Genomic DNA, 72,089 nt, shown 5'->3' on the forward strand with positions numbered 1-72,089 from the left:
CTAGCAAGATGCTTGATAGTAGCCATAGGAAGCATTTGAATAGCAACTGAATTCAAAATACATCTATCCAACCTTTCCCAAATCCGAGAGGTCCCCTCTTTGTTATTACACCAAGTGAATCTTGGTCCCATACTTCCAATGTCATGGAAATCAGAATTCACCATAAAACTTTTCATCTCCCTAGGTCCTTTTGAGAACAAGAACCTTTTACCGCCTCTCTTCTCCTCCTTGTTAACAATGCAATTAAAATCCCCTCCAATAATAGAAGGAATTGTATCCTCCATACAATCCTGGAGTTGTTTCCATAAGCTTTCCCTTTCCTTACAATTTCTTCTCCCATAAACCGTGGCAATTCTCCAAATTCCCAAGTTAGGAACCGAGAGACTACCAATAATTACTTGTGAAGATGTCTCCCTTATATCAAAAGGCACCATATTCCTTTTCCATAGAACCATAATGCCTCCTTAAGTACCCTCAACAGGGTAATGATAGTACTCCCAATCCTTCCCAATCAAATAATCAATATATTTTCTGTCAGTGCTAGCCAACTTCGTCTCCATAAGCCCAATAAAATAGATACTATGATCTCTAACGATTTCCTTCAAATATAAGGAGGCTTCTTTTTTCCTTGCCCCCCTACAATTCCAAAAAAGAATTGAGGACATTAAAAAGGTGTAATTGATCTCTCCCCACTCTTGGGGTTCAACCTATAATTACCTCTTTTTCTTCTTATGTTCCACATCCACAGGTCCAAGTGATTTTAACTCCTTAGCCAACATCACCTTGACAGCAGCACTGGAGACACCCAACCCACTGTGATTGATATCAGCATCAATACATTCCCGGTCTTTTTCAGTAGTTTTTATGTCTTTAACGTGCTCTACCAAACAAATTTCTTTAGTGTTCTCACTCAGTACAGCGAACTTGTTGGTAACAACAGTCTCCGAATTCTCCTTTCCAACAGATTCTTCATGTTCATCCCTACTTTTACACACAAGAGCAAAAACAAATCTTCCAAAAATTGTTAGGAGATAACAACATATAAAACAATAATATTTGGAATCATCAAAATTATACAAGTTGCAAGAATGTAAAACATGCAAATAGCAACTTTCCTAACACAATCTAGATTTAAATCAATCCAGATCTCTGATAAATTCAAATAATAAACCAATCTAGACTTCAATCAATTCAATTTTTAAATCAAATCTAGACTTTAAATTTATCCAGACTTTGAATGCATCCTGATCCCAAATCTAGTTCAAAACTTGATTGTGCTTCTATTAAACTTTGATCCTATCTTATCATTCATAATCCTCTCAAAATGATTATAGATGATATAGGTAATTCAACTCCACTCATTCAAACTCAAAGCCCAATTCAAACCCAGAAATCCAGACTAAAACCCTAAGTCCAAAGGCCTTGTCCTAAGATCCTTTTCTAAGGATTTTTTAAATACTTCAAAATCCAGTCAAATGACCTCTAGTTCAGAGTCTATCAATTTCATATTGATATGACATGTCTCTAGAGGCAACCCTCCAAATTTGAGCTCATTTGGAGGACTCTAACCCCATAAACTTAATTCAACTCCAAAGATTGCAAAACCTTCAAATATTTACAATCAATGCACTAGGCCTTTCACCTAGTAAAATTTGACTTTGGAGCCCCCTCCAAATCTTTTGATCACTCCTAATACCTTGATATTGACTTGTTAAACAATAATCCACATCTTTTTAGATTCAATTTGACCCATAATTGACTCTAGACCAAAATGCCCTAACTCAACTTAATTTGACTTATCAACCTTTGAAATCTTCTTCAAATGTCATCCCAATGAATCCTAAATAACTTTAGGAATACATTGAACCCAAACTTACTTTTTGGTTTGACCAGGTTGATCAAGTCAACCATGGTTGACCAAAATGCCCTTAATGGATTTAAACATCCATTTTCAACCCAAATGACCTACCAATACATGGGATCATTTTCATTGATCTCAAAACACTCATTGAACTTGTTTGAACCAAATTTGACTCATGGTTGACCAAATCAACCCTTAACCTACACACTTGTCAAATTCAATCATCCAACCCATTTGAATCAAATCAACCATTCAAAATCATTCAATTGGACACCCATGACATGTCCAAAGACTTTCAAGTCAATTCTTCTCTTGGGTTGACTTGGTCAACTCATTTGGAGAGGTCAAAACCCTCTCCAACTTCATTATTTGCTCAAAACTTTAAATCCTTGACCTCAAATTCTTGGCCACATCATCAAGCCACCTTGGCAATCCATGGCTCAGTCTAGAACCTACTCAAACATGATGTGATGTGACCCATTTCTTCCCCTAATAGAGCTTAAACCAGCCCCCTTTAATAAGGCTTGGCATTGGTTCATCCAAATGGGAAAAAAGGTGTGGTACCCTCTTCCCATGGACCAAGAGAAGTCACACTCACCACCAACCATATTCCCTAGCTTTGGGAAGCATAGGGGACACTTGTCACTCATCCAAAACCACTCCAAATCAAATCTCAACCATCCAATCTAAAAGCCAAAGGTAAAGTGGGGGAAAACTTGACCAAAAGGTGACTTCTTCATCATTCCCTCTCATATGATCAAAAGCTCCAAACTCCAGCAGCCCCCAACCTTTCGAGAGCTCCTCCCACACATTCCAGCACTCCTCAAGGCCTTCCCAAGCTTTTCCCAACCATTTCCAAGCCTCAAATCACTATTTTAGTGAGGAGAGAGCATTATAGAGAGAGAAAGCGGAGTTCCAAACATAACTTTTGTTCTGACGAGATATAGCTCTTGGTGTCTTCATCAAAGTTGTAGAGGATCATTGCAGCTTTCAAACGAACCCAAGATCGCAAAAATTTGACGGTTAAATTGTAAGTTATGTTCATTTGACGTTTAAATTTCAATTTGAAACTATAGTGATTTTGCAATGAATGGAGCCTCCAAACTCCAGTCATCGTAAGATCATATTGCCCTCTAGCTACAGTTCAAATTTCATGCAATTTTGTCGAGTATTTTGAAAGATATGAGCGTTTAAAGATTTCTATTCAAAATGAACTGGAGAAGATCTGGACCGTCCGATCTAAGATCAGACGGCTCAGATCTGGGTATACCTCGCGGCTTCCTCCAGGTTTGAACGTGGGTCATCCCGTGGTCTGGGAGGATGATGTGGCATCATGCTACGCCGCCACGTCACCGTCAGCTGATTTGACCCAAATTTGATTAAAAAATGCTTTAAATACTTAAAATGTTTCAAAATTCACAGAAATCAAGTTTTCCACCAAATGGGGCGTTCTTGGGCTTGTTGGAAAGATAATATAATGTAGTATTTATTAAAATTAAAATTGTATTGATTTGATTTATGTATTGTGAGATATGTGAGTTTATTTGTATTTCATTGTTTGCAATTTTCTCACAATCCAGTGATCAATGAAGTCAAAATTTTGGTGGATGATTATTGGGTATCTTAGGCATGTTTAATAATTTTTCTAGGGTCATATACGCAATAAATTTCTGTGATGTAAATTTTTAAGGTGAAGGGTCCATTTTGAATCCAAAACTTTGAAAATTCATAACTCCTTAGGGTTTTAGTATTTTATTGTGAAATTTATGTAATGTGAATGCATGTGTACCAGAGCTAGATACACCAAGTTTCAAGCCTATTTGAATAGTAGAGACACCTAGGTAAAATAATTAAGAAAATATCTAAAAAACTTAGAAAATTCATAGGGGATTGTACACACACCCAATAGGGGTGAAAGTTGAACATAGCAAATTTAGTGACAGCAGGTATCCCAGGTTAAAATTTCACTGAATTTAGAGGTCATTAGGTTAGAAAATTGAGCATGTCAAAGTTTAGCCACTTTAAAGACTTAGAAAATTCAATAAATCATCATAAATTTAGATTAATTCCAAAAAATACCCATAATACCTCTAACCAACCAAATTTCAGCTCTTAAACAGTAAAAATTGAAATCCATTTAATTTGACATTAAAATTCACTAATTTAATTTTAAATTAAAATCAATGTTTAATCAATTTTAATTAATTAAAAATTATTAAAAATCCCAAAAAAATCTTTAAACACTTGATGATCTCTCCTTAGATCATTTCTGATCTTTGGAGTTGATTTCAAGAAGTTTAGGACTCATTTGGGTTCAAATCATTAAAAGGGCCCTTAATTGAAACAATTAAATAATTCCAATAAATGCCCAAACTTCCAAAATTCATTACTAATTATAAAAAATTCCAAATCAATCAAACTCAGTGGCTAATAAATCTAATTAAAATATAGTATTTTCCAAAAATGTCAAACCCCCAAAATCTGGTCAAACTCAAAAAGTCAACATTTTGGTCAACTCTAGGTCAAAATCGGGTTAAAACTTCTAAAAATCATAAATTTTCATAGAAAACTCTAAATTTAATGTACCACCTGTCTAATAACTCATAATAAGATCTAGTATTTATTAAAAATCTAAAACTTTCAAATTTCTCTCTAATTTTAAAAATCAAATTTTGACTCCTTAATTAACACATCCGGATAATTTCCCAAAACCCGTTAATTCTCTCAAATTCCAGAATTTTCTTAATAGACTAATAAAATTCTTAATCAACCCTTTAAAATTAGTAACCAACTCCTTCTTATATTAATCCACTCTTTAATTCCAACCAAATTAAATTAATTTAATCAACCCCGATTACTACTGGGTAACCCAGGCCTACGAGGCTATTAACTTAGCCCCAAGGAAGATGAAATAAACTTTACGACCTCGGTGTGAAACAAAGGTATTAATCAACTAACTCTTAAAATATATTTAATCAAAATTCTTAATATATTAATATTTAAACCATAACCTAAATTCCTGTTTAAGCCTTAACAAACTCAAAATTTTAGACAACTTTAACTAATCACCCACTTTATGATCTACCCCAGCCACACGACCTTTTACACACACTTTAAATGATTTGCTAGGACAACCAACTCTAGATCTAGGTTATGCCGGTGTTTATTTTACCGCTGTGTGCCAGATTTTTCGTGGTTTTTACTACATGTTATGAATGAAATTGCTTTGCTGTGTCTGCTTACTTTTTACCGCACTCTGTGGATAGTTGATGTGTTTGGAAACTAGATTACCCTTAGGATAGGTACGATCTAGATGTTCATACAATTTTTTGCAAGTGGCCACGCTCATGCAGGGCAATAAAAAGGAGGCTAAATCAATAAAAAAAATTTAATTATTATAAATGCTTGCACAGGTGCTTCAGCTGCTAAGGTCCCCAAATAAAAAGAGCGTGGCCAATGTGTTTACTTATTTTTCTGCATATATATAACTGCTTGGGAATATATTTTGATTCATTAACTGCTTAAGATAACCCTGCATGAGAGTCTAGAATTTTTCATTTTTATATAAATGTAATTTGTGTAAGTGTCAAGTGGCGTGAAAGTGAAGTTTTGAATTAGGATATATAGGTCCAAAGCTTGGATTCCAAAGAGAAAAGGACACCCCTTCGGGGAATTGCCCTTTTCTATTTGGAGATCCAAATTTGGATCATTTCTTTCCTACCCAAAGAGGAAAGAGTGGCCTTCCCCTCAAGGGAAGTGCCCTCTTATCCATTTGGATAGCCTACTACGAAGAATCCAAGGAGCTTGAAGAAAAGGAGCCCAAAGGAGAACAAGACCGAAGACTTGAAGACCGAGAGTATCCCACTCAAAACAACTTACGTCATTACTAGGTTTAGAATCTGGGTTGTTGTCAGTGGTGCCCGGCCACTTTACTTTCTGCAAGACCCTAGTTTGTAATAAGCAAGGCAACTTTGCCTATAGACATTTATTGATTAATTAATTTATATTTGATGTGATGAATTGATTGCCTTTAGGACTGCTTATTTTTCTTAGTTTTTTTGCGATTGTGTGTCGCTTTTATTTTTACCTAGATACGTGAGGCTCGTGAGGGTGTGAAAGTTTTATACTCATAACTTTAAAAGTCTAAAATTTTAGTGAGTCTAAATAACATAGAAAGATAACAAATCTAGGGAATTAGCCGGGGATCGACCCCGGGGTTGCATGCATATTTTTGCATTACTCTTTCCTTGTTTTAAACCCTTCCCCGCCTGCGGGTAGAGTCCGGATAGTCTGACCTATGAGGACGAGGTGCCGGACCTGGGGAAGTCCAGTCTTCTAAAAAATTATTTTCTAAGCCTATTTTTAAAATTTCAAGCATATTTGATTTGAAGTTGTTAACTAGCATTCATTGCATTAGAAATAAATTAAAAGAGTCAAAATTTAATTGCATTAGTCCTTAGCATTTTTGCATCCAACATAAGTCAAAGGGGCCAATTAAGAAAATCTCTAAATGTCGGCCACAATTCTCCAAAACTTTAAATGAAAAGTCCCTACCACTCTTTCATAAAAGATCGGACTCATGTATTTTAAATCGATTAGGTGGTTAGCTGGCTCCCCAATCCAGGCCAGGGTATGTCCAGGTTTTCACTGCATTAGTTAGGTTCAGACGACTGTGATCCAGTGTCCAAATTAGATTTAGGATCCGAGGCAGATCTTTGATTATAAGACCTCAACCTTCAGGAATTTAATCACAAATCTCTAATAAAATGTTCAACTCTAATTGATGCTTCATTCCAATCCTAAAATATAAAGCCTAACACTTAGATTAAGTTGGGACACTTCCGGATGGTTCCGGGATCTCAAAGTTTCTCCTACTCTTCTCTATTTAATTCTGCTAATAACTGCTCAATTTTGATCCATTCCCTATTGAGTTTTCAAAATTCACCTCCTCTTTTTGATATAACTCATAGAAAATCTAACAAAATTTTATCACTATTTTAATCGAGAGTTTTCGTAGGGAACTTTGTTTCCCTACGATGTAATTAACTACGAGGGCTGAAATTGCTCTGATACCAATTGAAATTACTAGATGCGCCAAGAGGGGGGTGAATTGGATGATTAAAAACTTCTTTAATGAAAAGAAATCTCTTTTTATGACTTTATGCGGAAGCGAATTTCATTCACAATAAAAAGATAGATAATCAAATTCATCCACGCAATTAACCACAATAAAAATAAATGCGGAAATAAAGTGCAGAAAAAATAAAGGAAAGAACACACCAATTTATAGTGGTTCAGTCAAACCATGACCTACGTCCACTCCCCGGAGGCACCCTCCGAGTATTACACTAAACCTTTAGTGATTCTCCTTTAGCTCCCACAGCTAGGCGGAGAAGCCCTTACACAATCACTTCCACCTTCCCCGGTGCGGCGGAGGAGCCGGGTCCTTTGACACCAATGAGATCTTCTTCTTCTCAAAACTTCCTTCAAGACGAACCTTAAATCCGATGGTACTGAGGTGCAAGCTCGTCGGAGCAACCCTGTGATCTCCTTCACACTCCCTTGAAACCCCCTCCACGGATCTTCTCCCACTCTCAAACTTCACCTTTTTCTCTCTCCCTTTGAAGTCCTTTCTTCAAGTTTTCTCCAAAAGAACAAAGACATAATGGCTGTCAAAAGACACTTACAAAGTCTTATGAGAGTGCTTAAATAGAGGGCTCAAAAAACCCTAACAATACTCAATTCAGCCGTCAAATATCGTACCGTACGATATTAAGATCGTCTAATACGATGTGCAGAAATTGACCTGTTAGTACTGTATGATCCAGTTAGTACTGTACGAACAGTTCAGTTGATGTTCGTACTGTACGATATGCTATGCGAATAGTTCAATAAAAGTGCAGTTCGTCAAGGACGAAGCATGGGACGGCTAGAATTGTCTCTGTTGATCGTATAGTACGATCCATTTCGTACAGTACGACCAAAATATCAAAATTAAGCCGTTTTGATTGAACATTCAACGTATTAAATTAGGCAATATTTTAAACATCGTACCGTACGATCATGATCTTACCGTACGATTAGAACAACTTTTCAAATTCAAATCTTTGCCTAATTTAATGGACGGCGAGGTTTCTAATTATAACAGATCGTATAGTACGGTGTGGTGATTGTACAGTACGATTAGTTATATTCAAAATTAATTTTTTCAGGAAAAATAAATAGTTTAATTTATTTCTGTTACACCAGATCGTACAGTACGATGAACAGAAAAGTTAAATCCCTCTGTGTGTGTGCATGATCAACAAACTAACATTCATCATTATAAGACTTGCTCAATAAATGAAAATTACAGACTCATTTAATACGATCAATTCTTCGCAATCTTGAGCCTTGAATCTTCAAAGAACGATGCATGATGTACCTGAAATATTAGTTAACATAGAAAAAATATGCACTGCAAATACTAGGAGAAATAAAAGATTAATAAATATTATTTGTAATCATCAAAATCATAAACTCGAAAGCCCGAGTTGCAACAATCTCCCCCTTTTTGATGATGTCAAATAATATTGGTTGACTTTGCAAATTAAAAAAAATTTCTCCTAAACTCCCCCTCAGTAAAAGAATTAAATTAAAAATTAGGGGAAAGCTTCCTTTTTTAAATTTTTTTTTTAAAAAAAAAGATAAATAAATAACATCAAAAATTAAAACAAAATGCAATAAACTACAATACTTTCTCCCCCTTTGACATTATCAAAAAGAAGAGATAAAATAAATATAAAATAACAACATAATAACGAAACAAAAACATACAATTATATAAAACAAGTTAAACATTAAAAAATAAAAAAAATATACAAAACACATAAACAAAAACACATAAACAAAACACACAAACAAACCTTAACATACTTATACCTCATCATCTTGCTCATGTTCTGATGAATCAGAAACTAAGTCTGCCCAGGAGACTTTTTGCTTTTTATCATTTCCCCATATTACAAACGGTTTGTTTTTACTCTTTTCCTTTGCAGGAAGAGTTTTTAAGTTGGGGCATTCACGCTTCAAATGTCCGGGTTTCCTACACCCAAAGCAAATTATGTCAGAAGAAAACTTAACATTTTTACAATTTTTACCTTTACTCTGCTTTTGTTGATGTTCATGCTTGTGCTTCAATAGACTTTCAAATTTATTTGTTATCAATGATATCTCCTTGCTTTCATCATCTACTAAGCCATATTCATCTGTGTGTTTGGCTTTTAACACAATAGTCTTCTCGTCACCTGCATCCAAAAATCTTTGACTCACACTTTGCTCGTAGGCAATGAGTGAGCCGATTAGATTATCTATAGAATAAGTATTCAAATCTTTTGATTCATATATAGCTGTGACTTTGGCATCAAATTTATCAAGTAAAGAACATAAAATTTTACTAACTTTTTCAACATTTGAAAGTTCTCTACCTAAATCATGCAATGACATCACAATTTGATTAAATCTAGTAAACATGTCTAAGATAGATGGTTTCATGCTGAAAAGTTCATAATCACGCATTAGAATATTCAATTTCGATTGTTTGACTTCACTAGTACCTTCATATGAAATGCATAATCTATCCCAAATTTCTTTCCCACTAGTACATGTAGAGATTCTCATGCAATCGTCAGAATTTAATGCACAAAAAAAACAATTCAAACATTTAGCATTTAGTTGTGCATTGACTAGTTCTATTCTACTCCATTCAGTAAAAGGAATATTAATTTTGACTCCATCTATCATACGTGAAGGTACAGAATAGCCAGTCTGAATCATATTCCACATTCGATAATCAATTGATTGCAAAAATGTTGACATGCGAACAATTAACCACAATAAAAATAAATGCGGAAATAAAGTGCAGAAAAAATAAAGGAAAGAACACACTAATTTATAGTGGTTCGGTCAAACCATGACCTATGTCCACTCCCCGGAGGCACCCTCCAAGTATTACACTAAACCTTTAGTGATTCTCCTTTAGCTCCCACAGCTAGGCGGAGAAGCCCTTACACAATCACTTCCACCTTCCCCGGTGCGGTAGAGGAGCCGGGTCCTTTGACACCAATGAGATCTTCTTCTTCCCAAAACTTCCTTCAAGACGAACCTTGAATCCGATGGTATTGAGGTGCAAGCTCGTCGGAGCAACCGTGTGATCTCCTTCACACTCTCTTGAAATCCCCTCCAAGGATCTTCTCCCTCTCTCAAACTTCACCTTTTCCTCTCTCCCTTTCAAGTCCTCTCTTCAAGTTTTCTCCAAAAGAACAAAGACACAATGGCTGCCAAAAGACACTTACAAAGTCTTATGAGAGTGCTTAAATAGAGGGCTAAAAAAACCCTAAAAATACTCAATTCAGCCGTCAAATATCGTATCGTACGATATCAAGATCGTCTAGTACGATGTGCAGAAATTGACCTGTTAGTACTATACGATCCAGTTAGTACTGTACGAACAGTTCAGTTGATGTTCGTACTGTACGATGTCCTGTACGATGTGCTATACGAACAGTTCAATAAAAGTGCAGTTCGTCGAGGACGAAGCATGGGACGGCCAGAATTGTCTCTGTTGATCGTATAATACGATCCATTTCGTACAGTACGACCAAAATATCAAAATTAAGTCGTTTTGATTGAACATTCAGCGGATTAAATTAGGCAATATTTTAAACATCGCACCGTACGATCATGATCGTACCGTACGATCATGATCGTACCGTACGATTAGAATAACTTTTTAAATTCAAATCTTTGCCTAATTTAATGGACGGCGAGGTTTCTAATTATAACAGATCGTATAGTACGGTGCGGTGATCGTACAGTATGATTAGTTATATTCAAAATTAATTTTTTCAGGAAAAATAAATAGTTTAATTTATTTCTGTTATACCAGATCGTACAGTACGAAATAAATTCGTACAGTACGATAAACAGAAAAGTTAAAATATTCATAATCATTTTTTGCTCCCTCTGTGTGTGCATGATCAACAAACTAACATACATCATTATAAGACTTGACTCAATAAATGAAAATTACAGACTCATTTAATACGATCAATTCTTCGCAATCTTGAGCCTTGAATCTTCAAAGAACGGTGCATGATGTACCTGAAATATTAGTTAACATAGAAAGAAATATGCACTACAAATACTAGGAGAAATAAAAGATTAATAAATATTATTTGTAATCATCAAAATCATAAACTCGGAAGCCCGAGTTGCAACAAGGGCTTGCGCTCGTAGGAGATTTAGAACCACACATTCACCTGATTTCAAAAATTTGTATTGGCTTCCTTTGGGAGAGATCAAAGAATGATCGATATTATCAAATTCAAAGAATTATCATTGAATGGTTTTTTCTCCCTTTAGGAAGATACACCTTTCTTTGATAAGGCTTTGGATGTGAAATCAACGATCACACTTCTTGAATATTGTAGCTGGATATTCAGTAGAGCCTCATTTCTACCCTTCGGGGTCATATGAAGTTCTCTTTAGTATCCGTTCACGATATTCAAGATGAATTTCATAATTCTAAATCTGAACGACGTTATGAAATTTTATTTTCACATTCCGAGGTGATATACTCTTTCTAACGGGATGATTCGATTTTAGAATTAAAATTTAATTTTAAGTCCCAAAGAAAACCAACATTTCAAAACATGCTTTCAAAATTCCACCAACAGTTAGTCATATGCACGATTTAATCTGCCCTTCTATTGGCCCGTTTGTGAGAGCGTGGAGGCTCGCGATCGTCTCTATCACTCAGGGTGGTGCGGTCGTATACCCTCTACACTCTGTAGCATGGCGGTGTCCTTTCGGAGGTCCACACCAAAATTTGCTACACACCCTTGGGACTCATTTTAGAACACATGCAATCTTTTTCATGAAATAAAACTCTTCCTAACACATGAAAATGGGTTCAAAATATAACATTTTAAAATTACTTTTTATTAGAATCTATCCACCTCAAAAAAAATCATTCATGAAATTTTCTTTAAGGATTCGTGTATAAGATTCATATAAAACAAATTTATATGATGAAAAATCAATTTAAGTTAAAATCAAATCACAAATTAAAACTTGTCAAAGAATTATACAATCATACAATTAATTTAATCACATATCATTCACTTATAGAATGAAATGTAAAATAATGCAACTGAATCTACCAAATCTCTTACCCGACTCACAATCAATTTTCTATAGCTCTTGTAATAATTCAATCAATTCTTTTATTAACTGTTCTAATGCCAAATTTGTTACGCCAAAAAATCAAATTTAAAAGAACTATTCTTTTATTTTCTTTTAATATCAATTCCAACTAGAGCTATCTAATTTTTTTTATTAGTGATCAATGAAATATCAGCATAAGAAAATTCTATTTATCAAAAAATTAATATACATATCACTATTCAATTCATAAAAATTTATATATAATACTCAAGAATCATATAAATAAAATCCATCATTCTACTTCTGAGCACAAAAAATAACTACAGACAGAAAGTAACAACTAATAGTAAACCTGAAGAAACTTGATCAGCCTCTCACTCTTAATCTTCTTCCCTAACTTGAAATTATTTAAACCACATATAATGTGCTAAACAATCAAGCACGTTGCACTAAAATCTTATAATCAGATTCAAAAAATGGTAAAGAAGAAATATATATATTATCAGTCAAATTATAACTGTAACAGTTATATGATCAAGAAACAATGCAGAAATAATAAAGCTCACACTCAGTAGTAGTAAGATATATAAAAAAATAAAATAGTAAGTTATAGAGAAAAGTAAATAGTACAGTGGTGAAAATCAGTAAATTCACTACTATCTTATAGAATTTTCCCTTAAGTTCGAGAGGGACTTTTCTATAACACAACAAGTCTGATGCATTCCTCTACTTCAACCATCCAACTTGAAATCTACTAACAATATCCCAATCTATTTCACTATCACTATAAACAATTGACCTAATATATTTAAAATGAGTACATTTATTAATGACTTAATCGCTCAAATTCACAAACCCTCACTAGATCAATTACTACTAAAATTTCACTGCATGTATTTGGTTTTAGATCTACTCAAACAAAAACCTGTAGACTCTAAAGTTGATCTCCATAATTCAAGTTTACATTCAACTCCCTCTCTAGTCTTTATCAATAAGAAGAATATGGTTAGCAAAAATCATACACCAGGGTACATCCTCTTGCAAATGTCTAGTAAGAACATCCTTGACTAAAGAAAAAGATAAGGGCTTAACACTGATCCTTGATGTAATCCAACTAAAATAGGAAAATAGTTTGTCAAATCACCTAATATTTGAACACAAGTAACAGCTTCTGCATATATATCCCTAATTGCTTGAATATAAGTATTATTAACCCCTTTATTTTCTAGAGCTCTCCATAGCACTTCTCTTGGAACCTTATCATAAGCTTTCTCTAAATCAATAAATATCATATGCAGGTCCTCCTTATTCGCTCTAAACTTCTCCATCAACATTCTCAATAAATGAATAGCTTCCATAGTAGACTTACCCTGTATTAATCCAAATTGATTTTGAGAAACATTAGTATCACGTTGTAACCTATGATTCGTAACTCTCTCCCAAAGTCTTAAAGTATGACACATCAACTTAATTCATCTATAATTCACACAATCTTGTACATCGCCTTTATTCTTAAAAATAGGAATTAACGCACTCATTCTCCACTCAGTTGACATCTTTTAGCCTTTAAAATAATATTAAAAAGTTTAGTAAGCCAAGAAATTCCTTCTTATCCTAAGCATTTCCACACATCTATTGGAATATCATTAGGTCTAATAGTTTTTTTCATATTTCATTTTCTTTAACTTCTTAGCTTCTCTAACTTCGATTTTACTAATACAACAATAAAAATAAATATCTATTTTCAATTAGTGTGCTAAGGTCACTAGAGTCAATCATTTTTTTATAATCTTTATTAAAAAGCTTAGCAAAATATCTCATCCACCATTGTAGAATATCCTCTTCTAAAAAAAAAGAAACTTTTTGATTTTCATCTTTAATGCACTTCACTTGAACTAAATGCTTACTAATCATAAATATTTATTTGACTAACTTATACATATACATTTTGCTCTTTTTAAAATCTAATTTATTATATAAATCATTAAAAGCTAAAATCTTTGCATCGCTGATTGCTTTTTTAGACACCTTACGACCCTCTTTATATCTTTTCCTGTTTTCAGAGTTTTTACATCTAAATAATTATTATAACAAAGATTCTTAGTTTTAATCTTTTCTTACACATTTTGATTCAACTACTAACTATTTTTATTATTATGAGCTTTTTCTTTTAAAACTCTAAGCATATTCTTTTCAACATTCTTAATATTACTAGTTACTTTTTTCTACATAATATTTGCTTTCTCATGCATAGATAAAATTTAATATCTCAAATCTTACTCTTAAAAATATTTTTATTAGTGTTCTTTAAATGCCCCCATCTAAGTTTAGAATAACATTTTACTATGTTTTTTATATTTTTCACATCCATCTTGAAGTCTAAAACTAATAAGCGATGTTGGATGCATAAACTTTTACTCGGAATAACTTTATAATCTTTGCAATCTAAATGATTTATTTTTTATAAGAAAATAATTAATCCAAGTTTTACTCTATCCATTCTTATAAGTGATGAGATGTTCATCTCTTTTCTTAAATAAGATATCAATAATTATAAAATTATAAGCTAGAGCTAAATCTAATATTGTATTACCACCTTCATTAGTCACTCCAAACCTATCGCCACCATGGGTACTTTTAAAATCTTCTACCTCTCTATCAACATGTTCATTTAAATTTCCTCCAATAAAAAATCTTTCTTTAAGATGTATCTTTTGAATAATATCTTCTAAGTCATTCTAAAACTTTAATTTTAAACACATATTAAACCTACTTGAGGAGCATAATCACTTATGATATTAAAAATCTTAGCATCAATATTAATCTTCAAAGCTATAATTAAGTTTTCAATTCTACCAATTTTTATAATATTTTTCTTCAAACTCTTATCTATAATCACACCTTACCATTTCTAGTATGACTTATACTAGAATACAAAAGTTTAAATCCTAAACTATTAATCTCCTTATCCTTTTATACAACCCATTTAGTTTCCTAAATGCATAAAATATCTATTATCCTATGAATAATAATATCAATTAATTCTATTAATTTGCCTATAAGAGAATCTACATTCCAAGATCCTATCTGAAAGTCTAGATTACTTTATATTCAGTAAAAATCATACAAATTCCAAAATTACAAAGAAATTTTTTAAAAATATTCAAAATATTCATAATCTTAATATCTATGATATATAAAATTTACGCGGAGAAAGTTTTAATAATACAAAGGTATCCTCATTTTTACATAACAAAAATAAAAATTTAGCCAGAAAAATCCTAAAAATATCGAATTTTTGAAAATTAAGGTAGACATACTGTGACACATTTCTATCCAAATAACTTTCTCAACTAGCTCGACAGCTAAAAAAGACTCGAAGTAACTTAAAACAGAGTTTCTTTCTCTAGAAATCCTCTCCTCTCTCCTGCTTCGGCTAGCGAGGCGTTCGAATGAGTGTAATAGTGGAAATATTATATTTTTAAAAAGCAAATTTTGACCTAGCGCTGCATCATTTCTTCTTACGATGTTATACTTGTTCAAAAATCCAAAGTTATAGAAAACAAAGTGCTCCAATGTCACTATTTAGCGTCTGGTACTGTAGCAGCAGCATGATGCTCAGAAGACAACACTGTGGCGCTCAAATAATAACATTTTTAAGATTTTGTAAAAAATTCACTCCACATCCTTAGGACTTATTTTAGAACACTGCAACCTTTTTCATGCACAAATAATCTTCATGACACATGCAAATTGGTTCAAAAAACAACATTTCAAATCTTTACATTCTAAAATTACTTTTTACATTTTGGGTTGTTAGAGTGGTGGTCGTCGGAGGCTGGTGGGTCTTTCGCGATGGGGGTGAGCAGTGTTTGCTGGCAAGCAATGATGGTGGCCATTGACAGGGGTAGTCAAGTGATTCACTGGTGGTTTGGGAGCGTTAATGGAGGCTGGCAAGCAAGTCATATACGGTGTGGTGGTAGTGGCCGGTAGACGACAATGGTGGTGGTTGGATGGGGGTGGTTGCAAATAGCATGCTCAATGTTAGCCGACAGCCAGGGGTGGTGATGGTCCGTAGGCGAATTGCGACAGAGAGTGACGATACATGCCGCTTGATTTTTTATGAAAGAGTTTTCACTTAAACTATGCGAATTCATTTTACCTCAAAATAAATTAGAATATTTTACATTACATTTAATTTATTTTATATTATGTTTAATTTATTTTATATTACATTTATTTTTCATCCAATTAAATATCAATATTTTCAAAGCCTTAAAAAAAAATTTAAGCCCACTTGAATTCCAACAAAAACAACCTTAAATAAATTTATCGATTTAAACTCTGTTATGAGCTACAAGCTATATATTTATAAATATATAACGCCGTTTAATAAAAATTTCTTAAAAAAGCCGAAAAAAGAGTGGAAAGGCAAAGGAAGTGGACGATTCTGAGATCTGAGACGTGTTTATGCTCGAAATCGATCCGATAGAAGTAGATCACTGCGAGCGAGAGAGCGAGAGAGCGAGAGAAGGAAGTAGGTAGGGAGCTATCGGCGGAGATGAGGAAGAAGCTCGGCACTCGGTTCCCCGCCGTAAGTTCTCGCCGCGATTCTTTCTTTCGGACCATTCTGTTAAATCGAATAGGGAGAGAGACAGGGCAATTTTTTTTCGGTCTTATGAAGTATCTTAGTTTCAATCTATGGGAACGAGAGGATCTTTAGTACCTAGGGTTTAAGATTTAGGGTTTTTATCTAATCGTTTTTTCTCAGCTGATTTGTACGTTTCTTAATTCGGTAGTTTTGAGCTGCTCATGTGTGTTTTGATGCATGTCTTTTTTTTTTGTATTCTTCGATGATGTAGTATATAGTTAAGGATTTTGGTAATTCGCCTCTGCGGTTCACTGTATTTGGGAGGGGATTTTTATTCATATGTTTGATTAGCTTGTCTTCTTTGTTGATCAGTGTGCTTTGATGGATTTGACTTGTCGGATTTTAAAAGACAATTTTGGCCTCCAAATGGAAGAGTTTAGGTTAAAAGTTGGTCATCTTTTAATTAAAAACATGCAGTTGTATTAGTTGTTCATTCCATTGAACTTATGATGTGATTATGATTCAAGCATGTTCCATTGTTAGTAATATGAGTATTTGATCATCTAAGCTAGCTTTGCTTGCTTCTATGGGCAGTTTTGATTCTAATTAATGTGAGTCATGATAGTTAGTTGTTCTTATATGGCTTTAGATAGGGTGAGAAACATTTTCTAGAAAACTGGATATTTATTCTCCTTTTTTTATACTTTCTCATTTTTTAGTATTGGGCACCAATTGTCACGTGTAAAGTCTTACACTCAGTAAAATATCCAAGCAATAAGCATGGAAATATAAAGGTTTTCAGAACACAATTGTTGGACTTGCCAATGACTATGACGTAATGAGACCACCAAAACTCAATTGTGGAAATTTACTTGGAGTGATTTCAATCCGCCACAAACAAACTCAAAAGAGAAGGAAAAAAGAAAAAAAACATAAAAAACACCAATATTTACATGATTCAGTTTCAACTAAACTTACGTCCACGGGAAAGAAGAGATGATCCAATCCATTATAGAAAAAACCCAAGAAAAGTGTACATAATGAAAGAACCCTCACAAGCACTTCCCTAATCCAATGTGCACCAACCCTCAAAATAGAGAAGAACCCCATGAACAATCTCATTAATAAGATTATCTCAATAAAATGCTCTCCTTGCATGCATCTTTGAAGTCATTAATCCTCCAAGAAATCCTAGCAACCGAGAAGGTATGCCGATGAGGTAAGAGAGTTTCCTAAACCTAGAAGAGGGTTCCCACATATTTAGTTATAGGTCTTTTGAGCAACAGTTTTGAGAATAAAAGAATGGAAAATTAGGCAGGGATTGCAAATTACGTCACTCCATGCACATGCCTTGAGACATAATTCCAAGCTTAGGCATATATCCTAAGTCATTCATGTGAATCAAGAATCACTATAACCCCATATGTGATTTTCAATACTGCATCACATATCAATTTGCAAATTACAAGGTAGACTCTCAATCATTTGATTCTTATAAGAATATTTTTGGAATATTTGAGTCTCTTGCAATGCTCCTAAGGTCTAAAATGTGAGCAATGCCAATCATGATAAATATTTAGTCAATTTTAACAATTATCACCCTTGACTCTATTATGTGGCAAAACTTGAATCTCCTCTATGGTAATCTTAAATCCGAGCACTCTAAGCTCTCAAAACCTTGAAGGGCTTGACATCACACAATCTCACCATGCTAGATGACACTCGAATTAAATAGCTATTAGATATGTGCACATATGTTGCATAATACAGGAGATCCACCGATCCTAAAGTACTTGTACCACTGAATTTTGTACCCTTGATTTGGTTGTCACCTCACCTTGCATGTTCAAATAATATGACCCAACTCTAGGATAAACAATGTAACACAAATATGGTCTTTTTGATTATCTCGAAAATGTGATGCTCCAACATAGTTGAAGATAGAATTGAAGCAGCTTCCAAAGGCGCACTATGCAATGCATTGAGTTCTTTGAATCTCTTGACTTTAACGACCATCAAATAACCCTTGGAAATCATAAGCACCTCAACATCACTTAACTACATGTACATTGCATCTCTCATATCACTCAAAGATATAAGATTCATCCTTAGATTTATTGCATGTCTAACCTTAGCCAAAATGTTAGTTAGATCATCATGCATCCTTAAACATATACTGCTAAAGCTAATAGTCCTTCACACAAGATTATTCCCCATATAAATAAAGCAATCACATGATTCATAACTAGAAATAATGTTTTATCTTAGCACATATGATATGAACATATTGACCCAATAATGCACAAATAATTGCACATAAATCCTGAAGTCAAATGAAGTACTCACTACAATCCATATGGGATCGATTTGTTGGTGTATTTGTATATGTTGACTTGTTTGATAGTTCTCACCTTTCTGATGTTCATTTCTCTTCAATAATTGACAATCTTTCTTGATGCATCATTTCTTCTTTTAATAGAAAAAGTCTTGTTCCTATCAATAAGGATTTTCCAACTTAAGCCACAACTTCATGGTTATTTCCTCTAACAATTTCATCCATACTTCATCTGTCAAACTCAACTTCTCAATCGAAAATTTCATTGTCATCATTTTTCAGACTGCACTTTGATGCTATTTTGGTATGAAGAGAGCACCAAAACTCAATTATGGAAGTGTCACTCGAAGTGAGTTCAATGCATCACAAACTTAAAAGAGAAATATCAAATAATGAAAAGGGTACTAAGATTATATGGAACTTAGACAATAGATTGTATGGCTTCAACCAATCTATGTCCATGGGAGAGAAGAGGATTCTATCTAACTATGAAAAAACTAGAATCACAGTGTATACAATAAAAGAACTTCCACAAACTCTTTCCAAATCCATGAACCCCCATGCTCAGAAAAACAAAAGGAACTCCAAGAATAATCTCCTAAGTGAGATGACTTCACAACAATTAATATTTTTGTCCTCACTTGCACCTTTGAAATCATTAATCCTTTCTAGAAACCTTAGCCTATGAAAGTTTATTTCAGTGAGGATTCGAGAGGTCCCATATATATTAATGCAAGTCTCAAGGGAAATCTCAAGGGAAAACATCTTGAGAAGGAAAGCATGAAAAATAGACAGGAATTGCAAATCTCAATCCCTATACAGGCTCAATTTCTAAGGTCAGACATGGATCCTAAGGCCTTAACGTGAATGGGTTATCAATACAACTTTAGAATTTATTGCCGATGTTGCAAGATGTCTCAGTTTGTTGGTTATGAGGTTGAATCTCAACCATCTAATTCTAATAAGAATATTCTATTTCTAGGAATATTATATCTTTTGCGTTTCTCCTTAGATCCCATGCAATGCAAGTAATAGTGATTATAATAAATATTTCATCAACTATAACTGAGGAGTAGCTTTGGAGACATTACCCTTAGCTTTCCCAAGGTTGGAGTGGTTTATTTATTTATTATTTTTTCTTTTTTGGGGGGGTGGGTTTGATTGTTTGAATCCTTAGATAGAAGAGTTGAGCCTTTAAGAATTTTTTGTATGTTGATAGTTGTGTACAACTGCTTGTATGAAAACATTTGGTTGCCTAGGAAGTTTGAGCTAGTTCTATATTTTTTTCTTATATATCCAACATTTTGCTACTGTAGGCTTTTTGTATTTTAATGCTGTTATTATATGGGACTAGTATTGGGATTATGACTGCAAAACTGATTTTCCTAATTCTTGTCTTATTCAGTCACGAATAAAGAAGATAATGCAAGCAGACGAAGATGTTGGCAAGATTGCATTACCTGTTCCCGTTTTAGTTTGTAAGTTACAAAATAAATTTATAACAAGCAAGTTGATGTCATTGAACATTGAAAATGTTTGTTAACTCAATTGTTAGATATAATTGATGCAAAACAAACTCAATTGTTAGATATAATTGATGCAGTTTTTCTACGTCTCATTTTGAAATTTACTCTTCTCCATATAATTTTGCTGTTGGTAATACCTGTTTTTTATGCTAGTGTTTTTATTGGGATTTAAGTGATTTATTGCAGGTTATCCGCGTAGTGGGATAAAAATTTGATGTTGTTGTTATCGCAGCTTATACATGTTATGTTCAGCATGTACCTAGCTTTGAAGTTACTATTGGAACCTGACTTTATTATGGACTATTTCAATTTTCTTTTTCCTTGCATTTTGATGGAGATGATTTTAACAAGATATGTTGTTTATTTAATAAGCATTTTTGCTGAGGCTTTTTATTCATTAAAGCTAGTAGTCCAAATTTTTAGTAGATCATACGTATGGTCATAAGATGAATTTTTTACTAGTAAAAAATGCATATCATAATTGTGGTTGAATCCACTTGTTAATTTCCAAAGAAATGGTCCTGCGACCTTTAATATTTCTTTATTTGATTGAATGGTACCTTACTGATTTAGGCTTCACACGGTTGTGCTGTGTTGAATGAAATAAGGCACTGCTACTTGTATCTCCGAGGATGAGATGTAGAAGGGTGTGAGCAAGGAATCAATTTTTTACTAAAACTTCCTGAACCAACCAAAATCTCCCTGTGATTGCTTCGTAGAAAGCAAAAGAAACACGTTACTAAAAACAAATAAGATTCAGAATAGAGTGAAATCAAATGAATAAAAAAATGTAGGATTGTATTGTAAGGCATAATCAGAGTAAGAAGGTAGCTGTTGAGATCTTGAGACTATCGGTTTTAAATGCAAGATCAAGACCATCTATCTCCCTCAGCATCGTTAAGACTAGTGATATACTCTATTTCATCCCACTCTTAAGTGTGCTTGATTATCCAGTTTTGGCAGTATCCAGGATGGAGAGTTCCAACTGCCCGGAAAGATATTTAAAATTTTCCACAGCGTAGAACGCTTCAAATCCCTTGGAGTTTGATACATGAATTATTAATAATATACAGTGATGTTAACAATGTTGATTTGTGAATATGCAAGAAGAAAATGAAATTTTAATTGCCTTGGGAAGATATTTGATCTTTCTTTATAACCACACTAGAAGTATGGTTAAATCAATACCAAAGATGTTGAAACTTCGTCCTTGAGTTCTTATCCTTTTGGTGGAACTGATGAATGTGAGCTTGCTTATAAAGATTGTAGAAATTAGTAGGTTTGAAATTGATTTCAAGAGAATAATGATGAGGACATCAGTCCAAGATTTCGACATGTGTACCGTCGTCGGAGTCGTAGATCGACGGCTACGATCCAGAGCTTGTACTTTTGATATATTTTTGTATTTTGTCTGTATTTCCCTAGTTTGCCCCTATGGGTAGTGAGTCGCTATTGTAGCCCCGAGGGCATTTGTGTCTTTCTGCTTTTCTTTCATTGAGGCCTATATATTAAGGTCTCTTAGCTTTTTGTATTGGATGATGATTATGAAATGAAATTTTAAGTTTTTTGTTTGATCTCTAAGTGAGTTCATGAGAGGAGGAACCAAAGGAGGGTGATAGCAAGACCCGTCGACCGTTGGTGGATTCCAAGGTTCGCGGCCCCGATCTATTTTCTTCCCCAACTTTCAATTCTTCTCCAATCAACCACCCGCTGGCCTTCCCTAACCAAAGCACCTATTTTTCTCCCAAAACCCAAGCCCCTTCCCCCATCCCGCCGGCCAACCACCTAGCCGTCGGCCTCCCCTCCACCATCCCTTCCTTATTTCAACCCTCCCCAACTTAATTTCAAAATTGAAATTCAAAGTGAGCTCCAAAGTTTTCAAATTTGACAAAAGCGAAATTATGAAAGTTTCCAATGAGATTCAATTTAATTTTAAATTAAATTGGATTTGAATTCATCATCCATAATTTTTCGAGATGGATTAGGAAACCCTTAACTCCCTAGTCTCCCTCCCCAATCCCCTCCCTCCTCTCTTAATGCCGCCGACCTATAGGGGGATTCAAATTTTGGTTTTCCCTCTTAATTCCCCCATCCCCTCTTGGAATTTGAAATTCAAAACCCAAATATTTTCCCTCCGATTTCACTTAATCTGAAATTAATTTCAGATTTCTCTTAATTTCTCCAAACCCTAACCTAGACCTAGCCGCCTCCTCCCCTCTCCACCTCCTCCCATCCAAGATCTAACCCAAACCCCTCCTCTTGGCCAACTCTCCTAAGTGGCGGCTCCACCTTTATTCAATCACTACATATCAATTCCGTTCTTGATCATGAATGGTGGATCCGGAAGTTGATCACGGACTTATTCTCAATTCTTGCTGGGAGATTGACGTCATCCGGTCACCCTTCTTTGACCCCGGATTCGGAGCCGAGAACACCGTCAAGGAATACGTTGACCGTAACCTTCCTCACTTGACGGTTGTCTTCGACGAGCAACGACTTATTGAAGAGTGGAATATCACCGGACGTCTACCCGCGCCTCCAACTCCGGCTCCTTCCTCGGCAACTAGCCCCCTTGGCATCACGTGTCTACTAGTGGCATCCCTAAGCTTGTTTGCAATCTTCCTCCGCTAAGCCGAGCGATATCAAGAGTAAGTGAGGGATTCCGAGGTGAATGATCTAGATCTTAAACTGTGGATTTTGTTACATGCCATTCACTCTACTTTTTATTTGATGATGTAATTTTGTGAGTTTCCTATTAATCTTTATTGTAATAACTTGTCATTACTTAGCCTTCCATGAATTTTTTCGAAGATCTAACTTGAATACGCATCCATTTATGCTTAGCCAGGCAAAGTTCATAATTTATCAATTTCGTATATGCAATTCTTGTTTCATCTTCATTGTATTACATCAAATAATCTCTCTGTTTTTGTGCGTATGCATGTCTGTGTTGTTGATCAAACTATTACAAATATTTCTAAAGTGCAACTTGTAATGTGACGTGCAAGATTTTTTTTTTCTTCAATGCACAAGGTCTCTTTTTTCTTCAATACACATTCTATATATATATAATGTGTTTGCACTTTGCAATAGTATTTAAATTGACTAAACCTGAATCATATCATATAATAATATAAAGCAAGAACAATGATACATTCAATAATAGTAATAATTTCCAATTATTCAAAATCCAAAAAAAAAAAAATTGAATATATAAATATTGAAGTGATGAAAAAAATCCCTGTAAATTAAGAATACTTAATGAGATAAAGAGAGATGTTAGTGATTGAGAAGGGGAGGTGATGCTAACCGAGAGGGTAAAGATGAGGCAACATGAAACATTCAGAGGATGCATCAAGAAGCATTCTCGAGAAAAAGTTTGTGAGCAAAAAGTCACTGCCACTAGTAGCAAGAATTAGTAATAAGCATGGATGAAAACTAGTGAACAAAAGAGTGTTCAGAAGATAACCATCGAGAAGTGATTTAACTCCACCATGAGAGAACAGAGAAATGAGTAATAACTACGTGAACTAGCCAGGAGAAGCAAGCATTCATGCAGTAGTTATTGTGAAATTTGTTGAATTGAATCATGAAATAGAAATTAGGATTTCATTGTGAACCAGAGATTACACAATGCAGCAGAGCGACATGATATGTGCGCTTTTTGGCATGCTCTCACAGCAAAGGTCAAGCAATGCACACGGCCAATGCAATCTCTTGGCTTGGCTCCTAAATCGAGCTTTTAAATACTCTCATAAATGACCACCAACAGTGAAAATTGATGCCAGCAAACATCAATTAACTAAGAATATCTAGTTGCATATAACTTATTATTTCATCCATGTATGCATTTTAGTTTTTTATTAAAAACGTCAGTATTGAGAATTACTATTCCTCAATTTTTACAAGAATTGGGATCCATTTCTGTTGTTGTTCATTATACTCCTCTCACACTGCCAAACGAATTTGGATCTCTCTCATGATTAATTGAAGGTAGGCATCACAAAATTTTGTCCTTCCTCTCTTGATACAAATTAGAAATTTTTCTGATGTTATGATATATACTTTCTTATCATTATTTTGAGTTCACGTTTGTGTTATTATTTTATCTTTTATGTCAGTTGCAAATTAGGTTTGCAAATCTAATGCATTAATCTCTAATTTGATGCTACTTAAGGTTCATAGATAAAGATCTTGCGACAGAAGTACTTGTTGGCTGTTAAACAGTGAGCATGTGTTTCAAATCTTCAAATAGCTATATGTTGGATGTTTTAATCTTGACTCCCTTTGTAAATGGAATATGTACTCGTAACTGTTGTTTTCCTTAATATTTTATCTTTATTGTCTACTTGCAGCAAAAGCCCTCGAGTTATTTCTTCAAGACCTATGTGATAGGGCATATGAAGTTACCATCCAGAAAGGCGCAAAAACATTAAATTCTTTGCACCTGTAAGTTGACTGGTTGAATACTGTGTCCCGCAATTGCAGCACAATGGCACCGCAGAAGCCAATTTTTATTATTATGATTTTCCTTTTGTTGTTTTAAATAAAATAATTCTGTTATTTTGAAGATGTGATTCATATGTATTTTATGTGTGTGCACATACATAGGATGAACTTATCCTTTCATTAAAATTTCTAAGTTTATCCCACAAAGATTATATCAAGATCAACCATCCTCTTTAACATAATGAAAACTAGTGGCGTACACAATTTCATTTTTTGTGAAGATTATTTAATCATCCAGCAGGTGCTTAAATGTTTTCTTAGTAAATGCCTTAAATTGCAAGAGAAGAGAAGAAATTTATGATCGTCAATAGTGTTTTACAATTGACTTGAAAACTAGTATATGGTTTTTCTTGATATTTAGGACATTGGAATACATGGTAAAATCTACTATTCTTGATGGGCTTTTATTTGCCTACTAATTTTCCTTTTTTAATGAAGGATGAATGATCAAATCCTTTTGAAAACTAATAAAATTCAATTCACGAGTAATTTTTATGAAATAGATCAATTTAAACATTCTAATTTTTTGTTTGAATATCATCATAGATGGTAGTCTAAGAGAGATTTGGTTAGATAAATGTCCACTCTTTCTGAATAGGAATATATTGGTATATACTACCATCTTTTATTTGGATGGACTTTTTTTGACATTATTTAACATTAGCTTGTATTTTTATTATTCAACATCTAGTTGTCAAATCAAAGCTTTTTAATTTTAATGAATGGCATAAAATATAGGATGCCAAAGTCATAAAAGCTAAAATATTTGCATCGCATATTGCTTTCTTAGACTCCTTACATACCTCTTTATATCTTTCCTAATTATCATAATTTTTACAGCTAAACCAATTTTTATAATTTTTTTTTTATTTTTCATCATTTTTTGAACATTTTGATTCAACGACCAACTATTTTTGATATTAGTAACTTTTCCCTTTGATACTCCAAGCACATTTTTTGCAACATTCTTAATATCACTACCTATTTTTTCTCACATAACATTAGCTTTCTCATGCACATACAAAATCTTCAAATCTAATATCTGACTCTAAAAAATATTTTTGTTAATATTTTTTAAATGCCCCCATCTAATTCTAGAATAATATTTTACTTTATTTTTTATTTTTTCCCCCTTCATCTTAAAATCAAAACTAAGAAAAGATGTTGGGTACATAAACTTTCACTTTGAATAACTTTATGATCTTTTCAATCTAAACGATTTATTTTTCTTATAAGAAATTAATGTGAGTTTTACCATATCCATTCTTATAATTGATAAGATGCTCATCTCTTTACTTAAATAAGATATTAGCAATTACAAATTATAAGTTAAAGAAAATCTAATATTAACTTATCACCTTCATTAGTCGCTTCAAATCCATAACCGAATGCTTTTAAAATTATCTACCTCTGTACCAACATGTATATTTAAATCTCCTCTAATAAAATTTCTTCTTCAAGAGGTATCTTTTATATTAATTATTCTAAGTTATTTCAAAATTTTAATTTTGAACTCATATACAAACCTACTTGAGGAGCATAAACACTTATAATATTAATAATCTTAGCATCAACAATAATATTTAAAGTTATAAATCAATATCCAATTCTTTTAATTTTACAACATCATTCTTTAAAAATTTATCTATAATCGCACATACACCATTTCTAATACGACTCTCACCAGAATACTATAGTTTAAATCTTAAACTATTAATTTCCTTTGCCTTCTCTCCAATCCATTTAGTTTATTGATTATATAGCTATGTTGCACTGATACAGATATGGTGACACGGATACGACACGATACCGATAAGGGAAACATCAATTATTTAAAAATATAGGATTGGGTATGGCGCGGACACGACATTATAATTTATAAATCATTCATAAAAATTAAGAAATCAATCAAATCATAATATTTGAAATGACAAAAAAAAGAACATCATTTGTAGTCTTATAGCTTATAATATCAAAATGAAAGTAAGCATTAAATGTCTAGTACAAAAACAAAAATAAAATAAGCAATTGTCTAACACATGAAGTTTCAACTATTCAATGGAAGGAATGAGAGGATTAACTTCTTCAGGGGTTTGTCTTTGAATTTCTATTTCTTCCTGCAATAATGTCGCCTCATCTCGCCTGCTCGGCGTGCTCGTGTGCTGCTCCTTCGTTGACGACGAAGAAGACGCATGCTTGCAGTCGTGGAAATGGAAAAGACCTAACTCATATCTTATGGTCACGGAAATGCTTAAACCCACACGGTCGCGAAAATGAATAAGAAATACGAGCGGCTCCACACTTTTTTTTGTTTTTTGATAGGTTGATACGTGTGTTCTTTTAAATTTAAATGTTATTTTAATTGGATACAACTTTGTCATATCAGACACATATCGGTCTTGTATCAGATGCGTATCCATATCTGAAACGCGCCCAATACTTCATACCTTCATAAATAGGTGTATCGGTGCAACATAGATGTATAGAATATTTATTTTCATATGAATCATAATCATAGTTGTCAATGGCACAAAATAGCACGCGCCATGGCGCACGGTGCGGCGCGGCACACCTAGGGCGCCATGTTCATGGTGAGGCACATGTGTTTAAAATAGCGCGCGCTATTTGCAGCACATGTGAGCCATTGCGTATGGCGCACGACAAAAAATAGCGCGCCAAAATTTTTTTAAATTTCATTATACTTATGAATATTTTTTACAAGAATTTACAACTTAATAGGTATGATTCTTATTGATTGCTACTTGAAGTGTTTCACTAGCATCCATGGTTTAGAAGCGTCCACCTCTTAAAATTAAAAAAATGCTCGGTACCGCTAGGTACATGCTCGATACCGCCAGGTCGCCCCGCCAGGAGGCAACGCCTCCTTGAACCCCCGGCAGCCCGACATATAATTGTATTCATCATCTTTAGTAATAGTTGTTAGTGTTAGTCTGCTTCTTCATGAATGCATGCTTTGTATAAATTTTCTTCATGAGTGCATGCTTTGATTGGGAGACATTGGACTCTATAGGAGAGGAGGAAGGGGTGAGGTCTTTAAATGTGAATTCTTGTCTCTTGGATAGCTTGTATTTTATTTTTAATGATATTTCATATTCATGCTTATTATTTTATAATTCTTATATAGTTTACGCTATATTTAAAATGGCATGCGCCGCCCCTTGCGCTATGCGCCATGGCTTCAAAGAGACCTTTGCGTTATGGTGCGCCATTCGCCGTTAACAGATATGATCATAATATCTATAAATTCCATTAATTTTTCTGAACGGTTATCGATATTTCAAGTTCCTATTCTAATTTTAGTTTCATTTCTTAGTTTCGTTACCCACATCTGTTCATGATGTGAGAACCTATGCTTATTTAACACTGCACCCGGGCGCTGGTGCAGTGGCCCTTTCACACTTGTCGTTGTATTTAGGCCATACTGCGCGTCCTTCCAGGGAAGCCCTAGCATTAACACAATATATTAAAGGATTCTTGTAATGATTGTTCGACAAGTTTTATGCTGGTTGTCAACTACCTTATGCAACCCTCCAATTTTCTCATATAGGAGTTGGACCTGACAATGACGGTGTTAATTTTACTAATATGATGATAAAAACAAAAATCTTTATTTTCATTTAGGATGTTAAAGTTACTAAAGGCAATCTATTCTCATGATCTTCGTTGAAAGCTTAGCGAAATATCATGTTTATCTATGTTGAATATCTTCTTATTAATAAAAACACTTTTTTATTTTAATCTTTAATGCATTTCACTTGAACTATATCTTTATTTTTCCTATCTTTTTGCTTGGTTAACTTATACATACATCTTTTGCATCCTTAATAACTAATCTATTATATAAATCATTTAAGGTTAAATTTTTTGTATCATATATTATTTTCTTAGACTTCTTGCATGCTTTTCTATATTTTTCATAAATTTCTAAGCCTTTACATCTAAACTAATTTTTACAGTAAAATTTATTATTTTTCATATTTTGCATGTTTTGATTCTACCAACAATTATTTTTATTATTTGGAGTTTTCTTTTTCATATTCCAAGCACATACTTTGCAACATTTTTAATATAGCTAGCTATTTTTTCTCTCATAACATTAGTTTTTTCATGCACAACACAAATCTTGAGATCTTGAATCGTACTGTAAGAAATATTTTTATTATCATTCTTTAAATACTCCTATTTAATCCTAATACAACAATTTACTTTATTTCTTATATTTCACCATTTCATCTTAAAGTCCAAAATTATAGCAATGTTGGGTATAAATTTTTTACTCAGAATGACTTTAAAATCTTTGCAATTTAAATTATTTATTTATTTTATAAGAAAATAATCAATTTGAGTTTTACTTAATCCATTCTTATAAGTGATGAGATGCTCATCTCTTTTCTTAATTAAGATATTAGCAATTACAAAATCATAAGCTAAAATAAAATTTAATGTGGTTCTACCATTTTTATTAGTCTTTTCAAACCCATAGGCCATAGCCACTATGAATACTTTTGAAGTCCTCTACAACTCTACCATTTCTTTGCTCATATCTATCCCATGATATGGGAACCCTTACATTATTTAACAATGCACCTGGGGGTCGGTGCAATGGCCCTCTCATACTTCTTATTTTATTTAGGCTATACAATGCATCGTTTCCAAGAAACACTCTAGCATTAACACAATGTATTAAAAAGTTCATTGCATGATTAAAACATTTATATTATGATTATTTGACAAATTTTATGCTGGATGTTGACTGTCTAACATAACCCTCCACTTTCTCATATAAGACTTGGGACTTGCAACGTCAGTGTTTAAAAATATATTTTGCTAAAAAAAAAAAAAAATTAGGTTAGGATATCCTTACCTAATTTCATCAAGGTGTTTTTTAAAACTTAACATGCTAATTTTTTTTCTATGATAATTATTGTGTTGATTAAACATAAATATTTTAATATTTTATCATACATTTCATGAAAAATATCTTTATTAGTTTTTTTTGAATTTTTCTGCAAATTGAAATCACATAATTTCATGTTATTTAATAATAATGAATGCAATATATCAGTTTTTCAAGTACTTCCTAATCAAAATTGGGCCACGATATCCCGGTTCAATTTCTTCCCCCTTTTGCCATGATTTGAGGTTAAAACCTCCAAACAAGTCGGGCTTTCAGACCTGCCATATTCTTAACGCTTGCTTGCCATGATGTATCCATGCATATTAGAAATCACTTGTCCTAATTATGACTATAAACTTGTTTTACAAACATAGCAAAGTTATATATGCTTCATCATATATGATAATCATATTTCTTTGATGAATCTCTTTCTTTTTCTAAGTTTATAGTTTAAGATGTTATAATAGTTATACATCGCTAAGAAGCTACTTCCTGAGCATGAATTGAATTTCTGTACATATTCTAAGATATGGTTTATGCTAAGGTCTCTGTTCTTCTTCTATGCCTTTCAGAAAACAATGTGTGACGACGAATAGTGCATTTGATTTCTTAACTGATGTTGTCAACAAAGTACCAAACCTTGGTGGCACCGAATCTTTTGCTGATGAGAAAGGAATATCACGGAGAAGGTAAATTCTTAGTAGTTTTATTGATTTTGATCATCCCATTTTCTAAAATATTTTGTTAACTGATCAGATAAATTTGTCTTTCAGAAAAGCTTTAGTGCATGATGGTGAGATATTGACAGAAGATTTAAGATCTGCGAAGGCGGTAAGCTGCTTTGTAACTCTGTAAGATTTAGTTTTTCAGAAGCAAATAATTAAGACCATTAATCATGTTTCATGTTTTGAACTAGGAGTGGCTGGTCATTAAAGTAATTAATGTTCTAAATTATGAAAATAAATGTATTTACTATAGGTAGTGAAGCTTTGAAATTGCTTAATTATGTTTTATTTATTAGCAATGTGCTTAAATCTCTATAATGTTAAAGATTTATTAGAAAAAATTGGATTTTCTTAAGAGGTGCTTGTTTGGATGTTTTTTAAAATACATGCATTTTTAAAATATTTTTTTGGTATTTATTAGGATACACTTCAAATACTCTTTCTCTTATCTCCTATTTAGAAATTACCATGTGCGAATAGGGGATGCACAGCCTCAGTCGTTTAATAATAAGTGGTCGCGTATACGCAACTAAGTCTTTGTTTGTGATAGCTTTTTTATTGCTTATTAAAATTTTAAAAAATTATACCAAATGAAGTTTAAGAATCTGTAAAATTTTGTGTCAATGGGGAATTTTATTATTACACAGCAGGCGGCATAGGTTTGCTTTTGTTATCCACAATCCACATCTATTAATAATTTATGGGAAAAGGACCAAAATGATCCTTGATTATTTTGATTCCTTTTTAAAAACTTGAGCCAAAATGATCTTTTAATATAGTTGAAGTTCATTTTGGTTTTTATTAAAGAGTCGTTGGACTATTTTGATCTTTTTCTCAATAAATTATTATAAACTTGAGATGGAACGAAGATGTGGACCAAGCAAAGGATGCGTCATGCACAGAATTTGAAAATTGATTGATCCCAGTGATTTTCAAATACAAGAAAAATTGAGGGTTTAAGATATTCTATATTCCTTATAATTTTGTTTTGCATGTCTTTTGTGTCAAATCAAACATCACAAAAATGAAATACATGAATATGAAATGCAACCAAACAACCCCTAAAGCTCCATCATGTCAATTAAATCTAACAATGTTTTATGTTAGGCAATGAGAAGCATCAATATGAGTCCGCGAGGGCGTGCCAGAGGCAGAGGACGAGGCCGAGGACGACCGCCGTTAAATCGTACAATCGAGAAAGAATCATCCTATATGAAATTCGAGGAAGAAATTGACTTATCACCCGAACATGATGATCCTGATACCCCTGCTGCTGAGACTGAGGTGGCAGAAAAGGAAAAGGAAAACAAGAATCCAACCGATTTAATAATCACAAACACAGCAGCTTTGGCTCCAACAACAACAGAGGCCAAACAAGAAGGTTATTCTGCTTGGCCTTTGCCTGATGTGGTTACTAATCTTGGGATAGAGCCTTCAAATCTTGTAAACCTAAATATGCAAATAGATGAGGATGAAGACTATGATAATGAAGATTGATGAAATTTGTGAACTCAGTTTTATGATTGTGTTAGCTGATGAAGGCTAATGCTGTGTAATTATTTTGTGGCAATGAGGTTTGTAGGAATAGAAATTAGCTTAAAAAAACTATGTATTTTGTTTTTTAGTTTCTGCTGATTATTTTCTTTCTATATCCATTCTTTCATTTCACTGTTTATAATAATGCCAACTTTTTTAAATAATGTTAAAGCCTATTAATTAATTGTGTGCTCTAATATTGGAAAGATTATTTTGTAATGAATCCGAATGATAAGAACTATCTGGATTTGCTGCACATTTACTGTCTTTTTATTGCACTTTTGTTGAATATTTGCTACGCTTTTTCAAAATGATAGCAAAAGTGCAATAAATATTCACTTAATAGGATATTTGTTATGTTTTAACTATGCTTTTGTTGCTCTTTGAAAAGTTTATTCATAATTATATATTTATTATCCTTTTACTAAATATTTATAAAAACATAGCAAAATGATAATGATAGTAAAAGTACATCAAATCAGGATGATTCTTGCCATCTGGTCTCTGCACAGAATAAATTATCATAATATTGGAGGCTTGATACAACCCCAACTGTAATTCTACTTTCTAATTACAAGTACCTAAAGATTATCAGAATAACACTTCAAATTTTGCATATTTGCAAAATTACCCTTCAATTATCAACAAAATTCAATTAACATTTTTTTATTGTTACTAAATCCTTACCAATAAATAAATAAAGTAGATTCATAGCTAAGAAATATTTGGATGAAATGAACATTTTTCCTACAATCTAAGAGCATTCATCACCTATGTTCTTATTTGAAGCTTATTCACCAACTTTAACAGAAACAGTATACATGCTACCATAAATTATACAAATTTTACTTAGCAAGCAAAAAGAAAATGGTAGACAACTACTACATAAACAATCTATATTTATATATGTACAAAAATATAACACAGGTATACACTAATATGTATATTGATAGTCAAATTACTATTGAACTGAACGCATCAAATAAGACTCCACATTTGAATAGTTAAATAAATGAGCTTATAAAACTAATAAAACTCAAGCTAACAATAAGGTTTTTCGACGGCCCTAAGTTGGGTGAAATTTTTCTGTGCGGTCACCGGATGTTATCCGGAGGCGAATCAAGTCGTGCCATGTCACTTTGTAGATGTGTACCATTGTGTACTGGGTGGTATGACACATCCTGATTCACCTACGGATTGTCCAGTGACTCAGAATAATTTTATAGGGTTTAGGGTATGACACATCCTGATTCACCTACTGATTCACCCGGTACACAGCGGTTACCGGATGCCGTTCATAGGTGAATCACGACGTGCTACGTCATTTTTTAGTTGTGTATTGATGCTCTATACCGCTGTGTACCGGGTGATGTGGCGCATCCTGATTCGCCTGTGGACTTTCCGGTGACTGCAAAGAATAATTTCTCCCAAGTTAGACTCCTCAACAATATCAGGACTCTATCTTAATTTCCTTTAGGATTTGCCTAACTGCATTTGCCACATCCCTCACATGCAAATCTGGGCATCCTGCAACAAGAGAGAGAGAAAATGTTTGAAATCAAGTAATAAAGACAGGTAAATCTTAAGGAAAACAAACCTAATTGATTTAGAGCTGCTTCTAATTGGAATAGGTAATCTCGGTTGGCTCCAGATGGTCCCTCTGCTTGAATAATTTGTCTGTATCATTCAGAAAATTTCCATTTTTGATGTCTGAAAAAATTGCAAACATAAAGCTCGTAGAGAAGAATAATATTACTTGGCTATCTCTTCAATTGGCGCTGGTCCCAAATAGTTCTTGTTGGCCTTTGTATCTGCTGAAGCTACATATCTGAATTGATGTCATTCAGGTTAGATTATGAGGTAAGATATTTATACTGTTTTTGTGATAAAAAAAGGAGTAAATGAAAAGTTTTAGATATGAAGGTTTATGCCTTATTATTATTACTACTATTTTCACAGCCATATTTTCTATTATGCTATTCCAAAATTCAGCATTTCTAAGGTTAAAGTTCTTTTGGGACAGTTTTTTCATAGCTTAGGCAACACAATGATGTTTGGCAATAACTTTCTTGATTTTTTTTAAAAATTCTATGATGAGAAACAATTTACAATAAGATATATTAAAGTGTGACTAGCATAATAAATTTGTACCATTTTTTAAAAAAGAAAGAAAATATTAAGCTACAATAACTTTAAAAATTTTTTTTTTCTCACAATAGACAACTTAAACCATTCCAAAAAAAAAAACCCAAAATTAATATATATATAAATATATATCAAAGTTTGTTGTGCCACTTACACCATAACTCCACTGACAGCTGGAATTGGAGAGGATGGATCCTGAAATTGGTTTAGATCTTAATTCAATCGAGTTTATATGATAAGATCTCAAATGTATGTAGTGAAGATGATGTTATAGAGAATCACAACTTACAGTAAACAGATCAACATAAACCTTTTGGTCATATTGCTTTTCCCTTACTTCTAGATACTGCATGGCAAAGTAGAATGTTATGTAGGCACAAAGAAACATTATTAATATTAAAAAAATAATAAAAAATGAAAGCAGAAGGCTAGATATTTGAACATGATCATCAAGAAAGTTGCAATACAAAGGGGCAACTTTGATCTAAAGGGTTGTTTGGGTTGATGAAAAGTGAGTGCAAAATATTTCAAATATAACAGTTTTAGAAACTTTGGTATTTGGTTTAATGAAAAAAGAAATACAAAGTATAATTTTGGTGAGTTTCAAATTTCCTCTATAATTCATTTTTGACGTATTCTAAGGTCGACTTTCACCCAAATTCGAAAATACATTACATGGCTCCACTGTCCCCAGTCCCCACCACCTCTGCCTCCTGCAGTCCACAACCAATGCCAGTTTCCACGACCACTAGTCATTGCTGACACTAATAGCCGCCGCCACCACCACTTGCCGTTGCCGATCATCACCTACAGCCACTACAACCCTCCACCACTGCCAAACATCAGCCCACACCATCGTTGAGCTTTACACTACATTCAATTTACTTTAAAAAAAAAAAAAGTAACCACCAATATTTATTTTACACTCATACAAACATTTCCAAATATTTCAAGTACATTTCAGTTCTTTTACAATATATTCCATTTCACTCTGCACTCAATTTTCAGCAAACCAAATAACCCCAAGTCACTTTTGATTTCAAATAGGTTTAGCCATAGTTGTGAGATTAACCACAAGTTTCTTGCTTAACGTGAGTCCAGATGCCATAGATGTGAGATTAACCCAATCAAGTTTCTCTCCTGTACCGACCTTGCATGAACTATGCAGTCCTTGACGGATGACAAAGTATAAGGGGTTATTTGCATGATATATTAATATAAAGAGGCTCATAAGGAGTCTAAGAAAGTAATATGTGATGCAAATATTTTAACTTTTAATGATTAATATAATAAATTAGATATTAAAAAGGCCAAAAGATATATGTAAAAATTAGCCAAATAAAGAGATTGTAGTAAGGATTTGATTCAATATATTAAGGATAAAGATAAAAAATTGCTTTTATTAAAAGAGGATATTCAACAAAAGTGGATGGGATGTTTTGCTAAGATTTTCAATAAAGATTGTGAGAATGCAATTGATTTTAGTGACCTTAGCAACCTAAATGAAAATAAAGATTTTTATTTTTATCGGCATATTAGTAAAACAGAAGTTAGTGAGACTTTAAAAAAATGAAGTGTTGAAAAGCTGTTGGACCTGATGATATACCAATAAAGGTGTGGAAAAGCTTAGAAGATGAAGGAATTTCTTGGCTTATTAAACTTTTTAATAATATTTTAAAGACTAAAAAAATGTTAGATGAGTGGAGAATGAGTTTGTTGATTCTTATTTTTAAGAATAAAGATTATGCACAAGATTGAGCGAATTATAGAGGAATTAAGTTAATATGTCATACTTTAAAACTATAGGAGAGAGTTATGGAGCATATGTTGCAGCATGATAGTAATGTTTCTCAAAATCAATTTGGATTCATGACGGGTGTGTCTAATATGGAAGCTATACATTTATCGAGAGGTTTGATGGAGAAGTATAGAGAGAATAAGAAGGATTTACATTTGATATTTATTGATTTAGAAAAAGCATATGATAAAGTTCCAATAGAAGTGTTATGGAGAGTTCTAAAAAAGAAAGTGGTTAATAATGCTTATATTCAAGTCATTAAGGATATGTATGAACGAGCTGTTACTTGTGTTCAAACACAAGGTGCTTTGACCAAGTATTTTCTTATTTCAATTGGATTACATCAAGGATCAGCCTTAAGCCCATATCTTTTTGCTTCAGTCATAGATGTTCTCACAAGAAATTTGCAAGAGGTTGTACCTTGGTGTATGCTTTTTGCTAATGATATTATTTTTGTTGATAATACTAGAGAGGGAATTGAAGGTAATCTTGAATTATGGAGGTCAACCTTAGAGTCTAAAGGCTTTCGTTTGAGTAGATCTAAAACTGAATAAATGGAGTGCAATTTTAGTCATAATAGATCTAGCGGGTAGGGCAATCAAATCATTAATAAGAATACATGTTTTAGATATCTTGGGTCCATTGTTTAGAGTGATGGTGAAATAGATGGAAATATTATTAGTAGAATCCAAGTTGGATGGTTGAAGTGAAGGAATGCATCAGGCTTATTGTGTTGGCCATTAAAATGGTGGTGAGACTTGCAATGTTTTATGGTGCAGAATGTTGGCCATTAAAAAAGAAACATAATATTAAGTTAAGTGTTGTAGAAATGAGGATGCTCATGTAGATGAGTGGCTATGCTCTTAGAGACAGGATACGAAATGAGGATATATGTGAAAAGGCCTTTCGATGACCCGATTAGGAAAGTAGATGTATTAGATTTGACTTATTTTAAGAAAGATAAGATAGACTTAAAAAGACTTGATTAGAAAATATTAGAAATGACATTTCATTATTAAATTTAAATGAGAAATTGATTCTTAATAGGATACAATGGAGAAAAAAAATTCATGTAGCCGACCCCACAAAGTGGGATAAAGACTTGATGTTATTGTACCAAGCTAATAGTAGCTAATATCTGCAAATAGCATAATATTATATATACATGTAAATAAATCAAACACCCGCCAACAATTAATGTACAAAAATGATATTAACAAGCCACAGATTAAATTATGTCCAAATTTATATCTGCCCTGCATATTTACTCCGGTCAACCCAAATTCTGATAATTGCTCCTATGTACTGTAGTGGAGAAATTTGATGGGATAATTGGAATCATTTGTATGATGACATGATATTAATATGACCAAGGATTTGCTCAAGATGCAAGTTTTTTTTTTGTGGGGAATAGATTAAAAACACAAAAGCATATATGTGGATTTCCAAATATTCACTATGGAGTCATCAAGATTCAGGATTATTTGGTGGCATGTTTAATCAATTTCATAAGCATCTTCATAGGGTAACTCTTAGGATGTGATTTAGATAAGGATCAAAATGATTGGACAAAATATTTCTTGAAATCTCCATATGATCGCTTTAAAGAATTGTTCTATCATCTATTTTATCAGCTAATATCCCAAACTCTAACAATTTAGAGATGTCAATCACTAAGTTGACAAGTTTGATTCTTGCTCTAAGATAATCTATGAATGCTATGATGATGATGATGATGATGATGATCCGAGTTTTGTAGATGAATTTTTTGATGGTGATGATGATCAGCCTAAAGTCAAGCAATTAATTGATCAAGAACATGCCTAAGCCTGAGCAAGAATTTTCCACAATGAATGATGATGCACTTGATATTGAATCGGTATCTCTAATAGAGATAATTGTTATTTATGAGACAATTCAAATGATATTGTAGGATGATCTACAATTGTCAATTCAATTTCATTCTTTTATATCATTTTTTTATATTGAGTTCTTGATGATATTTGGATACTCCAATAGAAGTATGGAAATGCTTAGGAGATCAAGACATTATTGGCTTACTAAACTTGAAGTCTAAAAAGAAGCCAAATGAGTGGAAAATTATTGTGTTGGTTCCTATTTTTAAGAATAAAGGTGATACATAAAAGTGCACAAATTAGAGGAATTAAAGTAATGTTTCATACATAAAAATTATGGGAGAGAATAAATGAGCATAGATTACTATGTGATACTAATGTTTCTCAAAATCAGTTTGAATTCATGTTGGGTAAGTCTACTATAGAAATTATGCATTTGTTAAGAGATTTGTTGAAGTATAGAGAGAGAGAGAGAGAGAGAGAGAGGAAGATCTACATATGATATTTATTGATTTAGAGAAATTTTTTTACAAGAGTACTTTGGAGAGTTTTAGAAAAAAGAAAGCAATTAATAATGCTTATATTCAAGTCATCAAGGATATGTATATAGGAGTTGTCACTTGTGTTCAAACATAAGTTGGCTTGACCAAATATTTTCCTATGTCAATTAGATTGTATCAAGGATTAGCTATGACTCTATATCTTTTTGCTTTGGTCGTAAATGTTCTTACTATACATTTTTGCAAGAGGATGTACCTTGGTGTATGCTTTATGTTGAGGATAAGACTAGAGAGGGATTTCATGAAAACTTGAATCATGGAGGCCAACCATAAAGTCTAAAAGTTTTCATTCGAGCAGTTCAAAAGTTGAATACATGGAGTGCAATTTTAGTCATATTAGATCTAGTGATGAGATTGTGATGTCGAGTGATCAACTCATTAAAAAAATTGTTGTTTAGAAGGGAAATTTTGAATTAAGGGCTGTTTAAGAATTTTAAAAGTTTCCTTTGGCTTTAATTAGTCTTTTTGGCTAGGGTTTGCTTTTCATCTTAAATTCGAGAAGAGATTTGAGATCTGGATTGTCTGCATTTAGGGTGTAAAGTAATCCAAATGTAGGGGCTTTAAAAATTTAAAGTTAGTGAGGCTTTAAAGAAAATGAAGTATGGAAAAGCTGTTGGACCTGATAATATTTCAATAGAGATGTGGAAATGCTTAGGAGATGAAGGAATTTCTTGGCTTACTAAACTTTTTAATATTGTTTTGAAGACTAAAAAGATGCATGATGAGTGGAGATTGAGTGTGTTAATTCATATTTTCAGAAATAAAAGTGATGCACAAGAGTGTGTGAATTATAAATGAATTAAGTTAATGTGTCATACTTTAAAACAATGAGAGCGAGTTATGGAGCGTAGGTTACGGCGAGATACTAATGTTTCTCAAAATCAATTTGGATTCATGTCGGGTAGGTCTCCTATGGAAGCCATACATTTATTGAGAGGTTTGATGGAGAAATATAGATAAAATGAGGATCTACATATGATATTTATTGATTTAGATAAAGCATATGACAAAGCTCCAAGAGAAGTGCTATGGAGTAGAGTTGTCAATATTTGAACCGACCCGAACCCGACCCAAAAATTTCGGGTTTGGGTTAGGGATTTCGACCCGTTTGTAAAACCGGGTCGGGTTCGGGTTGACCCGGAAACCCGAAATCGACCCGATTTAACCCGTTTATAATTAATTTAGAAAGATTTTAAAGGATTTTTATGAAATAAGTAAATGATATTTCTAAAAATGATAACATTGTTGCCCAAATTAAATTAATCTTGATTTATTTTAAATTAATTGAAGTAAATCTTACCTTAATTTGATTTAGATTTAAATAAATTGAATTAAATAAAAAAAATTAAGCATGTTAAGGGAAAATTCTATAAGATGGTGGTGAGACCTGCAATGCTTTATGGTGCCGAATGTTGGCCATTAAAAGAGAAGCATAATACTAAGTTAAGTGTTGCAGATGAGGATGCTTAGGTGGATGAGTGACTTTACCCTTAGAGATAGGATACGAAATGAGCATATATGTGAAAAGGTTGGAGTAGCTCCAGTGAAAGATAAGATTAGAGAGAGTCGCCTAAGATGGTTTGACCACATTAAACGGAAGCCTTCCAATGACCCTGTTAGAAAAGTTGAGGTATTAGATTTGACTTATGTTAAGAAAGGTAGAGGTAGACCTACAAAGACATGGTTAGAAAATATTAGAAATGATCTTTCTTTATTAGAAAAAGGATTCATGTAGCCAAACCCATGTAGTGGGACAAATGCTTGATGTTGTTGGTTTGAAGTAAAGTAAAATGTAGAGTGTAAAATGACTGCATTCCAAATACTCTCGGTAGTGCATTTTGAATGTATTTGAAATTCCTTCAATTTGGGTGATTTCCAAATATACTGCAAATGCATTGTCATTGCCACTGCCGCTGGCCGCCACCGATCACCACCGCCGGCCCCTCCACTACTGGCACCATCTTCGCCGGCCGCCAACCAAAACCTTCTTGCAGTTTACATTGTATTCACTTCATACCAAACAAAAAAAAAAGTTAAGTCATGCACTTATTTTACATTCATCCAAATAATTTCAAACTATTCTTTTACACTGCATTCCTTTTTAGGCAACCAAAAATAGCCCCTTAGATCATTTGGAAAAGTATTGAATTATTAGTTCCTCCTTTAGCATTCATACTTTAAAATAACGACCACCAATAGTGGACAGTCTCATCCCCAAAATCACTTGTGTAATTAAATTCTCATTGGACTTTAGGAATGTTTAGAAGATATGATTGTCCTTCATGAAAAAACATATTCTATCTTCGTGTTCGAATGAATGCCATAGAAATGAGACAACCCAATAAAAAATCTAACCTAGCTCAAAACCCACACCCTGAAGAAGGTGAAGGAGTTCCACCTCTTGAACCCATTCCACCATCCTCTATTATACCCCATAGGAATATAAGTATTCCGTTCTCCAAGGATGATAGCCCTAGTCAGCCTAAGATGAAAGAGATTCCTTATCGACATCCTCGATGGCTTAGAGATGTATCAGTCATCCTGGTGGTTATTAACCTTATCCATTTTCCTAGAGTCATCCTCTCCATCATTTTGAGGACTCTGCAAGAGGTTTTGACCCTTACCATGAAGCCATTTAGTCTAGTCGAGTGTGGTTGGAAATCATGTCTTAGTTGCCAAGGGAGATACTCTAATGATGATATCACCAAAGAGTTGAGATCAATCTCCTAATTTTTTATGATTGGTAAGACCCAAAAGTTTTTTGTGATTAGCTCACAGACATGAATTAATATTTCAATTAGATGACTATATTAGACGGCCACCAAATTAGATTTTCCTACATGAAATTGGTTGGTCATGCTAAAACCTCCTCAACTAACTTGACTAACCTTCATTGATTTTGCTTGTTGAATGATGGAGCCAGAAATTCTAAAGCCACTTATGCGTAAGGATTGTCATATTTAGCCACTAGCTTGGACAGTTGATTTTCATTCAACTGGATTTGTTCAATCTTAAATTTCTCAAATATGATAATTTCAGCTTTAACTTTGCAAGGATGATGAGCCAAATCTAGCACAAGCTCTTGAATTTAATAAACTTGGCAATAACCGATTAGCCATCAACTAAGTATCCTGAAACCCGTGCATTTTTTATCCAAGGTCGAGTGTAAAATGTATGCCACCCAACATTGTTTCATACTTGGACTGATATTTGATGACTTCAAAAATTTGACCGAGAATGGTTACGAATAAACCTGTGTGGTCTCCATAGGATCACTCCAAACCCAAAGCTATTGACTCCTAAAATCCCATATCTATGCAACCTCTGATACTCCTCAATCTTCAGTTTCATCTAGGTTTGTCTTGAAATCTACTAAAGTCAATGAGAACTTCAGTTTTTCAAGATCACAATCAAAATAGAAAAATTGAGGGAAAATTTGAGCAATGTGTAAATTCAAATGTACGTTTTTCTTCTTAAATTTATTTATTAATTAATGCTCTAAAAATATTTAGAATATTATCATAAATTCAATCATATCACAAAGGTATCCAAACAATATCTTGACAAGTTTTTTGGAATGCATATAGAATAACCAGCGCATTATGCAATGTAAACTTGCACTATTAACCGGAAAGTTAAAATTTTATTTCAGACATATATTGGCAAGATGACATTTCAATAACATAAAAGTGCACTTAAAAGTTTTCTCTTCTTCAAATCTTACCGTTAATGCAATATGTTCATCATCTTCTCCATTAACTTTGTAAGCAACACCCCACTGAGAAAACAAGGGAGAAAAAATAAATTTGCTACTCAGTTTGGAAACATGACCTTAAAAATTTATGCAAGGAAAATTTAAAGGTGAGATCAAAACCCAATATTGTAACATGAAATATATATGTGAATTCATATTGGTCTAACCAATCACGACAAACTTGTAATCTACATTTGTAAAATAAGTGACAGAACAAAGAATGAAATGAACTGCATCACTGTACATCCATTGATAATATATTCTTTGACTTTTTCTTTTCCTAAGCTTATTATTTTCTAAAGTCCTTTTGAAAATTGAAAATAGGAAAATAGCAGTAAAGAATAGCAATCATATGGTCGTAGCTGCTGCTTAACAATGAGTAAAGAAGGATTCTGAAAAGGTTGGAAACAGATTGGAGTGCTATTGCTTTACCATGCAAGCCTCAACTTGCGTGCTTACTCATTTGATTGGCATTAACCTTCATTACTCTAACTTCAACGATTCATCAATAGAGATGCAAATCAATGGGTATGATAGTTCGTTCATTCCTTTCCAAGATAGACCCTACCTCAAATTTTTCCTATTTTCTACCATTTAACAGGGACATGAAAGCAGATATCCATTTCAATCTTTTAAGAAGCACAGAATTGACAATATCACTAACTTTATTATAGATTGATTAAAAAAATGTATAGTTAATTTTGAAGAAAACACATAAAGGAGAAGCTTTAACTCTATATAAGATACCGATTGAGATTTGAAGTTAGAAGACAGCAGAATAATTTGACCCACAAAATTTTTCAATTGAATCTTAAAGACAAAATATCAAATAATTGGAAAACAAGAATATTCCCAAAATTGAAAGCCAAACAATTTGTTCAATATTATGACAAAGAAAATCAAATCTTTGAGTCATAAAATAAAGCTACTGGTGAGTATAATGGAGCTTAGTAAAATAAAAACAATTTGGGGTAAAAGAATCAATTTATTATTGTTCTAGAAAGATCTATAGAAGATATTATTTTAAGGCAATTAATGAACAAGAAAAATAAAAAAGGATCTTCATATGGTTATTATTGATTTTGAGAAGTCATATGATGGAGTATCATGATAACTAATGTTTTCATCATGATGACAAGGTGTTTGCTAAAGATATATGCATGTTATTAAACATATAAACAATAGACTTAGAATAGTTGTGGAATGACACCTCGAAGTACGCAATCATGATTGAGATACAAGAATGGTAAGAATTAAATTTGAAGATTTTTAAATTGGCAATGAGATGCTTATAAAGGAAATTGAAAGAGGTATCTTAATGCATACTATTTGCATATGATACAGTTACAATAGAAGAAAATTTAGCAAATATAAGTGAAAATTAGAATAACGTAGGAAATACATAGAATATAAGAAGCTTAAATTAATAAAATAATGGTCGAATATATCATATAAAATCGGAGTTGCTATGATTTTAATAATTGCTGGTCGATGTTGCCAAAACATTAAGTGATGCTTAGGTTTGATCATAAATAATTTGGATCTATATAAAAGAATGAGATATACATAAGGATATAACTTTTAAAATTTAAGTTTGATGATTAAAAGGAACAAATTTTACTATGCAATAAAAAAATCATAGAGATTTGAAGGCATAGCTAGCTTTATAACTAAAGAAACACAATGAAATTTTAACTAGACTAGATATATTATATAGAAAATGAATAATAAAAGATAAAAGAGTTGTTTAAGACTAAGATAACTTGATAAAGTGAGAATGTTAAGATTTGAGGTAAAATTATGAAAGATATACCGATGCATTATTATAATGGAGAGTCAGTGGGATTCTACTGAAAATAAGATAATGAAAAATAGAATTGTGTGGTTTGAGCATAGCTAACATGATGTAGAGTTAAGACTAAAGATATGTGGAAGTCTTGAAGAAGTTGAGGAAAAAGAAGAAAGAGAGAAGAAGAAACCTAGCACATAACCTAAGAGGAGGGAAGAGCAATACAAAGCATCAATTTTTCATTCCAATAATCATTGTCCACTATTATATGATCTTTGACATCTAATTATAAGAGAAAATCCTATAAGATGAGATCGAATAATTAAAGTTTTCATAAAATAAGACTTGGCCATATTGCCTATGATCGTTAAAATAAGGACATAATTAAAGACTAATGATGAACTCAGAAAAGAAACACAATGGCAATAATAAAAAATATTGTGACATGACATATAATCCATAACTGCTTGCTGCAAACTACTCTTCTTCAGAAATTTAAATATAGTTGAAGAAAGAACAAAACATCTTTTGTAGTGTCCAAACAATAAAAGAAACTCATAGAAAGAAAAAAAAATAAAATAGAGTTTTTCAATGAAAAAAAATTGATATGGGTGAGGGGGTATTAGAATAGGATTAAAATGGGAGGATAAAATAGGTTGCATACAAAAAATAGGATAAGGTGTGGATATTGGTAAGGGTGGATGATAAGATAGGATTAGGTTAAAGTGGTTAGACATATTTTGGGGAGAATTTTGTAAAATTGTTTATTAATTCAATGTTTCAAGCCAATAATATGGTGGGAATTCAAAAAGAAGGCTTGATTTGAATTTTGGGATAGGGAAACTCTATTGGGGGTGTTGTACAACAAAAAAATAAAGGGGTGGGTTTTACATAAAAACATTGAACTTTGATGTGAGAGAAACGAGGCAGAAGAAAGGAGAGGGGGCAGTTAATTTTAATGATAAAGAGATTGTGCGATGCAGAATACTGAAAGAAATAGGGGTAAATATAAGGAAATAAGTAAAGTTTCTAACAATGGATAGAGGATGTGGATTAAATAAGCAAAAGAGGGATATAAAATAATTAAAGATGAGATGATAATTAGGATTAAAAATAAAGTATATTAATGAGTCAGACAAGGTGGTCTCTTTGCTATGTGAAAATTCCTTCCATGCTTGAAATGTCAGATGTTGTCTCCTTGAGATGAGAGCCCTGGAACAATCAAAGAAAATAAAGAGTGTCTAGACTAGAGAGTGAAAGCCTTTGTAGATAGATATGATCTACCACTATGTGATGGTGAAAAGTGTATAGTGATGCAAGAATTATTTAAGGAAGCTGAGCTTACATGGTTCTATTGATAGACAAGAAATAAAGAAACAAACATAAAAAACTTAACCAAATTCAAATCAAATATATATAAGTTCAAATATCCCTAACCTTTTTCTCATATTTATGCTAAGGAGATACTAAAAAATTATGAGGGGGTTAAGACTAAGTGGTTGACCTCCTTCCTTAGATATGTAAATATTAGTAAAAACTTGTATGAATGACCACGCTTGATGATACAGCAAATTTTGTGATGTGGTGCTCCATGGAACTTTTAGCTCCCTAAATTATTTTCTTGTAGCCTTCTATCACATAATCCTTTATTTAGCCCTACTTATTTTTATACTAACTTTAGCCCAATGATCATGTCAATTCATAATAGCTCAACCTACCAGTTGGGTTGGCCTAAAGTTAATTCAAGTTTAAGAACCCAATAGCCAATTTAGGTTTGATTGATCCAATTTGGTAAGAAGGTCTCTTAGATCATAAATCCAACTATAGGTTTTCCTATAAATAAATTGAAGATGAGCAAAATCCATCTCTCCAACTTAACCGTGGGTGTTTTCTAACTTTATCTTATAAAGCCTTCCTCTAATTTAAAGGCTTGATACTTGTACATAAGAATTCCCACAAAATATTTGATGATTTGATTTCATGCTTTTCTTTTTACTTGGAGGTTTTCATGCTCTTGGTAGATAAGGAGCTCTTCTCTCTGGATTACTTAGCACCTTGGCATATGGTATTGGCGATGTGAGTTAATTTTTGGTGGCAGAGATTGTTGAATTTTGCTTGTGGTGGTATCTCTTGGTTTGCTGAATTTTGCTTGTGGTGGTATCTCTTGGTTTGCTTCTTCTTCTAGTACTGATTAAGATTTTGGACGGTTGACACAATTATAATTATAATTATAATTATAATTATAATATGTTTTAATCCATTGCATGCAAAAGCATCTTCGCTTACCAAAAAATATCGAAGTTCTTCAAATATGGTGTTATAGACTTGTTGATTATAATTTTTTATTCATTTTCGTAAGTACTTGTTATTGCTTACTCAAAAGTAAATGGCATCTCTAACTAGTAAATAAGGTTATTGAAGTTACATGATACACATGTAAATGAACCACCTTAAAAGATACATCCATGAATTTCCTTACGATGACAATTTCGAGAAGAAAAAAACATTTATTGGTAACCTTGTGCTTAATGCCCTTCTTTAAACAACCAATTAATATAGATTTGGATGCCCGAAAGTAAACAATCCCAATTTTTCAACTAAGATTTCAGATATCATATTTTTTCGCATGTTGAATTCATTTTAACACTTATAATAGGTTGTTTTCCTAAGCAAAAGAGATTTTCACATTTCTTCTCCTTATTGTTATCATAAGCAGTTAAAGACAAGGAATGTATGGTTGATGATGCAAGCAGTCAGCATCGTACAAATCTAAAACTTCAATGAGTTTGTACCATTAGCAGTGTTATCTTGCTTGTCTTGTTTTCCCCCATCTTGGACCACTTCTCCTGATAATAGTTTCGAACACTTCTGTTGTTGCTTATCTTGACAGCAGAGCAAAACGGCTTTCTTCATTTCTTTTTAACTTCAGATGATCTTTAATCTTTTTTGTGTTTTTTTTTTTTTTTTTGGTTCAGATTCATAATCTTAAATGTTGTTTGGCATGTTCTTCTCAAATGCAATTGATTTAAAGTATACCACAAGGATGTTTCTAGCAAGAAAAGCTTTTGTTCGTTGGATGAACCTTCATGGAAACCAAAAACATAGTTCTTGAAAATAGAATACTACCCAAACGGAACTGCTAAGGCTGTGACTTGTCTTCTAAGTTTCCTTGCATGATCTGGTTTTTTTTTTTTTTAAAGCTGATAGGGTATAATTGAGCTTTAATATTCTTGTTAATCTTGTTCAAGGCACTCTTGACATGTCACAATCCTTATACTCAAATATCTAACAAATGAATGCCTAGAAGGATAATTCTAATCAAGATAATCTAATCATTCATCTAGCTTTTCTTTGCTGATTGCTAAACCATAGCTTGGTAAATTCTATTTTGCATAAATCTTTAAAGGTATTAGACCGGTTTGGCATCTTCATTTTCTTCTTTAGATTCCATTTCCAAGTCATCTTCTTCTTACAACTCTTTAAGATTCATTTTCCTTTTCCTTTGTTGTGTAAAACTGGATGTAGCAATTTTCTTCCTTGTTTTGGATGATTCTGAATTTTAGAGAGTCATCTATTCACAACGGTTGTAACAAGCAACCCTGATTTGTTAAATTTTTCGGTCCACATCTTTAGGGTCATATAAAATTTTCCTTATGCTTTATTTTAGTAGGGTTTACCATGGTTATTAATACGCAACTCTAATTTATTAAACCCTTCTTCCCACTTCTTTAAAGGTCATGCAGGTTTTCCTTTTGATTGATTTTAAGTAGGATTTACTATGGAAATATTTCAAATTTTAACCATGATGGTTTCTAGTAGAATAATTCAAAATCAATGGTCAAATCAATTAGTGTCAATGATGCACAGACACTGACAGGACACGATATGGACATAGGACACGTTTATAATTGAAAATATAGGATACGGACACACATTGGACACAATAAAATATTTTAAAGTTAAAGAAAGCATATAAATTAAATGAAATAAATAGAATAAACTTATAGTGATATAATAATGCTCATTAATTTTTATCGCAAATTGCATAATATACATGAAAATACAAATAAAATATCAAATAGCACAACTTAAACAAATGATAGACAAAATCATAACATGAACAATAAAATTATATATATGAAAATTCTTTTATAAATGATGTTTCATTATGTAATAAACTTATAGAGTTATAGTTAAAGGTTGTTTATTTAGAGAGTTCATATCCATTTCCTTTAATTATTTAATATTTATTTGGATGACCTCAGGCTTTGACACCGGGAAAAGAGAATGTCAATCATTGTCTCAGTAGGTTGTGGGGTTGGCATTATCGTTAAGAGAAAGAACGACGGTCATCGAATTTTGTAGTTAACCTTTGGCATCGGGAGGGGAGAAGACGTTGGGAGACGAGTATGCGAGAGTTGGGCTTTAGAAGATGGGGTTGGATGCATAAATCAGTTAACGTCAACCCAAATCCTAGTTGAGCCTGCGAGAAAGAAAAATTTAAGGTGGTAATATTTGTCAAAAAGGTGTTAGAGAGATAAATGAAAAATAATAAAATTGAACATGCATGTTTGATTTTTTAATTTTTTTTAATTGGTTGTGTGGAAGCTATGTTTGACATGTGTTGAGCATGTGTCAGTGTCCGACACGTGTCGGAAACTACATGCCCTCTTCACATGAAGTGTCAGTGCATCATAGATTAGTGTCTTTGCTTGATGATAAATGAAAGTTTAAGGTCGTTGTTTGTGCCAAAACTAAGAATGTAAACAATATAATATCTATCTTAACATTGATAGAGGGATTTAGGATTTAGGATTTAGGACTAAGACTTCCTAGATCGGTTTAACACACTAAAAACAATAAAAAAGCTTCTTCAAAATTTCGGCCAGGATAGAAAGTGCTTGGGGTGAGTTAAAGTGAATATAGATTAAACAATGAGTAGGTAATTATTAATCATGAGCAGAGGATTTAGTATTTTGAAAGGGGTAGATTCAATAGATTAAAGTGAGGGAGGAATCTCACTTATGTTGGAGAATTCCTTCTTTGATATTCAGAAACATGTTGCAATGGGATGAGTGCTCTTGGGTAAAGCGAGAGAGTAGATATATTCTTAGCTAACAACTAAAATCCCTTTCTGGAAAATAAAGGGGCTTAGCAATTATTTAAGGCAAAGGGAAACAAACATGGCCGGAGGGACCCCCCCCCCACAAAAAAAAAGGGGTACAATCCGTTTACCTTTCATTTTATTTATTACAGACTTCTTCCATTTCAAGTCTTCAATCTATCCTCTAGATTCTCTAACCGGACCATGCAATGCTTCAGCTGTAGAGAGAGAAAGACTAATGGGGTAAAATATAGAAAGATAGAGAGGGAGGAATGACCTTCAATTGTGGACGGAATGATGAAAAAAGATTTTGATGTAGAGTTATAGGGCTATTTAATTAATTATTATTTAAAATACTTAACTATTTAAATATGATTTTATTAAAACTTTTATCCTTAACTAATTATTCATTATTTAATAATAATTATTAAATATTAACTTGCCACAAATTATTTAATTATTTTTGCACTGCTAATGATCTAATTAATTATTGTGAAGGGTACTTTTTGCTTTTCCTCGCCCTTCTTGCGCAGTGGAAATGCAGTGGCCGCGCACTCATGACTTAGTACGAGATATCTCCACTAAAGAATTTGGCTAAAGCTAAAATTGAAAGCCTAAAGGGGCTTAAAGCTGATTGTTTTAGTGGCTTAATAGAGCAACAAGTTCGCCAACGAGAAAACCTACTCTAATTTTTGTAATTCTTCCTTTTAAAATTATTTATTAATCCAGAGAAGCCACCAATATTTTTCCTGGACACATGAAAAGCATCAATGGTTCGTTTTCCTCGTTGCTCCTCTTTCACGACTCACGAGTCACGACCTTGAGCACGGCTTTCATTTTTCCTTTCGCTCCTCTCTCGCCCCCAAAAAAAACCACCATGTTTATGTCTTCTAAACTCTAAGGGTCATGCTATTTGTATTCTTAATTTTGATTTTACAACTCCTCTTTGCTCCGGTAATGAGAAGGCAAACGGGACTATTTTAATATATTCTAACCTTTCAAATGAGGCGGAAAACATAATTATTTCAATTTAGGCCCCTCCTGAACAAAATTTCTGGCTCCGCCACTAGAAACTCATATCCATGATTTTTTTTAACATAGCTCAATTTGCATCCATGAAAACAAATGTAACATAAACTAATGTTCTTGTTAATTCATATTAGCTTAATGAAGCCCATCCGAATCTACTGGTTCAATTTCATGGAATATCCTCATCAATACCCAACGACTGGAATTAGAGAAGAGGAAAACCCTAAAAACGTATCCCAAAATAACAAGAAAGTAAACATTGTTCTCAGGACCACGGAGTTAGACAAACAAATATTGATCCTACAAGAAATAGCGCAAGCGAAGAACATAAAAACGCACAATTAAATTTAAAGTTCATTCCTTACACCGATCAAAAACTAAGAAGCAATCAATAGTAAGCAAGTCAATAAAAAAAAAAACACACACACACACACACATGTTAAAAATTTAGGTGAAGGGTGTAAACTTACACATAAATCACCTGGAGCTGGCTCCAAGGTGACCGTTCTCCCGGGAAACGCTGGGGTTCCTCTGTGGTCCGTGCTCCCTGCTCCAATCCAAGACCCGTAAGGCATTATACCATTAGAGAGAAACCGATCAAGCAAAAGAGAGGAATGAGAGTGAGAGAGATGTTTACCTTGGTAAAAGACTCGGCGATAACCTTTGATGAAGCCAGCGACCTTCTGGTCATATTGAAAGCCAGCTTTCCAGATCAAAGAGCCATACCCAAATACCCACATCACCATTCTTCTTTCTCTTGACTTCTCCTATTTTCCTTCTCTTTCTTCTCTCCCCTCCCTGTGCGCAGAGAGAGAGAGGAGAGAGGCAGTAATGATCGAGAAAAAGGACAGAGAGAGAACGAAATTTAGAACATATTACATATATACTCTTCTGCGGTTTATACTGAATGGAAGTTAAAGTTAGTGTCTAATCACCGTTGGATGGACATATAAAATAGATGGACGGATCAACTGAGTCCGCATGTAAGAGTTAACATTTAAATCTTTCATAAATTATATATTTAACATATATTTTTATTAATTACTAATTCAGTGGTTAAATTATTAAAAAATAAAAAATACCTTATTTCTCCTAGTAAAAATAATACATATATAAAGAGAGATTTTAATATCTTAATTTTATAGGGAAATCCGGCACATTGAAATAAAAAAATGAATAATAATTGTAAGAGTCACTAGGATTTTTACATGCAAAATCTATGAAAGAGAAAAATTATGAGGCTTGATATAGTTAAATGATTCCACCAGTATTTAATATTAGTTATAAATGATGCCTTTTCTCATAGGAAGGCATAGATTCAATGTAATAAACATGCAAGGTTTAAAATATATTACGTGATTGAAGTTAGAAGAACTCTATGGTATAAGAGTCCTTAAGGTTTGTTTGCTTATTTTGTTAGTTGTGCTCCTTTGAGAAGAGGAAATCACAATCAAAGAAGTCACACTTAAATCTTAGTGTTAATATCAAAAATCAGAGTTGTTGTTGATGCCTTACATTATCCTTATTAAATGTTGTTATCTGTTGAAACTATTGGCTATGGTGACAAAACATAATAGAACACTACTCATAGATGAAAAATTCCTATCGTGTTGGCGTATGACAGACAATTTCCGAAATCTACTTTTAAAAAAATTCCAAACATGACATGCTTATAGTTGAATTGAGCGACTCGACGAGATGAATCCAATGAGCTTAATATAACTGAATTTTGAAATCACTAAGACATTCAAATATCTAGTAGATGGTCTATTATCAAGGGAATTAATATCGGACGTCCAACCAAACCACTCCAACTTACCTCTGATTTTTCATTTATTTACAAGACATGCCACTAGAAAATCTAAAAATAGAGCACCCCTCCTCCCCCAGGTCAAGTTTTACGCCCCCCTCCCCCCCCCCCCCCTTTCTTTGACATGAAAGGGGAACCCCCAAGCAAAGAATCATAAGAGAGATCGAAGATCGTTCTTGCCTCCTCGACCACTGGCCGAACTTCCGCCGAACCACCACCTGACGCTGAAGTTCCATCGGACCACCACCCGGCACTGGAGTTCTATCGTACCACTGCCCGGCGTCGGAGTTCTGCAGACCACCACCTGACGCTGGAGTTCCACCGGACCACCGCCTGACGCCGAACTTCTGTCAAGACCAACACATGATGCCGGACTTTTGTCAGACTACCGCCAGACGTCAGACTTCCACCAGACCACATCTCGACGTCGGAGTTTTGCCAGACCACCGCCTGATGCTAGAGTTCTGCCAAACCACCATCGAACCACCGACTGAGGCCTAAACTTTTATCGAACCACCGACAAAAGTCAGAGTTCCACTAGACCATCGAATAACGCCCAGACTTCCGTCGCACTATTGTCTTACGACTACGATCTTTCTTACCATTATTTCCTGTCGACTGTGGTTCTTCCGACCACCCTCACCAGACAATAGTCCTTCTGAACACCATCACCAAACTATGGTCTTTCCGACCTCCATTGCTCGCCAACTATGGTTATGCCGACTAAACAAATATTCCAATATTAATTTTTTCAATTCCCACAATATAATATGATGTACATTTGCTACATCAGCCCAAGGACTTCCCCCCAATGAAGGGCCTTATTTGTAATCGACTGCAAATAATAGTGGACTCATTCAAATTGTGCCAGGCCCCATGGTTTTTCCCCCTTTTTAGGGTTTTCAATGTAAAAACTCTAGTGTATCTTATGAATGCTACATGTTCTCTTTTATCTGCTTGTATGTTAGATCTTCGTACAAAGCTAAGACTTTAAACTTCATATTTCTCTACAACCGTAAATATTTCATGATGCAATAGTTTGATGCTGTCTATGGGAACATGATTCCCGATTGGAGGGGTAATTTTTGCTCCAACTTCAAAAGGTAGTTCATGTCAACATCTTGGCATCAGCTATTACTGCATTAATTTTATGGAAATTAAAAGTAAACTTGCGGGCAACTTTGATTATAGCCGTGGTCAAGAAGATTCCTCTAATTCTTCCAACATCTAAGACAATATCAAGGGAAACTATTTTCAGGAAACTCCCAGTGAATGCAAGGATGCTTCCAATAAATCATAAGTCCTCAATTGGACTTCTACTCCTTGGGCAAGGTCTTAATCTTGACCTCAAAAAGTCAGTACTGGTCTTAAGATAGATCATTCTTCACCTTCAATTCGGGAGACACACAACATTTACTCTCTTCTAATCAAGGCAAAATTGATCCCAGGGGGAGTCATTTAAACATCTTCCACACAAGTTAACATCATCGAGCAGTGCTCTGACATATAACACCGGATAAGTCATACATCCTTGGTGGATTCTCTTGACCTCTTACATACATGTTATAATTATAGAGCAGTGCTCTAACATACAACCTTGGATAGGTCACACATCCTTGGTGGATTCTCTCGATCTCTTCCACATATGTTAACATCCTCGAGCCGTTCACTAACATATAACCTCGGATAGGTCACACATCTTTGGTGGATTCTCTCGACCTCTTTCATATATATTAATTTTATCGAGTAGTACTCTGACATACAATCTCGAATAGGTCATACATTCTTGGTGAATTCTCTCGATCTCTTCCATAAAAATTAACATCATCGAGCAGTACTCTGACATATAATCTCGAATATGTCATACATCCTAGATGAAGTCTCTTGATCTCTTTTGTATAGGTTAATATCACCGAGCAGTACTCTGACTTATAACCTTGAATAGATCATACATCATTTGTGAATTCTCTTGACCTCTTTCATAAAGGTTATCGTCATTGAGCATTGCTCTGACATATAACATCGGATAGGTCATACATCTTTGGTAGATTTTTTTGGCCTCTTTCATACATAGTATCATCATCGAGTAATGCTCTGACATATAACTTCATATAGGTCAGACATCCATGATGGATTCTCTCCACCTCTTTCACATAGGTACTTTGACATACAACTTCAAATATGTCATATTTTCTTTGTGAATTCTCTCGACCTCTTCCATATTAATGTGACATAGTAGTGATCTAATATATAATCTCGGATATATCATATATTCTTGGTGGATTCTCTTGACCTGTTCCATATATGTTAATTTTATCAAGTAGTGCTCTTATATACAACCTTGGATATGTCATATATCTTTGGTGAATTCTCTCGATCTATTCTATATGGGTTAACATCATCAAGTAACGCTCTAACAAACAACTTCAAAATTGTCGAATATCCCTGATGGATTTAAGTGACATTTTCTCTACTACACATTGATGTGTTTCTTAAACTTCCTCTTCAAAGAAAAGTTATAACTCGATCATCATCAAGCCTCCACTCAATTAACAGTATTGGTGTGTCACTAGACTACTAACAGGGTACATTACTTCGACCCCTTCGGTTAGGTATGCCTGCTGTCCGCGCTAGTTGGTATGGATGTAGACTACTTCCAAAAACGTATGACTCAACTGCAACCATCATTGTCCCTTCGCCATATTAGATATTAGTGGCCCCTTGCCCAACTACTATTGTCAACACACTTTTCCCTTCAGCTCTGGCACCTGTTTGTTGACCGTTGTCGATCACAATCAAACTTCTACCCATCGCCAAACTTTCATCAAACTTCTATGCTACACCGAATTTCCTCCCATCACTAAATTTTTACCCTAGCCAAACTTCCTCATGCAGTCAAACTGTTGCCCGTCTCCATACTTCTGTTCGTCTCTGAACTTTCATTAGACTTCTACCCGACGTCAAACTTCGGCCCGTGACTGGACTTCTGTCCATCACAGGACTTCCACTCGTCGTTGGGATACTCATCCATTGCCAGACTTTTATCGGACTTCTATCTGACGTTGAACTACAACCCTTATTACCTCAGTCTCTTGACAACGATCTTTTTGACCTCCATCATCAACCAACTATAGATGTGAATCTCTCTTGGTCTGGGGATATCTCAAAGAAGGGTGATCCCCCATCATGACCTCTGTATAGAGAGGGGCCATACAGTTAGATAATGGATACTACTTATTTAAAGATAGGGGAAGGCCGCCCATATAGTAAGAGAATTGAAGGGGAGAGAAGGGGGAAGGAGGAAAAGTTCCCTTCAATATAGAAATGGGCCCTATACCTGGATAGGGGATACTGCTTCAATAGGACCAGGAGAAGGCCTCACCTTGAGGACAAGAAGGAAAGAAAAGAGGAAAGGAGGAGGAGACTCCTACATAGTGAGAGGCCCTAGACCTGGATAGGAGATACTGCCTTAATATGACCAGAGGAACGACTCAACTTGAGGAGAAGAAGGGAAGGAAAGAGGAAAGGAGGAGCACTAATAGGTCATAACTCCCACCTTCCCACTACTCCATTCATAGGCCATGACTCTCACCTTCCCACTACTCTACTAATGGGTTATGACTCAACCCAACCCACTACTCCACTATTGACCCACATTCATGAACTTGAGCGGGCCAAAGAGCTGACACAGACAAGTAGAAAGGTCGCATGCATAACCAAGGAATGTCTTATAATCGGGCCAGGGACACGATGGGTAAGCAAGCAGACCAGGTGGGCCAATTTTTCCTCGGGTTCCAATTTTTGGCATGGAAAGTCCAATTCTGACATTTTTAGAGTTCGAGTGACCATTTTTCGACATTTCAGACTCAATTTCGACACTTTTATAGCCAATTAGGACATCTATGTCAAAGAATAGATTATTTTGAAATTTTAAGTTGCATAAAAAATTTCCTAAAAGTTGTAACATATATTTTCGGACTCTGTAGGCCTCGATGTCTTAAAATAAAGGGGCAATTGATATATCATTAAAAATCATCTTGATCATGCATGAATCTCAAGGCAAAATCAAGTTGGAAACTTCCAAAATTAAAATTGGGACCATCCGAACTTTGATTTTAGTAAACCTGCAGTCAAACTGAGCGTCTCATAATTACAAACCCAACGACACGATAATTGACTCAATCTGAGCCCAAATGAGTTCAAATCAAGAACTTGTGGGAAGGCTCAAACCACAAGTAGGATTACCAAATGGTTTCCAAAGTGACATGCAATGAGCCAAAGATCACTGAATACTGAAATCAATAAGACATTCAAATGTCTAGTAAATGGTTTATAATCAAGGGAATCAACATCGATCGTCCATCCAAACTACTCTAACTTACCCCTGATATTCCATCTATTTACAAGCCATGCCACTCTAGAAAATCTATAAATAGATCCCCCTTTCTCATAAAAGGGGACCCCCAAGCAAGGAATCAAGAGAGAGATTGGAGATCGCACTTGCCTCCTCGTTCCTCCTCAACCACCTCCCAAAGTTCCGTTGGACCACCACCTGATGTTGGAGTTCTGCTGAACCATCACTCGACGCCGGAGTTCTGCCAGACTACTGCCCGATGTTAGAGTTCTGCCAGGCCACCACCTGACACTGGAGTTATGTGGAACCATCGCCTGACTCCTGACTTCCGTTAGGACCAGACCAAAGCCTAATGTCAGACTTCCATCAGGACCACCACCTGATGCTAAACTTCTGTAGGACCATCGCCCGACACTAGAGTTATGCCAAACCACCGCCTAATGCCGGAGTTCTGCCAAACAACCGCCGGACCACCGACTGAGGCCTAAACGTTAATTGGACCACCGACAGAAGTCAGAGTTCCACGAGACCACTGAATAATGCTCGAACTTCTACTTGACTACCACCTTATGACTACGGTCTTTTTGACCACTCTCCCATCGACTATGGTCCTTTCAACCTCCCTCACTAGGCAACAGTCCTTCTGACCACAATTACCAGACTACTATCTTTCTGACCTCTGTCGCCCACCAACTATGGTCCTACTGACTAAACAAATATTTCCATACTAATTCTTCCAATTCCCACCATGTAATATGACGTACATTCGCTACATCAACCTAAGGCCATCTCCCCAAGGAATGGCCTCATTTGTAATCGATTGCAAATAATAGTGGATACATTTAAACTGGGTCAGACCCCATGATTTTTTCCCCTTTTCAGGAGTTTCCATGTAAAAACTCAGATGTCTCTTATGAATGCTACACCCTCTCTCTTATCTGCTTGTGTGTTGGATCTTTGTACAAATCTAAGACATTAATTTCATATTTCTCTACATCCGCGAATATTCTATGATGCAATAATCTTAAATATTTAAGTATTAGCTAAGAAATAGAATATTTATATACATAGTAAAATCCTATATTCCGATTTAGTAATAATATAATTTAAATATAGTAAGTTTAGGAAATGCACTTAAATATCTCGCGCACCGATGATATTAATAAATACTACAAAAGCAAATACAAATACAAATACAAATAATAGAAATCAAACATCATAAACCTCCCTCATTCTCAATCTTTACAGCACTTACAGACATTATGTTCAAATGAAGAAATAAAAAAATCATTCAGCCTCGTTAGGATAAGCTTCATCATCTTCATATGCAGTAGCATCATGATACTGCTTTGTACTATAAAACAAAATCATTCATATTGCTTTCTGCCTCAGTAAACTCTATCTCATCCATCCCTTCTCCTATATAACAATAAAGGAAAGCCTTTCATTGAATAGTAAACATGACTGTGAACTGCTCTGCCACTCGCTGGAACATCTCCTGAATTTATTCAATAATCATTAAATTCAAATCACAAATTATTTTCGCCATATGATACATATTATTGTGCTTAGTTTTATTAATTTTTTCATAATTTTTAGAGCACTGCCCGACGTTAGAGTTCTGCCAGACCACCACCTGACGCAGGAGTTATGTCGGACCATTGCCTGACGCCTGACTTCCGTTAGGACCAAACCAAAGCCTAATGTCGGACTTCGATCAGGACCACCGCCTAATGCTGAACTTCTGCACGACCATATATCGCCCGACACTAGAGTTCTGCCAGACCACCGCCTAATGCCGGAGTTTTGCAAAACAACCGCCAGACCACCAACTAAGGTCTGAATGTTAACTGGACCACCGATAGAAGTTGGAGTTCCACTAGCCACCGAATAATGCTCAAACTTCTACTGGACTACCACCTTATGACTACGATCTTTTTGACCAATCTCCCATCGACTACGGTCCTTTCGACCTCCCTCACTAGTAAACAATCCTTCTGACCACAGTTACCAAACTACTATCTTTCTGACCTCCATCACCCACAAACTATGGTTCTACCGACTAAATGAATATTTCCATACTAATTCTTCCAATTCCCACCATGTAATATATATGACGTACATTTGCTACATCAACCTAAGGCCATCTCCCCAAGGAATGGCCTCATTTGTAATCGATTGCAAATAATAGTGGATACATTTAAACTAGGTCAGGCCCTATGATTTTTCCCCCTTTTCAGGAGTTTCCATGTAAAAACTCGGATGTCTCTTATGAACGCTACACCCTCTCTTTTATCTGCTTGTGTGTTGGATCCTTGTACAAATCTAAGACATTAATTTCATATTTCTCTACCTCCATGAATATTCTAGGACGCAACAATCTTAAATATTTAAGTATTAGCTAAGAAATATAATATTTATATACATAGTAAAATCCTATATTCCTATTTAGTAATAATATAATTTAAATATAGTAAGTTTAGGAAATGCACATGTATATCTTGCACACCGATGATATTAATAAATACTACAAAAGCAAATACAAATACAATTAATAGAAATCAAACATCCTAAACCTTCCTCATTCTCAATCTTTACAGCACTGCTCTACCACTCGCTGGAACATCTCCTGAATTTATTCAATAATCATTATAAATTCAAATCACAAATTATTTTCGCCATATGATACATATTATTGTGCTTAGTTTTATTAATTTTTTCATAATTTTTAAGCACCAATGAAATTCCTTAAAAATTGTCACCTATCGGTCCAAGCGGAAATTTTGAGATTATCAAGTGTCCGTTTTGCAAAATGATTTAAAAAAAAATTAAATAAAATGTGTATTTTTATGAATATTTTTTTATAATTTTGTAAGCCCTAAAAGTATTTATACAAATTTTATACTAAAATTTGATTATAATATTATTGTTATTTTATATAAACATCTACAATCATATAAATTTTATTAAATATCATTTAAATCCCTTTTCTCTATGCAGCTTAATCTAGGAATTTTTTTAGGAAGAAGAAGAAAGAGAGGAGAGAGAAGAAAGAAAACTAGTATTTGGTGGTCGTACAGTGATTTTTTTCCATCAGCCCAATTGAAAAATTTGCTCGTCGAGGTTGGTAATGTTTTGTCTATTTCAGTTTTTAATAATTTGATATTTTTTAATCAAATTTGTATTTATGTTATCGAAAGATGATGATAACTTTGTTTTGGTAAATCTTTAACGATACAATTTTTTATATGTTATAGAGATTAAGATTATGAACATTTTAAGCATATTATGAATATTTTTTTACTGTGTGATTTTAAAAAGACTAATTTTTTTTCCACTATGAAATTTATTTTGATATCTAAAAATAGTACTTTAATTAATGAAATACATCAAAAAATATGAAAGAAATATGATGTGATGTCTACGCCAGTGGAGGACCGAGATGAGATTTTGTTATTCTAGTGCCAAGGGTCGACAAGGTGGGATTATGTTATGCCAGGGCCAGTGGGTGATCGAGGTGAGATTTTGTTATGCCGGCGCCAGTGGGTGAAAGAGGTGGAATTCTATTATGCCAGGTCATGCAAACTACCGAGATGAAATTATGTTAACAAAGCTATAAAAATATTAAAAATTTTGGGCTGAGAGCAATTCAAATAAAAGGAATATCAGTTTATAGTTCATTTTTTTTTTCAATTTTAGCTTTCATTTTAGTTTTAGTCTTAGTTTTATGTACATTACTTTTACAATACAGTAATTTTTTTCTTTTGATTTCAATTATTGATTTCTGTTTTAGTCTACAATAGCCTTCTGATCTATGTTAGCTCATTACTGCTTTTGTTTTTATTTTTAGGCTAGGGAATGGTTAGGAGCGAGCTGAGAAGTTTTGGATAACAGTCACTAATCTCTAATATATGTATTTTGGTAGTTTTAATTTTTAAAAGCTTGACTTTTATTTTGTTAATCTCTCTATTATCAAGTGCTATTGTAGATAGATTTTAGATTATATATATTTTGTGATGATATATAGAAAATTATTTGAGATACAATTGTTTTTTATTTTATATTGTATTCTAAAAGTTCGTAAAGATTGTTAAACCTTACAGAATTAGCCCGAGGCTAACCAAGAGGGGGGTGAAATGATAATTTAAAAACTTCTTTAAACAAACATAAAAAACCTCCTTTTTATAGCTTTTTGAAATATCTAAAAAATATTAATTTTGACTATTGATGCGGAGCAAAGTAATTTCACAATAACAAAAAATCAGAGATTTTTGACCATATAGTTATCTCAAAAATAAATATGAAAAATAAAGTGTAGAACAATAAAACAAAGAATAAACACACTAGAGATTTATAACGGTTCGATGAACCTGGCCTATGTTCACTCCATAAAGTCACCCACTCCAGGTAAACTTTTAGTGACTCCCCTTTAGCCCCCACAATTAGGCCGAGAAGCCCTTACAAAATCTCTTCCACCAATCTGGTGCAGTAGAGGACCATAATCCTTTTTCTCCCTCTAGGAGATGGTAGAGGAACACAAATCCTTTCACAAGCAGAGAGCCTTGAATCGCTTTTACCTTCCTCGATGTGGCGGAGTAGCCGGTCCTTTGACACCAAAGAGATCTTCTTCTTCCCAAAACTTCCCTTAAGATAAATCTTGAATATAATGGTACTAAAATGTAAGATTGAACAAATAAATCTTGTAAAACCCCATCCACACTCCCTTGAAACTCATAAGGATCTTCTCCCTCTAAAGCTCCACCTTTTCCTCTATCCTTTTCAAGGCTCTCTCTTCATGTTTTCTTACGAAGAATAGAGACTCAATGTATGTCAAAGACACTTACCAAGTGTCTTGAGAAAGCTTAAATAGAGGAATTCAAAAAACCCTAAAAATTTAATTATAACGGCACTGATCATTTATTTTGATCTAGGATCGTCCTGTACGATTAGTTCAAAATAGCCCTTTCAGCTAGTACAAACAATATTGCACTATACGATCATTTCAAGTGTTTGTACTGTTGCAAATCTAGGCATAAGTACAATGATTTTGGTGATAACAAATATTATTATTTTTTTGCTACTACTATTCTTACATATCTATTTTGTTTGTCATGCTCACTAATTTTTTAGGTCCGCAAGTTTACTTACAACGCCAATCAACTCATGATCGAGTAGATAATGGTTGAGTCTATATGTAATTTAAATTTTAATGTACTTTTTACCTTTTTTGTCAAGTCATATATCTAGCGGACCCCAAGCTAAATAATCTTGCACACACACACTCATGTGAAGTGATTTGGTGAGTTAGAGAAATTTTTTATCTTTGACCGTATAGTACACGATGATTTCAATAGTGCTGAACGATCAATTAAAAAAAGAAAACCCTAATTAGGGCATTCCTATTAATTAAGGATGATTAAACTAATCATATTGTAGGATCCGTATAATACATGATGATCAATGCAAATTATTAAAAAGAGCAACCAATCACAATTTAGGTAATACTAGTATAAATGCACGCGCCAAAGTTATTAAATTTTATATCTGCATGAAATATAAAATTTATATACATGTAAATGCCCCTCCTGCATCAAAGCGAAGAACTGCTCGTAGAAGTCCCCTCCCCTGCTAGTTTGGAAACGTTTGAATAGACAATCCTTAAACTCTCTCCAGGTCCTTATTGGTCGCCTCATATCCCTCCACTGGTACCATGCTAAATGTCTCCCTTCCAAGCATATCCCGGCTGCCATCAGTCTCTCCCCCTCCATTAACCTGTTGACGGTAAAGTACCTTTCCACCTTGTAGATCCACCCGTGGGCATCCTCTCCCTCAAAGTAGGGATCTTTAGCTTTTCACCCTCAGATAAACTCCGTTCCCTTTGTTCCCTTCATAACTTCCCATTCCCCAAGGGGGTGATTCCCCTTAAGTGTCCTAATCATCCCTTTTATGTTCATACCCCTGTCTTTCATCAAATTCCCACATTCTCCTATCAAATTTAGCACCCCTTGGATCATAGCAAACCCATCCACTTTCAAATTTAGCCCCCCCTTTGGTCATAATTATCCATTTCCCTTTCCAATCTCGCCCCTCTCCTCTCCAAATCAGCACATCTTTATTCTTTCCCTATCTCCTCACGCCTCTCCTCATATCCTCTGCCCGGCTCCTCCTTAGGAATAGGCTCTAGGAGAGGTATTCTCTCTTCTCTCTTTTGAGTCACCACCTCTTGATCTTTCCTTTGCATGATTGGCTTCAGGTTTTTCCCATCTCCCTGGCTGTAGGCGCCTTCCTTTCCCTTCGATGGTGATATTTTGGTTTGACCATTGAGCACTTTCTTCAACATCTCCTTCAGGATGGAAAATTTTGAATCGAACTTATCATGGATGGCTGAAACATCCTTTTTTAAATTTGAAACTTGAGTATGGGGATATGAAATTTCAAATTTCACTTGTCCAATCTCAACTTAGAGGCGTTCCTCCAACACATCCATTTTCTTGTCCGCCATTAATGCCCGGATTTTGGTAGAAATGTAAATCTGGACTTCGACCTTCAAAAACAACAACTTTCTTCTTTGAAATCCCAAGAACAGCCACTGAAATTTAGCAAGACAACCCACCAAAGGTCCCAAAAAAAGCTCTAATACCAATTTGATAGAAAACACTTATAGATCTCAAGTATTTCCTATCAATCTTCGGAAAACAACAAGAATTCTCCACAAAAATTCACACAAAATCACGAAAATAATAGATAATTTATATTATTTGATGACATAAAAATGTAAAATAGGAAGATACAATTGATCCTTAATTCGAGAGAAGAATCGATCTTTCCCAAATTCTCTAGACGCCGCTAGAGCCCAAAGGAAACCTAAACCTAAGGTTCTCAAATTTCAGCCAAATTCAAGATGCCCTAACCCTAGGAAAACAAACTATTTAATGCATACAAATCAAAAGGAAATCCCTAAACAGTCCCTCCATTCAAATTTCCCTCCTTCCCTCAAAAGTCCTTCCTAATCTGATCTAGGAAGATCGGGCAGTTGGATCTTGTGTACAGGAGGTGGAGACTTCCGCCGTTGTTCGCGTAAGCCGGTCCCGTCGGACTGACTGGACCGGTATAATAGATTACCAAGGCAGGTATAGTCGGTTGGACAATTATTTAATTCTTTTTAATTAATATTAAAAGTAATCCCATAGAAAAATCTTCCAAATTATAAAGAGCCACTAAACGAAAATGTTTTGTTCATATTCAAACCATAAACAAATCAGTTCTATTTCCTATATCTCAAACAACTAACTAAAATCAAGTATATAGGATTCTTAAATATCTATTTTCATATGCTCCTCTTCTCATATATACAAATTTTCTAGCTTTGTAGGCTAAGAGAGAGAGAGAAAATATATATATATATATATACATATAATTTTTAAGCCCTAGAAGTATTTATACAAATTTTATACTAAAATTTGATTATATTATTATTATTATAAATTTAAAGCCATATAAATTTTATTAAATCTCATTTAAATCCCTTTTCTTTATGCCGCTTAACCAAGAAAATTTTTGAGAAAGAAGAAGAAAGAGAGGGGAGAGAAGGAAGAAAGCTAATGTTGGGCAGTCACAGAGTGATTTTTATCCGTCTGCCCAGTTGAGAAATTTGCTCGTGGAGGTTGAGTACGTTTTTTCTATTTTAGTTTTTATAATTTGATACATTTGGTAATATTTTTATGAAATTTGTATTTATGTTATCGAAAAATAAGAATAACTTTATTTTGGTAAATCTTTTACCACAAAATTTTTTATATGTTATAAAGTTTAAAATTATGAACATTTTAAATATATTCTAAAGATTATTTCCTGGGTAATTTTAAAAAGGTTGTAGTTTTTTTTTTTCACTATGGAATTTATTTTGACATCTAAAAATAATATTTTAATTAATGAAATACATCAAAAAATTTAAAAGAAAAATGGTGTGATGTCGGCGCTAGTGGACGACCGATATGGGATTCTATTATTCTGGTGCTGAGGGTCGACGACGTGGGAGTATGTTATGTCGGCGTTAGTGGGAGATCGAGATCATATTCTGTTATATCGACGCTAGTGGGTGAAAGAGGTAGGATTCTATTATGCCAGGGCATGTAGACTACAAAGATGAAATTCTATTAATAATGCTGTAAAAATATTTAAAAAATTGAGCTAAGAGTCATTCTAATAAAATGAATATCTACTTATAATTCATTTTGTTTCAATTTTAGCTTTCGTTTTAGTTTTAGTCTCAATTTTCTATATATTACTTTTACAACACAATATTTTTTATTCTTTTAGTTTCAGTTATTGATTTCTATTTTAGTCTACAATAGCCTACTTATCTGTGTTAGCTCATTCATGTTTTTGTTTTTATTTTCTAATTAGGGAAGGGTAAGGAGCAAGATGAGTAGTTTTAGATAACAATCACTAATCTGTAATTTAGGTATATTTTATTAGTTTTAATTTTTAAAGGCTTAGTTTTTATTTTTTTAATCTCTTTATTGTCAAGTGCTGATGTAGATAAATTTTAGATTATATATATTTTTTGATGATATATAGAAAATTATTTGAGATATAATTGTCTTCTATTTTATATTGCATTCAATAGTGGCTCTGTGTAGCATATAAATTAAAAGTTTTTTTTAGTACTTCTCCAACCAGATTTTTGGGTCAATCTTATCATGATCGGACACGATATGACTTATGCAATTATAGGTCATATCATGTTAGGTTGTGACAAACTTTTTGGTATCTATATAAGGTTGGAGAAGTGAATTGTAATTGAGCCATAAGATTTAATCTATAGAAGAGTGAAATGCTTATGGATATTTTAGGCACTCATTTTATTTATTCTCATATGCATGTGTTACATTCAGCTATATTCAGTATTTTGAGATGGCTGATCCACTTCAGCCAGATCCTTATATGATCAATGGTTAGAGCTCTAGTCAGGCATCTCAGGTTCAGGTTATAAATCCTATGATAATTTTTAAGGAAAATTTTCAGATTATAGGTATAGTAGCTTAGCTGGTTGGTGAGGCCCATACATGGGTTGTTGGTGTTGAGATAGTTGATACTTAGTTTTGCATGTTTAATATTCTTACAACTTGTATGTTTTTGATGATTCAAATATTTTTACTTTGATTATTATTTCTTCTAATATATTTTGGAAGAATTGTTTTGCTCTTGTGTGTACTAATATTTCAAGGAAATTATACTCCAGATTGTTGAAGACTTCAAATCAAGATCAATTTTTAGAGTTTATTATAATTGAAGTATGTGGATTTTAGTTCAATAAGGGTATACAAAACCAACTAGATTAGTTGATGGTATTAGAGTTGAAACACCCTTTACTGAATGGACTGCAGAACAACGTGACTTAGCACAGTTAAATGTAAAATGTTTAAACAGTTTCTTTTGTGCACTTAAGTCAAGGAAATGATATATGGGATAGACTTTGTATTACTTATGAAGGGACTAACGAAGTAAAGCAATCTAGACTAAATATTTTGTTACATGACTATGAATTGTTTCACATGAAATCTAATGAATCTATTTCTGACATGTAAACAAGATTCACTCAGATAGTCACTTCTTTGTATGCATTAAGTAGGGAACTAATGAAAGCTGAAATGGTTAATAAAATTTTTCATTGTTTGTCTACTGCTTATGATATAAAAATAACTACTATTATATAGTCAAAAGATTTAAAAATTTACTCTATTGACAATCTTCTTGGATCACTAATTACTTACGAGAAAGGAGTAAGTTAAATAAAAATTGATGTAGGTGAACAATGAAAGGAGAAGAACATTACACTGAAAGTGGAGGAGTTGGAGAGTCATCTATCACAACCTAAGGATGAAGATGACATTGCCTTGATGACTAGGCAATTCATGAGCTTTCTTAAAAGGAAGCAGAGGAGACGCTAGTAGTGGAACAGAGATAAATTTAATAAGAATGTTAAGGTTTCTAATGACGTAATTTGCTATGAATGTAAGAAACTCAAATATACAAAATCGGATTACCGAAACCTAAAGCCACTCCTAGCAAGGAGTAGGTAGAAAAGAAACCAAATGTGAAGAAGGGCAAGAAGAGATTCCAAAGAGCTTTTTGGATGGACTTAGCTTCATATTCGTCGGAAATAAAAAAGGAGGAGGAAGTCACCAACTTGTGCTTATTGACCGATAATCTTGATCAGTCGGATCAAGAAGAGGTATATGACTTAAACTATATTGAATTGTTAGAAGTTTTTGAAAGGATTCATGACGCATATAGGAAGCTAAAGAAAATGCATGCTAGTATGAATTTAGAATTACAAGAATTGCGAAGATAATATGAAATCCTTAGGAAAGATCATACATTGACAGATAACAATCACATGAGCTTACTTAATGAATTTGGTGACTTGAATAAGAAGAATGAAATTTTAAAATCATCCTATACTCAATTGGAAAAAGATTTTAAAAGGTTTAAGAATGAATTAGAACATAGAGAGTATTATTTGAATTTTGATAAACATATGTTAGAAGATTTAAACATATTTTAAAAGTTGAAAGTAAGTGCTATCGAGGAAAATAGGAAATCACCAACACTTGAAGATTTTACTAATCCTATTTTGTATCAGAAATTTTTATAATGTAGGAAGAGACAGAGTAATTATAGAAGATTGAGAAATTCATTTTCTGGAGTTAAATATTATTCTTATGGGCATGATTGGACATATAACACACACTTATACCTTACATAGAAAAACTTATTTAGTGTGAAAACTAAAGATGCATAAACCCAGACATATCGTACATGCATCTATTTTTAATTTGCCAAAGGATAACCCAAACTTGTTTGGGTTCCCAGGTCTAATATTTCATAGTTTTGCAGACACGCTCTCATACAAGGCCTCGTGAGAGCATTTGGTACTTGGACAGTGATTGCTCAAAGCATATGACTGGAGATACTAAGTAATTTATATCAGTAGAAGCTAGAAGTTGAGGCAGTGTTATACTTGGAGATAATATCATTAGGAAAGTGGTTGGATCAGGCATAAATAAAACTTGCAAAATTTTTTCATTAAAAATATGCTACTTATAGAAGGCTTAAGCATAATTTGTTTAGTATTAGCCAGTTATGTGATAAAGGATACAGTATAAAATTTTTTCCTTTTAAGTTTAAATTAAGCCTAAATGGAAATGATGTTTTGCATGGATTAAGGGTAAACAATATTTATATGCAAGATTTAAGTTGTATAAAAACTCTTAATGCTTTTTGTTTAAAAACTATTTCTAATGTGTCATAGTTATGGCATAGGAGATTTTATCACTCTAGTATGTAAAATCTTAGGAAAATTACCTAAAAGGATTTGGTTAGAGGTATGCCAAAATTAAACTTTACTAAGAATCACCTTTGTGATGCATGTCAATTAGGAAAACATGTGAAGTCCTCTTTTTAATCAAATAAGGATCTTAGAACTAGTAAACCTTTGGAGATTTTACATATGGATCTTTTTGGACCGGTTGACACTATAAGTTTAGGAGGGAAGGTATACAGATTTGTGATTGTATATAATTTTTCTACATTCACTTGGGTTAAATTCTTATATCATAAGAGTGAATCATTTGAGAAGTTTAGAGATTTTTTAACTTGGATTCAAAAGAAATTAGGATGTAAGATTTTAATAATCCAAAGTGATCATGGCGGTGAATTTAAAAATAAAAAATTTGAAGATTTTTGTAAAGAAAAATGAATTGATCATAATTTTTCTACACCTAGAACCCCTCAACAGAATGAGGTAGTCAAAAGAAAGAATAAAACATTAATAGAAGCTGCTCAAGCCATATTGGCAGAATATTTACTTCATAAATATATTTGGGTTGAAGCGATTAACACTACATGCTATCGTTTTGAATAGGGTGAACATCATATCAAAATTAAATAAAATACCCTATGAGCTTCTTAAGGGGAGAATACCTAATTTGTCACATTTACATGTTTTTGGATGTAAGGTATTCATACATAATAATGGAAAATCTACCTCAGGAAAATTTGATTTAAAATCAGATAATTTTTTTTTTCTTAGATGCTCTAGTGTTAAAAAATCTTATAGAGTATTTAACAAAGAACTTTAGTAATTAATGAGACCGCACATGTTGTATTTGATGAATCTCAAAATTTTGAAAGAGCAAAATTTTGGAATAGGATAAAATAGAAAATAACTTCCAAAAGTTTGAGAAGATTATTTTGGATAAAAATTTAGAGTTAGAAAACCCAATGCCTAGAGATTTGAGATTTTTTAAAAACTACCTTAAGGAATTAATTATAGGTAAACCTAGTAAGGGTATTAGGATGAGATGTAGACTAAGCAAAGAAGCCAATCATTCTGCATTTATTTCAATGATAGGACTTACAAATATAAATCAATCACTTTTAAATGAATTTTGGATTTTGGCAATACAAGAGGAATTAAATCAATTTGTGAGAAATAATATTTAGGAATTAATTGCAAGGCTAAAGGATCAAAGTGTAGTTGGAACTAAGTGGATATTTAAAAATAAAATGAACGGCTCAGGAGTTGTCATTAGAAATAAGGCTAGATTGGTGGCTAAGGGATATAATCAGATTTAATGAATAAATTTTGAGAAGAATTTTGCCCCTATAGCGAGACTTGAAGTAATTAGGGTTTTGTTAGCCTTTGCTTGTTTTAGAGCATTCAAATTATTTCAAATGAATATTAAAAGTGTCTTTTTAAATGGAGTGATTCAAGAAAATATTTATGTTAAACAACCTCTAGGTTTAAAAATTTAAAATACCCAAATCATATTTTTAAATTGAAAAAAAAGATATTGTATGGATTGAAACAAGCGCCTAGAGCTTGGTATGAGAGATTAAGCACTTTCCTACTTGAGAGATCTTTTGAAAAAAAAATATGGACACTACTTTCTTTTTGAAAAAAAATGAGAGAAGTTATACTCATTGTACAAATTTATGTTAATGATATCATATTTAGATCTATAAATAAATTTTTTTATGATAATTTTTCTAAAATAATGAGTAGTGAATTTGAGATGAGTCTAATGGGAGATTTGAATTATTTTCTAGGTTTTAGCATTAAGCAAATTTAGAAGGGAACATTTCTTAGTCAATCAAAGTATGTTAAGGATATCCTAAAAAAATATGAAATGGATAATACTAAACCTATTAGTACACCTATGAGTTCCTCAGTTTAGTTGGATAAGGACCCAAAGGGAAAATCTGTTAATCAAAATAAATTTAGAGGAATAATTAGATATTTTCTTTACTTTACTTCTAGCAGACCCGATATTATGTTTAGTGTTTATTTGTGTGCTAGATTTCAATCAGATCTAAAAGAATCATATTTGACAGCAGTAAAAATGATTTTAAGATATCTCTTAGAAACTCAGAACTTAGGGATTTGATATCCTAAGTTTTGCTCTTCATTTGAAATAATTGGATATTCAAATTTGGACGTTATAGGTTGTAGGGTTGATAGAAATAGTACTTATGGAACTTGTCAATTTATAGAAAATTCTTTAGTTTCTTGGTCCGGTAAAAAATAGAATTCCGTAGCCCTTTTTACTGCTGAAGCTGAATACGTTGCTTTAGAAAGTTGTGTGGCACAAGTTCTTTGGTTGAAATAATAGTTGATTGACTTAGAATTTATAATAGGCACAGTTCTAATTTATTGTGATAACACTAGTGCCATTTGTATTTCCAAAAATTTTATTCAATATTCTAGAACCAAACATATAGACATAAGACATCATTTCATAAGAGATCATGTATCCAAAGGAGAAATTGAACTGAACTATGTTTCAACTGAAAATTAACTTGCATATATTTTTACAAAATCACTAGCCTTTGATACCTTTAGCACATTAAGAATAAGGCTAGGTGTAATTGATCTTAATACTTAATTAAAATTTTTTACGAACTTGATATGTGTCTTTGTGTATTTTCTATTTTTGTATTTTATGTGCTTATTTTTATTTGTGATTTTAAGTTTTTATTTTTATATTTTGTGTGAATTTGAAATATTTTCACATCATATTTCCTGTTTTTGATTTATCGTATGATTTTTTTTAAGTGTTCTATTCATACTGTATGAAATTTTTTTTATCTTGTACAAATTTTGTAGCATTTCGATCATTATTTTGAATTGATTGCGTAATGTTTTCATTTTTAATACATATCTTATTGTACGATATTTATATCATCTCAGATGATTTGCATTACTTCGTATGTACGCATGTAAATGGCTATACGGGCAAAATCAGTTATTATAACTGATCGTACATACGAACCTGTAGTTCGTATAAATGAACCACGTGTCATTCATTATGAGGGATGAATCTAATTGTCATTAAAATGATCTTAAATAACTGATCGTTCAGAACAAACGCCTATTCTTCTGTACGATTGTCTGGTCAGAAAGCATGTACGAAAGGATGCCTCGTAACTTGTGTGATTATGAAAAGTCATTCATTTCAAATATATTCATTTATATATATGAAATTTATTTCGTCATGTACGAACCTATTTTCGTACGTATGAAAAATTATTTTTCTTTAAATAGGAGGGCTTTAAAATTCATTTTCATTTACTTCAATAGCCTTTTCCAATCCTTCAAATCTTAGCAATGACCAATTCTAGTAAGAGGGGTAGACTTACTAAGAGTTTGTCTTCCAGGGGTGGAGATGACAACTTTCTATCCAGGGCTGATGAGGATTCTTTTCTTAGGTGTTGTTTCTGCAAAAATTACACCCTATAGAATCCCACTTCAAGAGGATATTCACTTTCAAGTGATGCCTCTTTTTTCCACTACTGAATTTGCATTTATCTTGACTTTGATTCATGCCTACAACAAAGAGACCTTTCACTACTTTCTAGCAAATATGTCTTTTAGTGAGGATGAGAGTAGGATTTTTTTTTTTTTTTAAGAAAAGGGTAGAAATAACTAAGAAATATTTGGGGACCTTTTTGCACTTAAGAACTTAAGGCATTAGAGCATACACTTTGACTTTTACATATGATTTTGGCTGGACTGAAATAAATAAATTTTTTTTTTTGAAAGAAGCATAAATGCATTAAGGAAAAGAGAACAAACCAAAAGAACTACAAAGATGATTCTTCCTTCATCATTTGAATAAATGAAGGAGGAATCTTATCCAATGTAATATCTTCCCAAATAAAACTACTAAGAAGTCCATAACTAGCACACAAGTCAGCTAGCTTATTTCCTTCTCTATTAATGCATTTAAAAACAACATAATTAAAGTTATTGAAAAATTTTAACTCATCTGAATTGTTGAAGCCAAGATCCTTAGCATTTTGAATCACCTTAATGACGTTATAGTTGTCACTCTCAATAATGGCTCCCTTGTACTTGACCATCCAATCTTTTAAAATGCTCTTCAATGTTTTGATAGTTAGAAATTCCAATTGGTAAATGTCCCAATGGATAGAAGACTCCCCAAAAGCCAATAAGAATCTTCCTTTATGATCTCTAATAATACCTCCAACTCCCTCTCTATAAGAAGAACAAAGAGAAGCATCTACATTTATTTTTAACCAACCGGGTGGCGAGGGATGCCAAACATTCAACAGTCTACAAGACTGATTAACACCCCATAGTTCCGGTAATTGAT

At 33.3% G+C, this 72,089-nt stretch overlaps 2 protein-coding genes across 3 annotated transcripts; one reads left to right on the forward strand and one right to left on the reverse strand.

Moving 5' to 3' along the window:
* The first annotated feature begins 16,465 nt into the window (after nt 1-16,465).
* LOC110100723 lies at nt 16,466-32,320 on the forward strand. Its single transcript, XM_020828362.2, has 6 exons — nt 16,466-16,661; nt 20,399-20,471; nt 24,875-24,968; nt 30,519-30,635; nt 30,720-30,777; nt 31,779-32,320. The coding sequence occupies exons 1-6, from the start codon at nt 16,629-16,631 to the stop codon at nt 32,166-32,168; spliced, it is 765 nt and encodes a 254-aa protein (XP_020684021.1). The 5' UTR covers nt 16,466-16,628; the 3' UTR covers nt 32,169-32,320.
* Nucleotides 32,321-33,634: 1,314 nt separating this feature from the next.
* Nucleotides 33,635-51,112, reverse strand: LOC110100720 (gamma-glutamylcyclotransferase 2-3). Of its 2 annotated transcripts, none has more exons than XM_028695937.1 (8): nt 50,880-51,112; nt 50,713-50,789; nt 42,291-42,344; nt 34,642-34,698; nt 34,507-34,547; nt 33,964-34,035; nt 33,805-33,867; nt 33,635-33,734 (listed from the first exon to the last, which is right to left on the reverse strand). In XM_028695937.1, exons 1-8 carry the CDS (start codon nt 50,986-50,988, stop codon nt 33,692-33,694), a joined length of 516 nt encoding a protein of 171 aa, XP_028551770.1. In that variant the 5' UTR covers nt 50,989-51,112; the 3' UTR covers nt 33,635-33,691. The 2 variants fall into 2 exon arrangements, with proteins under 2 accessions (XP_028551770.1, XP_020684016.1); XM_020828357.2 differs by having other exon boundaries at nt 33,805-33,884; nt 50,880-51,111.
* Nucleotides 51,113-72,089: the final 20,977 nt, after the last annotated feature.

The sequence above is a fragment of the Dendrobium catenatum genome, unplaced genomic scaffold (assembly GCF_001605985.2).
Source record: "Dendrobium catenatum unplaced genomic scaffold, ASM160598v2 fragScaff_scaffold_716, whole genome shotgun sequence".
In the NCBI taxonomy this organism is placed as follows: Eukaryota; Viridiplantae; Streptophyta; class Magnoliopsida; order Asparagales; family Orchidaceae; genus Dendrobium; species Dendrobium catenatum.

Coding starts and splice junctions, on each gene's coding strand:
- LOC110100723 (XM_020828362.2), top strand. CDS start 16,629: ATGAGGAAGAAGCTCGGCACTCGGTTCCCCGCC. Junction 20,472..24,874: donor ACCTGTTCCCGTTTTAGTTT/GTAAGTTACAAA, acceptor GTCTACTTGCAG/CAAAAGCCCTCGAGTTATTT. Junction 30,778..31,778: donor ATTTAAGATCTGCGAAGGCG/GTAAGCTGCTTT, acceptor GTTTTATGTTAG/GCAATGAGAAGCATCAATAT.
- LOC110100720 (XM_020828357.2), bottom strand. CDS start 50,988: ATGGTGATGTGGGTATTTGGGTATGGCTCTTTGATCTGGAAAGCTGGC. Junction 42,345..50,712: donor CAGCTCCAGGTGATTTATGT/GTAAGTTTACAC, acceptor TTGTTTTCTCAG/TGGGGTGTTGCTTACAAAGT. Junction 34,036..34,506: donor GCTGTCAGTGGAGTTATGGT/GTAAGTGGCACA, acceptor ACATCAATTCAG/ATATGTAGCTTCAGCAGATA.